This window comes from Rhinolophus ferrumequinum, chromosome 13, assembly GCF_004115265.2.
Source record: "Rhinolophus ferrumequinum isolate MPI-CBG mRhiFer1 chromosome 13, mRhiFer1_v1.p, whole genome shotgun sequence".
NCBI lineage: Eukaryota > Metazoa > Chordata > Mammalia > Chiroptera > Rhinolophidae > Rhinolophus > Rhinolophus ferrumequinum.
Genome location: NC_046296.1, coordinates 2,729,340 through 2,801,428, shown reverse-complemented (window position 1 = coordinate 2,801,428; position 72,089 = coordinate 2,729,340). Strand labels below are relative to the sequence as shown.

Here is a 72,089-nt window from a genome sequence, read left to right as displayed (position 1 = left end):
TTTACTTAATAATTCTGGCTACATTGACTCTTCAGTAACTGCTTTTTTCTCTTCTTTTCAACAACAACAACAAAAAATGTAAAGGTCAGCCAGAATTGAGCATAAATGGCCAACACTCTTCTTCTGTAAATGATATTTCTGAATTAACATTATTGCATCTCAATGCTCTCCAGTGTATTTTGGGAATTTCATTTATAAGCAAGTCTCTAAGTGCTGCTGCTAGTGATCCAGAAAGGGAACTGGAGAGAGGTCAGTTTCCTGGAGTTGAGATCACCTTGTCTAAGTCTGATTTTAAATTATCAAAAAGTATTTATTGTTTTGCACTGTGTGAGACATGGTTTTTGTCCCCCAAAACTCTTGGTTTTGCTTTCATTCCTGTTGGAAGAAATAGATGAAATCATCTTAACAGACTTTCTAATATTTGGTCCTTGTGTTTTCTTTATGACCCGGCTAACACTTTTCTAGATAAAGTTTGCATAACTATAGTTTCTCAGTTCTGCTTCTTGGTGTTCTCACGTTAATTAATAATCCCATTGCAATATGTTTGACCCAGTTTGAAAGAATCTAATAATAAATGGGGAAGGAAAAATAAAATCACTTAAAAAGGATAAGGCTTATTTACACACGAATCTTAGATATATGACAAAGTAAGGAAATAAAATATGGAAAAGTGTTTGTTTTAACATCCTAGTTTTAATTATTGGGCAGTATTATCCCATATCTACACCTTTAGTCATCAAACCACGTGTCCAATTTTGGATTGGAAGGACATCCTTACCCTACACTTGAAATAGTAGCTCCTTCCCCACTTATCTGTGGGGGAACCAAGCTCATAACACAAAGTATCTACTATGTGCCAACTACCACGATAAGCACTTTATCTGTGTTGTCACCATCCTGGCAAGGTGGGCTGTATTATCCCCATGTGATTAATGGGGGAACAGATCCTGATGAAGCACAATTGGAATGAGGCCACGGTGGCCTCTCCTGTGCTCTTTGGGGGTCCCCACGTACGAACATTTGCTGCTTAAGTTTCTTGCTGACATTACAAAATAAAGTGGTTGCATACATTACTGTTAGCTATCTCTGACTTTTCAGATCCTTAAATAGCCACCAACATTTCTGTTCCGTTACTTCTGTACTCCAAGAGCCCTTTTTGAGTCTTTCTCCTAACTCCCTTCTGTCAGGACTTCCTTGCTTATTTATTTGCTTAAGTGACTCTCACCTTGTCCCAAAGAGGACTTGGAATTGCTTGTTGCTTGTTTAAACATGTGTCCAAGTCTGTATGGCCCCTTAGGGATGTGGGTTTCTCAGAAACAGTGTTTGTGTGTGTGAAACACTGCTAGGCAAAAAATATTTACTTTGTCTGGAGCATGAATTTCAAGGGTTACCCTCATTTATTAAGATCTTGGAAAAGTGCCAAAGCTGCTGCCTCCTGGGAGTTTTCCATCAAAATCTGTCCACTGGCATGGCAAAGAATGTGTTTGTAAAGAAAAGAAAAAAAAAAGAAATATATATATATATATTTAAATTGCTCAAAATAAGCATGTGATTCTTCCAGGTGCAAAGAAACCATTTCTGAGAGGGTGATGATAAAACCCACAACTTAGTGCTAAAGTTAGGTTGGACCTTTCTTTTAATAACTCAAACACATCTAGTCAAAACGTAAGCTCCCACTGCTCTTCCAAAATATGCCTTTGTCCACGGAGTATTTTCCCTCTCAAAATGCTTTGTACTTTGAATTCTTTGTGAAATTGGGATATTTACTATGGAAACCAAATTGCACTTCCTTTGATCAGCTGAAAATTAGAAAATAAATTTTGTGCAGTCAGGAGGTTATTGTTTTCAAATTAATTGCATCAAATTAACTTCTGGGACCAAAACCTCAATGACACAATTTCAAAAGGCAGCTGTAGCAGTCACTTGAGCACCAGGTGTTGAGAATGACCTCCAGAGACTGTGTCAGCCTAGTGGGGACAAAAGCTGAAGTGTCTTCACGGAAATTACATAACAAGTGCAAACTTTTAGCTCGTGGTCACGCAAGTGGGTTTTAGTGGTAAATCATTCTCATGGTCCTTAATCCCGTCTCAGAACTCTAATGGGTCCATTGGTGACTCAGGTGGACAAAGAGTGCTATCCCGAAAAGGCTCAGTCTAAAAGCCTTCCCTTGAGGTCTCAAAGCTTTCATTCACAACCTCACTATAATTAACTTTCATGTGCTTATTTGGCTGGATCAACACACATCTCTGTCATATTTCACATGAAAATATTTCAGCATGGAGACTTTGATGTGTGTGTTGTGTGAGCATGTATATTGTGTGTGTGCGTGCGTGGGTGTTGGGTTTGTTGTGTGTATGAAGGTTGTATGAATATGTTTTTTGTGCTGTATGTATATTGTATGTTGTGTAAGTGTTGCATGTGTTGTGTGACTGTTTTGCATGTGTTTGTTTGTATATTTTGTGTGTATTGTGTTTTTTTGTGTGGGTTTTGTGCATGTTTTATGTGTTATGTGTGTTGTGTATGTGTTGTGTGAATGCCCAATGCCTGGCATATATCTGCTTGTAAATATTTGTTGAATGAAGGAAAGAACGTAATTTCTGCCTCCCGTGAGCTCATTGTACAAACTGAAAGGTTAGATTGTCAGTTCCTTGTGGGTAGGGCATGTTTTGTGTTATTTTTCTGTTCTTCAGAGGGAGGCAAGGCTGGCATAAAAAAAAGTGTTGGGGCTCAGATTGGAAATATATATTGTATAACTGAACACAATTTTGCTCTCATGCTCAGTCTTGTTGAAGGAGATATTTATTTTTCACATTCACCTTCTCATGTACTATCTGATTCCCTTCTTTATTATGTTTACAGTTTATTGTCTATAGACTGTGAGGTCTGCACGGGTAGGGATTTTGTCTGAGTTGTCCACAGATACATCCCAAGTACCCAGAACACTGCCTGTGATACAGTGTGTGCTCAATAAATATTTATTGGATGAATAAACATTCAAGAAGATTTATTCATTCAATAAATGAGTAAGAGTAAATGAGTTCCAGCATGTTTGGTCTAAATCGAGGTTTGGGGGCAAATACAGGTATTATTATCTCTGCCACAGTTTACTTTAAATCTCAGTGCTCTTGGTAAGTGGCTTTTCAGGGCTTCTCGCTTGCTCCTCTCTGGTCGTCTCCCTGAGGTTGACCTAGCATTCTGCCTCTCACGATTACCTCTATTGCTGGCATCATGAAGGGGGTCCCAGGCAAGCTGGCCCTTGGTGAGCTGTGTCATCCTGCTTGGTCAATGGTAGTGACCTGTCTTTGGTCCTTGCTGCATCCTGTCCTCTGTGTGTCTATTGTGGTGTGACGGGTTTCAGCGGAGTACGGGGTCTCCAGCCACCCAGTGCCAATAACTGTGGGCCTTGCCATTGCCACAAATAACGGTTGCAGGAACTGTTGGCAGCTTCTCCCATTGGCTGGTGGCAGCTCCTTCGGCTCTGATTCTCCTGTGTCTGGATGGAAGCCAGTTCTCACTCCGTGCCCATCTTCTCTGAGGGAATTGACCTCTCCCCAGCATTCTCCGGGGGAGGAGGCTGTCAACCCAATGACCTCAGGGTTCTACTCTGTCTTCCAGACTTATCTGTAAGAGCTAAGTTCTTGCTTCCTCCTTTTTCTCTCTCTGGGGGCTCTTCCCGCTGTCACAGGATGTCCCCCACCCCTCCCCGGCTATGTGGTAGAAGAGCTCCACTGTCCTGGTCTAGCCTTGCTTATTCTTTGGCTTAGGGGTCCAGTCTTGCTCCCTGACTCTTAAGATGTAAAGTCCAATTTAGTGAGTTCCAAATCAATCCTTTTTCTGTCTGTGCCCGGCAGTTTTCCACCACACTTTAGGACGCCTCTTGTAACAGATGATAGGACACAGTTATTGACAGCATTTATTCTTTCCTATTGTGCATATTATAATTAATGACATTTTACTTAAGGCTATTATCTGGCCATGGACTTAAACTCTTTTCTGAAGTTTAAAGACCAGCAATATCTTCTTTGTTCTTGTCTCTATCTTCTGCTCCCTGAGGTAATGGAGGCCTCTCCTTTAAAGGTATAAAGCCACTGGACACGTGGAGACAATGAAAGGGTTACTGGGAAAGAATGCGTGTTTGTTTCATGTTCAAAAACTATAATTCCCAGCACATAAGATCACCCTTTGAATCAATAGAAATGGGATAGGGCCAGCTTAATGCAATAGACTGGCTTCCACCCTGTACTCTGGAATGCAGCTGAAGAAAAAAATGTGTCCATCTCAAGGAGGGCTGGTCTGCCATGGAGCGAGATATAGACCTCCCAGACAATGGTGCTCACTCAGGCTGTGGGGAAGTCACAGCACCTGGTGCAGAGCGAGGATGGAAGCCCCCAAGACCGATGCCGTTAAACCCTGGAATCAGCCTCCTGTCCAATTCCTTGACCATTAGGGACACGTCTGATGATATCTTGGTTTCCCCGTGTGTCCTTCCTGGAGAAGAAAACACGCTGTGATTAAATAGTAATAGCTTGTCCCTTTGGCAGTTATAGGTTTCATTTTCAACTGAAAAGTCAGAATTCTATTCTGGACTTACACATCTGTCTCGTAAGAATATTATGAGTGTGAGACACTGAGAGGCTTGAATTCCAGATGAGAGCCAGGCCTTAGGGACAAGTGAGTCCACTGGCTAAGGCCATCTTGCAGAATACCTTGGGGTTAGCCAGATATTCTTTCTCGAAACAATTTGACCTCAAACAATGTCTTTCTTCTAAAACTTCTATGTTTAGATCAGAGTTTTCCGTGTCAGTTCTCTCTCTCTCTCTCTCTCTCTCACACACACACACACACACACACACACACACACACACACACACACACCAATGAATGGGTGGACATGAAATAAAGACATGCCAAATCGTGGAATAACACAAGTCTAAGAAAATGTTCTCTAATATGAATGCAGGGCACTCAGTTAGACATCAGTGACTATAAGCTATAGGAGTTGGCCATTGCCAGAACCATAGGCTCTTTCAAATGAATTAACTTTGCTCAAGCAAAAAGAGCAAAATGGTCGTCAACGTTTGGGAGTGCCTCCTGGAACTCAAGGGCAAAGATGCAACCTGGCTTCCAGAAGGGCTGGGCCCAGCCTGGGAGGTCGTATGTCAGAGTCTGAAGGAGTCTCTTTTCATGTCTTGTCTTCACTTCTCGCTTTTTTCACTTTCTCTGAAAACAGGCTTTCTTTGCTTCTCTGGTGTGTATGATGGAAAACATAGCCACCTTGCATCTCCCAAATGCAGTTCAAAGCAGAATAATACCTTCTTTGTTTTGATTCCATCCATGACACATAGAAATTAGCTCTGTGTGTTTTTAGCTTGATACAAAATTCTTGGGAGGGAGAATGTGAATGTTCTACCTTTGGTCTAGCGAATACTCTTAACCCAATCGGCCACGGCCAAGAGCGTCTTCCTAGGCCCACACCTATGGAGTCGAGGTGGGGTCAGGGAATTGGTTTGCATTCCTGAGAAATAGGAGTACGTAACACACTGAGTAGACAACAACCCAAAGGCATCTGTGCAAATGAAGAAAGACTGAACACAGCCTTGAGTCAAATATTCAAGTACTTTCAATCTATTTCCTTACGGTGACGTTGCATTCTAATCCACGGTGTGTTGATTCAAAAGATGATCTACTCTAATGCCAAAGTTTCATCAATCAAAGACATTTAACCACCGAGGTACCATTGCCATGCTTTACTTACTGCCTGTGAAGTTGTGTTTATATCTTATTGGAAGCCAACTTTGAGAAGCAAACTGAGTTTTCTGATAAATACATTTAGCTTTTTCTGGAATGAAATATTCCCAGAATTCCAGAGTTAAAACAAATTTGAGTAAATCAAAGCAAAATTTACCATTAATATTAATGGTAAATGAAGGGGCTAGGGGACATACTGCTGAATTATATCAATACTTCATGTATATACAATAATAAAATGTTATAGTTTAAAATAATGCATACTAATACAATTACGAGAAAATGTAGAAGTATGGGTGGAGTGTCTCATGGATCTTTTCTGATTGATGGAAAGCAGGGAATGAGAGTTGGAAGAGATTGCAGGAGGAGAGGAAAAGGGGGGAATGGAAAAGGAAGAAGGAGAGAAAGGGGGTTTATTGGGTGAGATTATCTAAGTAAAGCACTGAGGGGCTATCCCCACTACTGAGCTTAGACAAGGAGAGCGGGAGATGGCAGAGTGGCCGCGCTCGCAGCTCTCACAGCTGATGGCTGGGAAGATCTCCCGGAGACTGTTTCTTGCTGGCTGCCCAACTGTCTAGAACTATTGCTCATTTAGCATGTGCTGTCTTCCTTCCATAGTACAACTTGACAGGAAAACGACGGGATTTACTCCGCCACTTCCTTCATCGTCTCTTCAAAAAGAGTACTTCTTAGCTGGGATTTAGTCTGGTAGAATGTCTTCTTTATTCCTTGGTCATCCCTCTTCGTAACCTTATTATTGTTTGTTGGACCAAGGGCTCCCAAGAAGTGAAGGGAAGAGTTTCTGACATGGGTAGGGGGCAGTCACAAAGATGAGTTCAGAATTAAGTGCTATTTAACCACCAGGATACACACTGTAGCACACAGATGAAGAAGAGGAATAAGGGAGATGTTTAAAAGGTTGAAGCACAAAATGTTGAGACATTCCAGCCCCTGGTGACACTTATTGCACAGGGGTCAGCCAACATAGTTGGTTCAAGCCCTTCTCATGTTCTGAGGTGTAATAGTTCAAAGCAGAGTTCACATTAATAAAGACAAGTTTTAAAGAGAAAGCTCAAGGTGCTTCAAAAGGAAAGCTGAGCAAAGCTGAGAGGGTCTCCCAGGGGGTCTCTCCCTGAAAGAAGACTTCTTTTGTGGTGCTTGGGATGCTGCAAGACCTGGAACTTGAAATGGTTCTTCTAGACAACTGACTTGTTACAGTTGGTCAGGGACTGTGGATGAGGAATAAGATAGAGTCAAGGATGAATAAGTACAAGTCAAAGAAAATAGTATCTTTATCTCTACTGGTCTGAGGAGCAGTTGGCAGCTCTTTAAACATATGGATTCCCAGGTACCCTCTAGAGAGTCTGTTCAGGAGGTAGGGCTTTAGAAGAGTCTAAGAAACTCTGGTGCACAGGCAGGTATGGGCCCACTGATCCAACCATCCCTCTATCTGATTCATTAGGTCCCTTTCCCATAACTGGAGCCAGTGGCTGTGCAACTTGGGTTTGAAGGAGGAGGGTTTTAGTGTCAGTTCTCTTCTCAGCCCACAGCACAAAAGACAAGCCATGAATTGGAGCAGCTGGTCTAAGCTCCTATGTGAATACCTCTTCTAGGCTCTTGGGTATGGCCGCCTTGGAGACGGTTGGTTGGTGACTTGGACTTCAGCTTTGCTGCTCTGCTTCTTCCTATGTTCAGGCCCCCCACTTTGTCAAGGGTGAGAAACACGTTGTTCCAGGGCTCCATTTTTTGACATCCCATTGGCTGAGTCAGCTCCCCACCTATTTTTAGAAGAATCCAGGACAGATAAGTTGTCCTAAAACTAAAGACCTGCATATACTCGTATGCGTGGATAGGGCATGGGGAGACAAAACAAAGACAGCTGAGAGGATGACAGCTGGTTGTGGAAAAGACTGGAGGCAAAGAAGATAAAATATTATTAAATAGAAAAGGTGAAAAATACTGAAATCAATACAAGGACTTTCAATGTGCAGAATTAAGTGATTTCTCTCTCCCTCCCTCCATTCACTTAGCACATGCAGGCTTTCTTCTGGACAATGATAATACAACAGAGAGCAAAATTCATGGTGCCCACATTCTAGTACGGGCAAATAGTTAATAAACAAGATCGTAAAGTAATATAGTAAGTTAGATGAGGGCATGTGCTATGAAGCACCAGTAAGGACTTCAGATAGAGTAGGGATGTGTGCGTATGTGTGCATATGTGCGTGTGTGCATGTGACATCTAATGGCTTGGGATATCTATTTGGCAATGAGAAGGGGAATTGCTTTGGCAATGAGTGATCTGCAGTTTAGCAGTGTAGGGTGAACGGGAAAGAGGTATTGCTGTTTATCAAGACAGGAAATGATTCACAGCTGGGTAAAACTTTTTAACAATGGAAAACAAAGAGGAACAGAACCACTTTGGTATGGCAGTAATTAAATTTCTGAATTTACGTAAGGAATGTTGAGAAACTTCTGGTTGCAAGCTGACCTTTGGTTTCCTTCAAGTCCCGCATTATCTTTGAGTACCGTTTAAATTTCAGTTCCTGATAGTTCTTCACGTTATTGACTTAGGTTCACTGTCTTATCACACAGAGACCAAGTTATTTATGCATTTCACATTTGCTTATTTTAGACTTGAGTGTTTGTGCAGAAATACCTCACTTTTTAAATGTGGTTTTGAGTAGTGTTTTTGGAATGAGGAATTGATGAGCTGTGGTGACTAGTGTGTCTCTTTGCCAGAAATTCTGACCCACAATTTATCAGAAATCTCCCTATTCCAGATTGACATCACATTAGGAGTTTATGCCCAATAGAGTTTCAGTAATACTTGCTTATTTGTATAATATTATTCGGTTAAAGATACTGTCTGTTACATTGATTATCTGTAATTTTATCAATAACTCTCTGGTGTAACTGGACAGGAATATTTATACCATTTCATAGGTTCAGAAAGCTTGAGTAACTGCCCTAAACATAACTAATGTATGGCAAATAATGATCACCTCTACCACTGTGTGTCAGATGATGTTTAAATGCTTTTTATATATTAACTTATTCAGGTCTCACAACAATCCAGTAAAGTAGGGACTATTAATAGCATTAATTCATCATCAAAGAAACCAGTACACAGAGAAGTTCAGTGACTTGCTCATCACCACACAACAAGTGCAACCGGCAGCAGCTCCTGCATCTTGTAGGAGGTTTTTCACTTTACAAACAATGACACCACAATAGTGATACCTGGTGGAACAGTAAAAGGCAACATTGTGAGTGGGAAAGACCATCAGCTTTGGAGAGTGAGCTGAGTCCCAGGTTGGTTATTTAACTCACTGGATAATCTTAGGCAAGTTCCTTATGCTTTCTGGAAAGTCTTTCTTGGTCTATAAAATAAGGGGATAGTGATACTCTTCATAGTGTGGTGAGCGTTAAATGTGATGTCGTATTGAAGTATATAACTGTCTGTCAGATACATAGTAGGTGCTTGCTATTTGTACATTTCCTTCCTACACAAATGATCAATTATTAGGCACTGATCAGATGGGTAGTTATGAACGTTGTGCTGAAATAAATCGGAAATAGCACTGGCAGTTTTGTATACGTTTTGAGAAATTCAGGGTGGGACTTGTGCTACGTAAAAGAGCAGTAAAGATCTCCATGATGAACTAGAACACCGGTCGTATGGGTGAGGCTAAGAAGGGCTGCTGTTCTGGCCAACATTACTTCTAAGCCTGGGTAACCAGGTGGTGTTGGAGCTGGTTCTCCCTTCGGCCTTCTTGATCTGCCCCTTGCCCTTGCTACTGGGAAGATGTTTCCGTGGTGGTCTCCACAGGGCTGCAAAAGCTTGACGTAGAACAGAAGTTCTCAAACTTTTGATCTAAGGATTTCTTTATACTCTTAAAAATTATTGAGAACTTTAAAGAGGTTTGTTTCCACGGTCAACTGTATTCATATTAACTGTATTAGAAATGAAGTGACTTTTGTTGATCATTTAAAAATAACAACGGGTTCATTTCCTGGTAACAGAAATAACATATTTTTATAAAAATAATTATCTTTTGGAAACAAGAAAAATTAGAAATATATCACGTAGCCTCTGAAAACATAGACTTGTGAGGGATGTGTGGGAAAAAGGCACATCCCATCTTTGAATTATTATCAAAGTAGTTTTGACCTTCTGGACCCATGAAAGCGTCTCATGTAGCTTTGAGAGCCACTCATGTAGCTTTAACAGTTTTTCAACACTCTTAGAATTTCCTCTGAACTTCTCCCTCCAGGTGCCTGTTTTCAAACAATCACAATTGCTAATAATTCATTCTTCACCAGTCTTGGGTTTAGCAAACCTGGAAATAGAGGATAGGGTTCTTTGGACTTCATATGTCTCCCTTCTTCCCGCGTTCCTTTCCTTCCTTCCATCCTGCCTTCCTTCACAACTGTTCTCTCTTTTTCATGTCTGGTGGCATAACCTTTTCCCATTCAGGCTGGTGCCTCACAACTGGTCTCTGCCTCTAGGGCCAAACAATTGCCAATCTATCCTTTACCTGACACCATCACAATTTGCTTCCTCAAAACTTGTGGCTAACATTTATTCCTTTTGGGTTATGTTTGATAAATATTTCAAAAACTTTTCAAACCAAAATTAAATTTTTTTTTTGAGATGTGTAAAGAATTTTAGGCAGGCTCATGGCTGACAGTCATATTTATGAACTTTGGAAACTGTGGAACAGAATTTTGCTGCCAGCCAAGATTGAGGAATAGGGCCTGGCTTTACTTTCTCACCAGAGACAACCCAAAAAAACTATATAAACTACTTGAAACCAGGGTGTTTTAGATGTTGGACATCAGGCAATAAAGGAGAGTGATCCCTAAGAGACAAGAGCCAAACGAGGTGAGTCCTACGATTGCTCCTTCTTGCTGACTTGAGAGTTTCCTGGCCATGAAGGGTGTCCAGTCATTTCCATAGGGAAGGGGGACCCAGGCACAACTCAGAAAACTTCCTGAATTGATGAGACAGAGCTGAGAGCCCAGGGTGACCAAGGTGGCTCCAGTTCACAGGAAGCATGGTGGAGAGGACACAGCTGCAAGGAAAGAGAACTTCAGATCTACAGAGGGTCCCCCTAAAGAATCCAACAGGGTACAAATCAGCACATGTGTGTGAGGAAACTACTTGAAGCCAGAAAAAGAACTCTAAGGGATTAGATAAAATAGTAGACAGCACACAAGGCCAGGAATAATTTCTATTTTAACCAGCCGGACTAGAGAACTTCATAATTTGTGGGCATTCAGTAGAGGACTGAGAAGGATTATGCTTCAGCTGTGTGACAAAACAAGCCCCAGACTACACGCTGCTGTGACCCTGCCTAACAAGTCATAAAAGCAAGGCCCAGAGAAATCAAAGTATTTCCAAGAACTGAAATACATTGCAGAACACAAGAACATCCAGCATCCAACAAGTTAAAACCCACAGTGTTTGGCATCAGAAAATGACCATGTATGCAAAGAAGTAGGAAAATAAGAAGGAGAAAAATCAATCAAAACCAACTAAAAACTAACACAGATATTAGAATTAGCAGATGAGGACATTAGAACAATTATTATAACCGTATTCCATATGTTCAAAGAGGTACGTAGATAAATGGAAGATGTAAACAAAACAAAACACCCATCTTTACCTTTTAGAAATGAAAACTACAATGTCTGAGATAAAAAATATACTGGATGAGGTGAACAACAGATTAGACACTGCAGAAAAATAGATGAATGAATTTAAAAACACAGCAATAGAAACTATCAAAATGAAACACGGGGGGTGGGGACAATAAACAAAAAAACAAAGCATCAGTGAACTGTAGGACAATTTCAAGCCACCAAATACACATGTGATTGAAGTCCCCAAAAGGAAAGGCATGGAGTGACACAAATATTTGAAAATAATGGCCAGAATTTTCCCAAATTGGATGAAAATTGTAAACCCACAGATTCCAAAAGCTCAATGACCACCCCCAGAACCACAAAGAAAAACACACCAAGTTTCATCATAATCAAACAGCTTAAAACCAGTGATAATGAAAAACAATCTTAAAAGCAGCCAGAGAAAAAAACATACCTACAGAGGAACCAGGATGACAAAATGACAGATTTCGCACAGAAACAACATAGGCTAGAAGACTTTGGAGATTTATCTCTAAAGTACTAAAAAGAAAAAGAAAGAAAGAAAAAACTTTTAACCTAGAAATCTATACACAGAAAAATATCCTTTAAAAATAGGGCAAAATTAAACTGTTTCAAACATAAAAAACTGAATTTATTATCAGCCAACATGTACTACAAAAATATGAAATGAAATCCTTTAGGCAGAAGGAAAATGATGACAAAGATCTGAATCTATCCAAAGAATAAAGAGTGCTAAAAATGGTGATGAAATTATTACTTAAATTTCTTCAAAAGAATATTGACTTGTTAAACAGAAGTAATAATGGTGTAGTGTGAGGCTGACAACATATGTAAAAGCAAAATGAATGACAAAAATAGCACAGGGACAGGCAGAGAGAAATGGACGTATAGTATTATAAGGTACTTATATGTAGATTGAGGTGTCACTTATAGAGAAATTTTCAGCACTAAATGCCTACTTAAAAAAGCAGAAAAGTATCAAATCAGTGACTTCGGCCACCACCTTAAGTAGCTAGAAAAACAAGAATAAATTACACCAAAAGCAAACAGGGGATGAAAAACAATAAAGACCAAAGCAGAAAGCAACTAAATAGAGAACAGAAATACAATAGAGAAAATCAATGACACTAAAAGCTGATTCTTTGAGAAGATCAATAACATTGATAAATCCCTAGCAAGAATGATTAAGAATAAAACACAGAGACAGAAATATCAGTAGCAGGAATTAAGTAATATCACTGAACTGCACTACAAATATTAAAAAAGATAATAACAGAATATTAGGAATAAAATTATGCAAAAAACATTGACACTGAGGTGAAATGGGTAAATTCTTTGAAAGACACATCAATCAAGAAGAAATAGATAACTTTAATAGCCCTCTGTCCATTAAAGAAATTGAATTTGTATTGAAAAATCTTAACACAAAGAAAATTTAAGGTCCAAATAACTTCCGTGGTGAATTCTACCACTTAAGGAAGAAATAATACCAATTCTGCACAAACTCTTCCAGAAAATTGAAAAGGAGTAAATTCTTCCCAACTCATGAGTTCTTCCAAACTCTATGAGGCTAGCATTAGTTGGATATCAAAACCAAACAGGAGATTTCAAGAGGAGAAAACTACAGACCAATATTCCTCATGAGGGAATGTGTGAGCAGGTATGATTTAGCTGAGCCATGAACAACAGACGGAATGATGACATAGTTGATCAAAAGGAAAGCGGAAGGTGTGAAGAGGATTTTTGCTAAGGTGTAAATTTAAAATGAGCAGATTGTTTATTTTGGATAGGAACTAGCTGGCCAGAGAATGACTCCTGTTTCAGAGGCCCTGAATTGTCTAGATTTAAGAGCAACATCGTCCAACAGAACCGTTCTCAGTGGTAGAGACGTTCTGTGCTGTTTAGTATGGGGTTCAGTAGTGATGTGTGGCTAGTGCAACTCAGGAACTGGATTTTGAATTCTATTTAATTTTCAATGATTTAAATAGCTTCGTGTTTCTAGAAGCTACATGTATGGGATAGCACAGATCTATGGGAATACAAGAGGGAATCCTTGGAGCTACCTTCTGAGAGCTCTGTGTTCCTGCCCAAAGTGTTCCAGTCTGGATCCTGAATCTTTTATGCCATTATTAGGTCATTGAGATCATAGGCTTCTCCTGTTGCCACTCAAGGCCCAGTGGCGTCGGCCTCTTCTGAGGACACTACCAGCTGTGTTCTAGGTTGTAAGCTGAGGTCATCAGCAGGTCTAATTATCTCAGAGTAGGAACAGGTCTGCACCCACCATTCAGGCTCTTAATTCAGTGATTTCTTATAAGGATGTGAGAGGCAAAAAAGAATCAGTGGTACTATGGCCTCTTCTTCCAACCCTTGAACCCAAGGCAGCGAGCTTTCCCAGCTCCCATCCTCCCTCAGAGCAGTCATGGACGGCAGTTACCTGCTGCTGAATTGTTGCCAAACTGTTTTTCTGAGGAAAGATGAGAGAAAGGAATAGTTACATGTTAATATAATCTTTGGACATTAGGTAAATAATTCAACCAATAGGGCATTTTTGAGTCTTCACAGATATTCCTTCTGCTTCTGTGGTCAGAAGGAGTGACCTACTCTTTACTCTTCCAGTACTTTTGCTAGTGGACACTATTTCTTGGAAAATAATCAAATAACAATACTGGAAACTAAAATCATTCTTGCAGTTAGCATTTGCTGAAAAGGACAAGGTTATAGCTACTTCTTTTATTCTAAAAATGTTTATGTCTAAAAACTCTAAGTGTGTTTAAAGCATATGGACCGTCTCCTAACTCTCATTTTTCCTTTGTTTGCTGGTGAGACAGTCATAATAATAATTTTAAGGAAGTCCTCTGTAACTGGGCCATGCCCAGAGATGATGCTGGAGAAGGGAGGATGTCATTTTAATTCTGAGAGACTTGGCGTGCGAGGATGATTCTATGTGGTACAGGATGGGCCATGAACGATCACGACACATTCCTGAGCACCGTCATCGCTTTGCTTATCTATGATTGTTCTACAAACTCAGTGGCTTAAAACAACAATGTATCATTATCTCTCATGTTTCTGTGGGTTGATGGGACTCAGCTGGGTTGTTCTCCTCTGGGGACTCTTCCGTGGATGTAGTCGGAAATTGGCTGATTAGGGTTAATATCCAAGGCTTAATGTCAAAGATGGTAAGCTCCCATGGCTGGCGTTGGTTCTACCTGTCAGGGCTGTGGACTGGAGTGCCTCCATGTGGCTTGGGATTTCTAATTGCATAGCAGTCTCAGATAGTAATACTTCTTACTTGGCAACTTTGGACACCAACAGTGAGTGTTCCAAGAAGCCAGGAAGAAGCTGGAAGGTTTTTAATGTTCTGGCCTCAAATGTTTCAGAAGGTCAATTCCACCTCATTCTATTGATTTAAATTGATTGAGTAAATCACTGAGATTAGCCCAGTTTCAAGGAGCAGGAAATTAGACTTCACCTGTTAATTGGAGGAGGTGAAGAAACTTGCGGCCATTTTTAGTCTACTACCATGATCATATTAAAAAGAAAACCACTTAGAGAAAAGAAATTGGCAGTTATATTCAGAAGGGATCAGAGAGCTGGAAGGCTGCAACAGGCAAGTCTGTATTTTGAAAGGTGGTTGTGGAAAAGGGAAAATGAAAAAACTTAGAGACGAATTATAGAAACTTGAAGAAAACCAAAGAGGGTGAAACCGCAGAATTTCAGGGGAAAGAATATTAGATTTAAAAATGAATGTAAGGAAGCCGGTACTCTTATGTGTTTCACATATGACTAAACACAAAGGTTGTAATAGGCCTTTCTTGGATGCCTTTCGGATGGTGATGGATAGTTTGGTTATTGGTGCTTTAAGTTCCATGTGTCGAAATAGTCATCACATCAAAGACAGCTGGCATTAAAAGAGAGAGGCCACCAGTCTGATTCTGTTAGGTGCAGTGGTTCTTGGAAGTTACTAATTCAATCGCCTCTGGAACTTTCTGCGTTGTTTCTGTGTTAGCATGGGAAAAATGAGGTGCAAGAAGCCCCTCTCAGTCATTTGCCTCATCGAGCATGATTAAAACTGCAGTTAGAACAAACTGTTGGCAGGGCTGCCTGCCATGCCCACCTTTTCTTTCTCCTCTCCCAAAGGAGGTTAAGAAATCGTTCATTGCCCATGGCAGTCTTGTCATATTTTACACTTTCTCATCAGTTCTCATGTCCAGTTCACATGTGGCTTTCTGATTTGTCCAGGTCTTGAACAGAAAGGTCTGAATAGAAAGATGATCATAGAAGCCCACATACAACTGTTTAGACAGAGGGAGAGTGTTGAGCTGATTAAAACTGAGAAGTTGCAGTGATGGGAAATAATAAGAGATATAAATTTGAAAAGTGGTTATTTGGAGGCCAATAGATGGAAAATGTGTGAAGGAGCAGAAAACTAGGCTGTAGCAGGAAGTCCATCTAGGACAGTGGTTTTTAAATCTGTCAACACACTGTGGTGCTATGAGCAGTTCCTGGCAGTTCCATAAATAACAAAAAATGACGTAGCAAGAATCACAGAGGCCCTGTGTGCAAAAACGTATTTTTCTTTATTTTCCACAATTAAAGTCAACTTAACTCATGATTCCTTATTTCCATCTAGGGCTAGAAAAAAAAAATCTTGCCAATTCAGCGTTGTTTAGTCTCTGCTGGTTCAAGACTTAGTCCCTTTGGGGTAACAGCAAAATCTATTTAGAATTCTTCCCTCTCCAAACCCCTTTATGTCTCTGTGGGGTAAAGGGAGTTTTTTGGAGGCTGTGGAGGTGAAGGGCCTGGGCAGCTTCCGGGGAAGGGCTCTATCCATATGTCATTCTCTGGACTTACGGACTTTAGCTCACATCACGCTTGCCATACAGCCCTTACCTACAAGAGCTCGTCTCGGTTTTGGCTTTCTTGCCCCTTGGCAGTCAGTCCCCTTGGAGGATCTGGGGAGTCTGAACACTCTGGGATGCACTGGACTTTGTGAGGCAGCCTGTCCTCAGGCCCAGACAGTTGTGCTGTCAAGGCTGTGCCTTGGCACTGGCCAGGCCAGACATGGAGCTTTGCGATGACACCGGTGGTGTCCAGGGCTCCACTCAGGGGAGCCCAGCAATCTTCCAGGATTTCCTTCAGTCTCCTCTCTCAGGAGGAGGCCAGGGTTTCTCTTGTTTGGCATTGGTGGAGAATGGGGGCACTGTGCCACCTCTCAGAGACCTTCCAGGCTCAGTATACACCAGTCATCTCCCCTCTGCTTTTCATCCCCGCTGCTGGTTAATTCTGCTCCTTTGAGTGGAAAACCCACCCCTTTACATTACCATACGTTCTTCTGAACTCGGTGGCTTATGATATAAACTCCATGTTCCAAGTTCTCCAACACTTTGGCTTTGGGGAATTCAAGGAATCAAGCACAAAAATGCTTCTTCTTTAAAGCTTTCAAGCCAATGTTCATGTTTATAACAGACAGTCCTTCAAAATGTCCTATCATATAAGTTACAGAAAACGTTTTATTTCTCAGAGCATCATATCTTGTTGTACTGGTCAATGTGATTTTGTTTCGTGTGCATTATTAGCTATTCTTCTCAAAGAGCACCTCATGATCTGAGCATCTTGACGGGTGGGGGATAGACTGAAAACCCTCAGGATGTATGGTCTCTTAAGGAAGGTGGCAGACAGTCAAGTCTTCCAAATGAAAAGAATTTCAGAGGTGGGAGGGTAGTGAGGGAAACACACTCCAGAAGATGTCCTGAGGCTATCGATGTTATTTCTGTTTCCCGTAAGTTTTTGTCAAACACATCCATCATCATATTCATGAAGGGCTGTGTCTTACACTAAAGCACACACTTGCATTCAGAGCATTTGGGCTCTGCTGAGACCAGAACAGAGAGACGTAAGGGTGTGACAGTCTTACCCCTCACGAAGCCTCCAACCCAGGGGGCGGAGCAAGGCAGGTGGACACCTGAGTTACCTAGGAAAGGAAACAAGGGAGGGAAGTCAGGGAAAGTGGTCACTATGGTTGAGTGAATTCAAGGTTCCACATTGACCAGTGGTTATAGGTGAGGAGCGGTGGTCTACTAACCTCATCCCCATTTGGGGAGTGGTGTTTGAGAGTCCCACCTGGCTGTAGGAGCCCATGATTTTAGCAGGGCAGTTGGGGTAAGGATGGGTGGGAGGCGTCAGAATGTAAAGAAAAGTAAAAGGAAAGTGTGGTTTTTATTTCCACATTAGTGAACAAATCAATTTTACTCTCTACTTGTAGCTATTTAAAAACCTTCATTACATAAATGGTAAGGTGAATTTACTCACCAACATACAATTCCCAGGCTAGTTCTGCACCATTGAGCCAGACCTACCTGCTTTAGGGTTCCCTGACTACCACTCGGACACACAGGCTGAAGTAGTTTCAAGACGAGGGTTCAGAATAAGACCATCCCTGAGGGGACTGGATGATCCTTTCACAACCCGGACTGCATGATGGAATCACCTGGGAGCTTTACAAACACCGACGCTTGGGCCTCGTCCCAGAGATTCTGACGTGACTGATCTGGGCATCCGTGGAACAGGACTGCCCCGGGATCCTAACGCGTAGTGAAGGTTTTGAGAACCTGCACTCTACAATGGAACTTCTGATTCAGATTTGAACCTGTTCCATTGAGAAAGACAAACTATACAAGCTCTGGAACCAAATATAATAAAATGATTTAAAAAAAGTGCGAAATCTTCATCACGCCAGGCCACAAGGCAGTGTTGGGGCTGATGAAATATTGCTGATTGTTTCTTTAGGCTTTTCTCTAGCCCAGAATTGACTGGGGCAGTCTGGGTTGTCTCAGTTCTTGAGTTTATGGGATAGGGTCGGGGAACAAGTGCCTGCTCAGCCTGGAAGGAATACAGAAGGGATGGTGTGTTCTGTTAGGGAGGAAGCAACCATTTACTCGGTGCCTCCTCTGAAGATGGCCCAGTAAGTCTTCAAAACAAGCTGGGCTTCAGGGACTTGCTGGAGGCATGGAGTGGCAGGGCGAGAGTGGGCTTCAAGCTCCTGGCTGTTGTGCTTGGAACCCAAGCCAGCTGCTGCCAGGACCCCAGTGTCCTTCACTCCCTGTGCAGAGATCTAGGTATGACCTTGGCAATTCATTGCATTTCTGAGTATCAATGAACTCTCACTTGCAAATGAGCCAATGAGCAGGTGGGAGTAAGTGGGTTTGAAGCTAAAAAGAATGCCTGGTCTGGCTGAGAAGTCTGGTATCAAGGCTACCACTTGTAAGGTGCTTTTTCATCTGGGCTCATAGCAGTAACAATAACAGTATCAGGTGACTCTAGTATAGTGTCAACTCTGTGTCAGGCACTGGTTTACGGTAACTGTTCATTTAATTTCCCCCAACCACTCTGTGAGATGGGAGCTGTTAGGATCCATTTTTACAGAAGAGGAAAGGGAGGTACAAAGAAGTCAGTGAGTAGTCCAAGTCCAGGACGCCAGTCTGAGAGCTGGGGCCCGACTCTCATCTCTCAGGCTCCAGGCACAAAAGTGTTAGCGTTTGCCTAGGGGTCTCATACCTCATCATGCCCAGGGACCTGCTATGGGGTGGCAGCCAGGTGGTGATGTCTAGGTAAGTAGTGCCACTTTGGGTGGGACCACTGTCGCTGCCCCTTCAGGAACTGGGCCTTGATTTGGGAGTGAGCGACAGCCTCCCAGCGTCCCGGCACCCGGAGCCCGTAGGGTCCCGCAGGGATGGCCCGCCAGGGCGGCGTCCGGAAGGGGTCCGGGGGGGCGGGGTGGAGCGTCAGGCCAGCTCACTCCCTCCCGCGGTCTGTCCTGGAGGAGCTGTCTCCGCCCGCTGCCCGCCCCCGCGCCGCCAGGGCTGGAGCTGGAGCTGGAGCTGGAGCCGCGCCCCGCAGTCCTCACGCTCGGGGCAGGCGCTGCTTGTGCCCGCCGCCCGGAGCCCGCTCGGAGCACGCTGCGGCAGCCCGACGAGCGAGCACGGCCCGGCCGGCGCCCCCAGGAGCGGCGGGAATGTGACCCCCGTGCGCCGTGCCCGGAGCCCCCTCGCTCGGCTCCCAGGGCGCCCGGCAGGGTGGGGTGCGACCCTGCACGTCCCCACCGGGCTCATCGAGGTAGGAGAACGCTGCAGGGGCGGGGCTCGGTCGCTGGTGGGGGACTGACTGTGGCTTGGACACCTTTCTTTTTTAAGTTACCCTTGGTCGTCAGTTTGTTGTGTAAGAAGGTAATGGCGGTATAATCTGTGGGGTTGTTTTTTGTTTCTATTCCTGTTTGGAGCAGGATAAAAGTTGTTCAGATCCCGTTTGGGGAACCTTGCCGATGGTTCTGGAGGGTTGTTCTCTCTCTCTCTCTCTCTCTCTCTCTCTCTCTCTCTCTCTCTCTCTCTCCCCCTCCCTCCCTCCCTCCCTCCCTCCCTCCCTCCCTCCCTCCCTCCCTCTCTCTCTCTCTCTCTCTCTCTCTCTCTCTCTCTCTTCCAGGCGTTGTAATCCAGCCATGTTTAGCCGGTTTAGGAGTGTCTGTCCCTCCTAGGGGTTCAGGAGTGTCCTTAAAGGTTTAGGCTCAGAAGGGCCAGTCTCTTTGACAAGAATCAGTCTCCTTAACAAGCTAGAGACCAATGCCGTTGAACACGGTATGGGGGAGGCGTACTTATGGCCCCTCTGGTTAAGGATGGTGCTGGGTGGTGTGGCTACAGACAGCCGGAAGACACTCATTGACAACAGGTGTGTCTAGCCCTTTACAGTTTATAAGACCCTTCGCACTTGCAGCTCTTTTATCCTTCCAACAGAGACATGCTGTTATCACCCTCCTTTCACATCAAAGGAAGCAGAAGCTTAGTAGGGTGACTAACTTGTTGCAGGACTGGCACCCAGAAGGAGAGTGAGACCTCTGGACTCCAAACCCCGTGCCGTCTACTTTAAGGCACGGTGGTTCCCAGAGGTCCCTGCCTACCAAGGCTTTCTTCTCTGCCAGCTGGGAAGGATGAAGCCTGCTCAGCGGGTGTGTGGATTCCTGCCAGGGGCAGCTGTCCACGGTGTTTCCTGGCAGCAGGGGATGCTTGCCAGATGGGCATGTTGCAGTGGTTTTAGCTCCAGAGCCTAGAAACCGAGGAAAGGATGTCTCTGGGCCGCTGATGTCATGAAGAAAAGGTGAGCCGAGACCCATCCATCATGGAATGTGATGCCTGGGTCACCCTGGCTTAGTGGCAAGCTGCTGTCTGGAAGGTAAATGTAAAAGTGGAATTCCTCTCTGTGCTTATTGAGGAATTGAGGAGAGCCAGGAGTGGTGCTGGGGAAGTTAACTACCCCTTTTCCCCCAATTCACTGTGCAACCATGGGTTTTTTTCTTTCTTGGCGCCTTAAATTAATTTATTTAATATCCTGTTTAATACTTCATTTAATATTCTGTATTCATATCCTGTATTATGTTGTGTGCTAGACAGACTGGGATTCGATGGGAGAAGGGGCGTGGGACCCCTGATTTATTTCTAGTCTTACTTGCCTGGGTCCCATTCTGCTGTGCGTGGAGCGTCGCCGGCACCCATCCACTCTTGGGTGGCCTCCATGTAGTTTCAGAAAGGATATTTGACCTGAATCCTCACGTGACCAAAGCCTCCATTTCTAATAGGCCGTACTGAGTCAGGTGTGGTAGAATGTGGCAACAAGGCTTTCTTAAGACTTTGAAACACATAGTATCTTTTGAGCAAATCCTTTACTGTTGGTGAAACACTACTTAATATTAGTTTCACTTCTTTATTTGACACATGCTTATTAAGTATCTACTATGTGCCAGGCACTGTTCTAAGTACTGAAGATGGAGCAGTGACTGAGATAGCTTCAAATCCATGCCCTGTAATGGATGTGAGTCATCTGGGTGAAGTCACAAGGCATATGCAGTCCCTCTGCCCACAGACAGCTTTCTTAGAAATTTGATCCTTGAACAGAGTATGGGCACCCTGGCTGCCCACAGACAGGATACCACTCAGCATCTCCAGTGGAAAGGACAACAAGATGGTGGACAAGAACGCAGCTCTTTGGTCCCTAAAGAATAGCAGAGTGCTGGGGTAATCTCTGGGCTTAGCTGTGTACCGGGACCAGGGCAGATGGAAAACCTGTGGCTGAGATGCGTCAGTGGGAGGTGGGTGTCCACCTGGAAGCAGGTAGTGATGTTGTGGAGAGAGTGGTGGCAAAGCTGGATGATGGCAGTGAAACTACCACAGCCCAGGCTAAGTAGGTAGGTACAGAGATTATGGTTATGATGTTACATGACAGACCCACTGTGACTTGTCACTTTCAAGGACAGAAATCATGAGGCACTGAAACTCACTGCCCATGGCGGCCCAGCCCCACATTCCCCATCTGCTGCTGTCAGCAGGCACACCGTTTGTGTTTTCCTCTCTTTGAGCTTGTTAGGTGGGTTGACAGGATCTGCACCATCAGCAGCTTTGTTCCTCCCTGCTGGCTGTGCGCCATGGCCCCAAGCAATGTTTCTGCAGCCTTGTGGCCGTGCCCAGCATATGGGAGCGTGCGGTGGGGTTGGGGGGGGCTGACACCACAGTGATCCCTGGGGCTGAGGTTCCTCAAGGCCCCTGGTCATACCTGTGGATTCTGCACTGTCTTCTCTTTTCATGCACGTGTCAGAGTAATGGAGATAAATGTTTCATTCCTACATGTTCAGGAGAGGATTTATAAGACGCCATAGTTAAAAATAGGATGCAACAAACAAGAGGGAGGACAAAGTGGAGTTGAAATGAGCTTTACTTTCTCTTATCTGCAGGTGTACTTTCAATGGTTTCAGTTACCCACAATCAACCACAATCTGAAAATATTAAATGGAAAATTCCAGAAATAAACAATTCATAAGTTTTAAATCACATGCCGCTCTGAGTAGTGTGATGAAATCTTGCACTATCCTGCTCCTGCCCGGGATGTCAATCATCCCTTTATCCAATATCTCCATGCTGTATGTACTCCCCGATACTCGACACTTAGTCACTTTTCAGACTGACTGTCCCAGGATCACAGTGCTTGCTTTCAGGTCACTCTTCTTTTACTTAATGGCCCTAAAGTGCAAGAGCAGTGATGCTGGCAATTCAGATATGCCCAAGAGAAGCCCTAAAGTGCTTCCTTGAAGTGAAAAGGGATGTATGTATGGGAAAAAACATAGTGTAAAAACAGGGTTGGTACAATCCTCGGTTTCAGGCATCTAAGGGGGTCTTGGACGTATCCCCCCGGGGATATCTGTGTGTGTGTGTGTGGGGGGGGGTGAAAATAAAATGCAAATCTCTCTGAACTATATACTTGTAAGTTGCCAAGTGGGGCTGCAAATGTGGAGGTAAGCTTGGTGCCGCAGCCCTGCCTGTACCTTGGCACACTGAGAAGTGCCAGGACTGGACCACAGAGCAAACAGACTAGCATCTCCAGGGCTGTGCCGAGGCAGTGGTATTTTTGAAGCCCTCCGTGTGGTTCTAACACGTCGCCAGGGTTGACAACAGCCAACACCAATACGTGTTCTTGCACGCTGTGGGAGAGAGCAAACCTGGTGGGGCACAGTTGGCCATATTCTCAAAATGAAGCAAAAGTGCCAAGGAGAGGTAAAAGCATTCCTGATGCAGAGAGAAGCGGGAACTTTCTCCTGAAGCTCCCCATTTAAGAGGTGCAAAGAGCAAGTTTGAGGCACTCTCTCGAAATACCCACGTTGAAAATGCAGTTTGATAACCGCATTTCCGCTGGACTCTAGGTGCTAATAGGAGGGGAGTGGGTGGGTTGAGGCATCCTGGGCTCTGCACAGCTGCCTTCCCAAACTGGCGAACTCTTGGACCTCTGAAAACACAGCCAGTCACTCCTGACCAAGAGTTAAATGAAAGAGTTCCATGTTGTCACTTTAGATTGGAGCTTCGCACTTAATTCAAAACCCAACAGCCCCTTTTCATGCAAATACCAGGGGTACCAAAAAATGTATGTACATGACTTGTATTCATGTTTTGTTATCAGTATATATTGAATATTACAATTTTAATACAGTGTTTTTTCTTAAAATGTGTGTACACTTTTTGGGCACCCTCTGTATTTTTACGCACCCTTTTGAAAATTCTGAAGTAACATAATAAAACTTACCTACAACACAATTTCCAAATAACCAACATAATAACTAGATATAAAGAGTAACGAAAAGTCATTTATATTAAAATGATATATTTTTCGTGTGTGGATGCTTGGGCAGAGCCAAACTAGAACGCAATGAGGTCACCAAATGCTTTCTGTAGACTGGACTCTAGGACAGCCTGGGAGAGCTACAAGTACAGCCTGGAACAGAGGAGTCCTGGTGGTGGTGCAGACACCACTGAATGACGAGTGACTCTTGGTCAGGGCTACATGGTGAAGCCTACTCTTTTTGCCTGACTGGAAAGCAGTGGTGGGGGACACTCTCTCTCTCACACACAGTGAACTTTTTGGCAAGCCTTACGTGGTAGGACCCCGTGTCATAGCTGTGCTGTGCTGGAGGGATGAAGGAAGCTGGAAAGGGACAGGAGACCAGAAGCAGTCCCATCTCTGGGTCTGGTTCCTGTTGTCCAGGAGGACTAGGACATTTGTAGGGGCAACATGGAGGCCTCGTTAAAGTCCAGCCTGGGGGTCAAGAGGCTTCGATCTGGCCCACTGCTGTGTGTAGCCTTCCTGTGACAGTAATCACATCCTCTGTGCCTCATCTTCCCCTTTGACCTGAAAACTCACCAGTCTGGTGGCTTTGTACCTTGTGATAGCTGAGTACCTGAAATTTCACAGCACCACCTACGACCTCTGTGGTTATCTTTACTTTATCTTCATATCCTGTGCATGAGATTCTTTGATGATTAAGAATATCTCTTGCCTCATTTGTACAGGTAAATAAGCCACAGAAATCTACCGTGAGCTAGGCTTTTGGATCCGTCCACTGATAGGAAGATTGCCAAACTATCAGTGTTTCTTGGACTTTCTGAGATGTTAAGTGTTTTCCGTTGCCTCTTCCATTGTGGAGTGTTGTTGGCTCGTATGTGGTTGTGTACAGCTTTTCCTTGGGGAGACATCCCTGGGAGGTATGCTGTATGTACAGTTTTTGGATGTTTGTGTGTCGCTTATCTCTAGGACGGAAATAGCCACGCCACATTCAGAGACCCCTCTGGGTCACTTCCATGTTTTCTTTCCCTGTCTCAAGTGGGGAACCATCCTGGGGGTGTCCTCAGTAGTTAGGGTTAGGTGGTCCTCTGGGTGTGAGTTTGTGGAGCCCTGATGCTTCCATTTTGCACGATTGGGACTAAGTAGAGATGACCATAGGTGTTGATGGAGGGTAGTGCCTCTCAGATTTTCCCACCAAAGGACTCCTCTGGTGAAATGAAAAGCAGATGTTCAATTCAGCACTCCAAAGTGACTTACCTTAAGGGCGACTTCTTTGACACCTCATGTTTAATCTCTTGAAAATGTTTCTTTCCACTTTATAACAGAACTGTATTTTCTCTAATATGAAAAGAGTAACTTCCCCCAGAAAATCCGTGGGTAAAGTCAGTACCCCAGAAGATAGACTCTGAGTTTGCCAGCTGTCTACCCCTTCTCGGGGCTTTGTGGATTCTAGTTTAAGAAACAAGAACTTGTACAAGTGCAGAATTCTCAAGGATTTTCTACCACTGTGCGGTTCTATGGCTTTCGTCTTTAAAACTGGTATTTTTGGTCTTAACAATATAGGAGCTTGTTTAATAGCTGTTTGAATCCTTGTAACAGGTGAAAGATCACAATTACGGGTTTTGTTTTAATACCATAACCCATTCCCCAGACATGTTTCCACTGGTTCTCAATAGAACTGGAAGTTGTGATATTTCGTGCTCTAAAGAACCTGCTGTAATCCTTGCTTTTCCCCAGAACTCATCCACAGTCATATCTCAATTCTAGTCCAGAGCCTAATTACAGTTGGAGCCTAGTTCTCTGAATATTTCTCTGTCATGTCAGATATGCAGAGGGTACCAAAAAAATGTATACACATTTTAAGACAGGAAAACTGTATTAAAATTGTAATACTCAATATATACCGATAACAAAAGGTGAATACAAGTCACATTTGACTTCTGCCATGACAAGAGGTGCTCAGAGTGGTTACCATCAGTGTCCAGACACTTCTGATTATGGCGAACGACTACTGCTTGAGCAGTGTTGACCAAAGTATCCACTTGTATACATGTTTTTGGCACCCCCTATACATACATACACATGTTGATTAATGTTTGGGATGAGAAGCTGTATTAAATGATGATGTGTATGTATTTATGAGGCATTCATAAATGGTGTAAAGAGTGACTTGGTATGAGTGGAACGTGGGAAGTACAATTAGTATTTCTTTTTCAATTGCAGAAGTGGGCCTCTGTTAGTTCTAGTCCCTGGAAAATGAAGGATGCAACAACTGCCGTCTCTTCCCTTGTCTTGGGTTTCTCTGGAAAGTCCCCATTTAAGAGCACGTTTGAGGCTGTGTCTTGAAATAACTCCCATTGAAAGTACAGTTTGATAATCGCATGTCAGCTGGACTTGAGGTTTGTCTTCCTCAGAACTTCCCTTAGACCCAGGCCCTGGAGAGTTCTGGACTGCATCTTAGCGAGTCACATGCCTCGGCATGGCCAGCAGTTGGAGGGCCAAGAGGACGTGCCCACTTGGAACTTGTGCACACCAGTACCTCACCCTTGACCATGGTCCTGGTACCCAGAGGGACAGCTGGAATTCCCTGCCCAAGCCGCCTGGACCATGGTGCCAGGGCCTGTGCGGGCCTCTTTCCTGGGTCGTCCCCCACGGACTCCACCGTTTGTGTGCCTCCCTGGTGTGAAGAGTGGCTAGGGCTGTATGGGGGAGATGGACGTGGACGTGTGCATGCTCAGGGGTCCTCACAATATGGGTTGGAGCTGGGGGCAGGCAGGGAAGTCAGGCTTGGACTAATGTAGCTAGAATGTAGCTAGAAACAGCACAAGACACACGGACTGCTTGCTGTGTGCTGACGCTGGATGGGGCAGTGCGGCCTGTGCTCGGACTCTGCCCCCAGCGCTAGTACCTTTGCTGCTACTCTCTCATCCTACTGCTCGTGATGTCTGGGGTGTGTCTGATGAGTGCCACCTCGGCCACAGGCCTGGCTTCTGTCCGGGAAGGCAAGATTCACAATGTGGGGGAATTCCTCAAGAATAAGGAGGAAATTCCTCAAGAATAAGAAGGCCTTAATAGACACCATATGGCTACAAGTAGGAACAAATGCTCCTCCCCCTGCACAGGGGTGCTGGGTCTTGAGGAAACCACCTAGGTTCTTGTGACAATCCCTCAGTCTCTCAGCTGTCACTTTCCTGTGTCTGCTCTGGGCATGGAATTTCTTGCAGAGTGACAGGATGGCACTAAGAGGAAGTCAGTCCTTCCTGGAAGTGGGGATCCTATTAGGGGCCAATATGTTCTTTGTAAATTCTTATTCTTAATCTGCTTTTGGAATTTAGTTCAAGTTGAAATTTTCTCATTCTGTGTCTAATCGGACCTTGCTTCATGCCTCAAACGTGCATTTTCTTATCTTCAATAGACAAGTAGCTTTGTAAGTTCCATGGACCACATAGTCATGTTGTTGTGCGCTGATGTTTCTAAGTATGTCGTAATCACCAAAAAGCAATGGGAGCTACCCTTGGGAAGTCCACAATGGCCAGCTTTTTCATGTGATTGTCACAGCAAGCGGTGCTTCCTGTTTTCACACTTGGTCCCTGCTGATTGCCCCGTGCTGGGCGTGAGTGCCCCAGTGCTTCACGCCTGCACAGCAGCTGGAAGCTGCTCTACAGGGTGTTAGCGAGTCTGGAAATTCCTTAGGTAACGTAGGCAGTAGGCATCGCTGCAGCTCAGGTAGGAGGGGGAGTGGTAGGCTGGTTAATTTATTGGGGGCATTTAATCCTTTCCCCTTCCTTAATCCTTTTAGTTTATGTGGAAAATTCATCTGAAAAACCGCATGGTGGAGTAAATCTGTGACTTTTTATTACTGCTGATACTTTCTAAAAGTATATTTTGAATTTTATTATAAACCAATTTCAAAAATTACAACCGGCTTGGCTAAGTTGTTACTGAAGACGGGAGGTTTTACTTGCCCGGTACTTCTGGTGTTAATAGCTTCTGACTCTAGTCCTGTCCCCACTGCTGTCTCCCACAGAATCTTCCCCAGCCTCTGGCTATGAGCCCTTTGTCTAACTTCTTAGTTTTCCACCTTCTCCAGTATGATTCCCAGGCATCTCCAGACCCCAGTAGTAGTTCCCCTCGCATTTCAGTTCTCTGACTTACACTTAGTACCCATATTTCATCCTTGCCCCTCTTCGTACTAAGCCAGGTTTTCATTCGTATGTGGTCTAATGCAAAGATGGTGGGTGGATGTCTTTCTCCCTCCCTCCCTCTCTCCCTCTTTCTCCCTCTTTTCCTTCCTTTTCTTCTTCTCTTCCCTCTCAACTATGAGGTGTGATCAAACAATACGGTGAATGCTGCTGCTGCCATCCAACGGAAAGGCAGGGATCTTCAATATAGGAAGCGGTGCGCTGAACCTTAGTAACAGTGTGTGACAAGTTTCAGCTTGTTCAATGCAGTCCGTCAGGTGTGAGCTACGGTTGAGAGAAGGTGTGTTTTAAAGTGTGCCCTAAATCATCCTCCATCATGACAATGTTCCGTGCCACACATGGCTTCTGGTATAAGGCAATTTCTGTCAAACAAAAACATTACGGTGTGTCTTCATCCACCGGATCTGGCACCATCCAACTTACAGCTCTTCCCCAAAGTCAAAATGATTCAGGATATCAAAGCAGCCACGAGAGCGCAACTAAAGACACTCACGAAAGAGGATTTCCAGACCTGCTTCAGAAAGTGGCAAGAACGATGGGATCAGTGTGTTCGAAGCAAGGGGAGGTATTTTGAGGGGGATTAATGGCAATGTGTCTTGTACTGTAGTAAAAAAATTTTTAATCTAAACATTCACTGTATATTTTGATCACAGCTCATATTTATTATGCTCCTAACACAAGATGTGTAGGATGGGGCCCCCCTCACAGGATTATGGGAGAGGAGATGGGCTACTCTGTACCTTTGTCCCCTGGCCCAAGTGGGGAAGGCCAGCAACGAGGGAAGTTCTCCAATCAATGTTGCCAGAGGGAGAACGTTTGTGACTCGGTGTTCCTGGCTGTGGAGGAAGGGAGTGTCCGCAGGGGCCCCTGGGGGAGGCTTCTGATCAGAATGCTCTCAGAGCTGGTCAGAGTCACAAAAGCAGCTGGTGGACTAGGGTGAGTACAGTTTGTATAAATGGGCAAGGAGAAGAGCCTGAAAGGCAATGGGGAGCTGGAAGGTGAAGGCAGGACAGTGGCGTGGGGGTGGCCTCAGCCCAGGGGCCAAAGAGGTGGGGGGTGGGTAGGGCCAGGTGCTGCAAGCTGTCCCGTAAGATGGCGACAGAGGGCCCTTTGCTTAGGCTGTATGCTTCAGGGGAGCAGTGAGCCTAGGAGGCAGCTGGTCGTGCCGTTCCGCACTGGGTGGGAAGCAGAGGAAGTGAAGACAAAATTTCTTTTAAGAAGTTCCTGGGGCAAAGAGGAAGAGGGAAAGTAGAGTGGTTAGGGCGACGTGGGATGTCAGTGCCTCTGCAAACAAGTTCATTCCTGTGCCCATCCTTCTCCCCCGCCCAATATATTAATTTCTCTCGCATTCCCCATGTAATTCCCATCAGCCACAGTGATTTCTGGGACGCACTCCGGGCGGCTGGGGGGGACGGGGTGGGGGGATGGGCCAGGGGATCATATAGTCTTCTCTTTGATTCCACGGTGTATTATGATTCATGCTGATGAGCCAGTCTGCCTCTGGCATCTTAATGTGATGCTGTGTCCTGTCTCATACGTCTTAAGTGAATAATAAGGTGGTATTTAGTCCATCTCATCTAAACAAAATGTTTGGTGTTGAGTTAGTCAGGCTGTTTTATGACGACATTAAAAGGCCGATGCTCAGACCTTCCACGCTTTTCAAAAGCCTAAGGAAATGATTCAAACTTCAAAAAAAAAAAGAGAGAGAGAGAGAGAGAAATATTCCAAAATACTGAAAGTAAACTGCAAAGCAGAGAAGGAATGGTGAGATGTCACCAGGACATAACAGGAGGGCAGTCGCAGTTTGGGCTTTCTGAAGTTATTTCAAATAATGTAATTTGCAAAGCAGGAATAGTCATACGCTTGGTATAAGGAAGAGCGAGCACCGAGAAGGTGTACCTGTTTTAGAAAAGGGCCTTTTCATTTTGTTCTGGCATCTGGTGCACCTCTCTGAGCTTTACTCTCCATGTGTGTTAGGCTGTGAATTTCTTAGAGGTGGTTTGAATCATTTTTGCATCTCTGTGTCTAGTAAAGTGCCAGGTATGTGCGTTTAGTCAAAACTTGGTGGTGGTGTCAAGCTCTTTTTATTCCTCACCCCGTGATACTTGATTTTTGAAACTCTGGAAGACACACTCCCTAAACATACGACTCATTTCCATAAGCTTCATTGTTGGGTTTTTTTTTGACCCCTCTTGAGATCTGTGTGGCAGTGGGTGACTTGTAACTTACACTCATATGTGCTCTTCCTTCCCCAGGTAGACACGTCCCTTAAAGATGGTGACTCTCTCCTGAGCTGCTGGACCACTTCCTACGAGAAAACACCTTCTCCGAGGTAACAGGGCTGGGTCTCGCTTGGGGCCCCCCGACCTTTTCTCATACACAGCTGAAAGCCTGCACGCTCAGTTTCAGGTGGTCCTGGAATACCTTCCATTGTATACAGAACGTTTTATTTTTTTCAGTACATTTTTCTCTGGGACAGCTCCATGGTTTTATCAGGTTTCTGAAGGGGTCCGCGAGTCCATCTAGAGCCGCTGCTCAGCCACTTTCCCAGGGTCACCTTCCCTAGAGTGACAGCTACGAGCTGTGTGATGATGGCTCCCAGTTCAGTGTCTTCAGGGCTTTCTCCAGTTCCAGGCCCTGCTGTCTGTTTGACTTAGCGTTTGCTTTGTGCTCAGATTCTCCATTTCAGTTGGAGACTGCACTGCTCACCTAGTCCCAGGAGACGCAGGCTCTCGGCATCTCCTCAGGCTGTCTGTGGTTGCCAGAACCTGCCCTCCTCACCTGGATCTGTCCCCCGCTGTCCCCCCCGCCCCGAGGGAAACAGGACTGATGCATCCCAGACCCACTCAGTCACCTCTTCTTTTGCTTGCCTTTGCGGTGATCTCAGATACGCCCCCTTTCTCTCTATCACTGCTGGCTGGCTCACACCCACACCTTCTCTCATCTGGACACCCCTCCCCGCCTGGCAGCCTGCTCTCTCCGCCTCCCCTCTTGTCTCCAGTTTATATTCCACACAAGTGCCAGAATTTCTTTAAAAAAGTGAAAATCTGATCGTGCCCCACCCCTTGGCTTAAAACCTTTAAGTGATTTTTTTTGCCACCTACTAAGTGCCGTCCCAGCGTCTCAACAAGACTCCTCCTGTCTGGGGCACTTTCAGCCTCTCCTGCCTTGCCTCGTGTGACCCCACCTTTGCTTTATGCCCCAAGCACGACAGTGCCGATCTCCTCCACGCTCTCCCCACCGCCCCCACGCCTCTCCAGGAGTCCCCCTCCAGGCTGAGTTAAGGTGCTGCCTCCCTCATACCTTGACATTTTTTCCCTGTCATGGACACTTTCGCATCATGGTATAACTCTCTAATGGATTTGCTCTCTTTCCCTGCCATTTGATGAGCTCCTTGAGCCAGGCCCTGGATCATTATTTCTATTTTTGTTCCCAGGGCCAAGTGTAGATGCAGGCATGTAGTAGACATTTAATATACAGTGGTTGAGTTTGGCAGTGAATAGATAAAGAAATGAATGGGTACCCGAAAACATTTTTCTACAACTTCTATTTGTCATCATAGTGTGGGGTGACTTACAATGGCTGACATTTGAGGGTGACCATTTGCCAGACAGTGGCTCAGCCCTTCACTTGTGACAACTCCTTTAATCCTCACACTCGTCAGTGAATACTGTTATTATTATCCCCATTTTGTCAAATGGCAGAACTCAAGCACAGAGGCTGAGTGCTGTTGATTGGGTGTGGTGGAAGATACCTTGTAGTCACACGTGGCCAAATGCCTGAATTGTGACCGGCTGGAGGAGCAGGCTCTCCTTTAATATTTTATTTTGTTCATTTAAGCATTTTTTACTGTTTTTGTCTCTGGCACTAACACTCTGCCTGGCATACAGTAGAACAGAAATGTTTCCCTTTTTTCCTTTCCATTGTCCTCACTCTCTTAGGTCATGGGACCCCCTCTCACATCCCATTGCCTGGAGCTGATGTCTGGCCCGAGGTCCTGGGCCTGATAGGGAGTCAGAAAAATCCCCTGCTGGAGAAAAATCCCCTGCCACTCCCACTCCCTTGCTTTTTTTTCCAGAACAGTTTTAGGGCAGGCAAAGTAAAATCTGGACCCATGGGGCTTGGCTCCCGGGTTGTATTTATTATTAGAGCAGGAAGGGGTCTGAGATCATCCAACTCATTGCCCACCCGTACAGATGAGGAAACTGAGGCCCAAGGAGGAGTCACTTCCAAGATCACCCTGCCCGGTGGCAGCAGGCCCCTGGCTTTGGACTTGAAATTATTAAATATTCTTTGCTCACCATTAATTGGAATTTTATCTCGAGATACGCTCTGTATAAATTCAGTCTGGCATCTTCCTTTTCTTCTCCCCTGCCTAGTAATCAAACAAGCCAGATCTTGTAACTAAATGAACAGCTGACAGGGTTCAGTTGGTTTTATAATGCCTTTGTTTGTTTATTTATTTATCTATAAACTAATGGGTGAATAATTGATTAGCCTGGAACTGCGAATTGGGCAACATTTTAACCCTTTGTTTTCTTCCTCTCCAGCAGAGAGGCTTAAAATATTTCCTCTAAGTTACAGGAAGAGCAAATAAGCCAGGGTGTAAGACAGCAAAGCCTTTTGCCTTATTTTAATAATCTGAACATAGTTTAAAGGTAAATATGATAACGATACTATAAATCTAAACTAATTTGGGAGAAGGCCAATTTATGTGACTAAAATCTCAGAATTACAGGACACTTAAGGAATGCAGTCTTACTGCTCTGAGGTAGGATTGAAGGCCTGAGCCAGGCATACAGATCACTGTCCTCACGCTGGGGGTAAACTGAGGAGAATATGAGCAGGGGTGTCTCTTGTGCTTGGAGTCTTTTTACCTGCAGTTAGACACCTGCAGGAGTCTAACTACCTGCAGTTATTTAAAAAGCACATTATAACATTTTTTTATACCTTTTAATGCCACTTCTTAAATAAAACATTTTCCAGCTACTATTGCAAAGATTGCATGCCATTAGAATCTGAATCAGTGATGTCTTGCCTAAATGTTTTGTGTTTGCAATTAATTTATGGCTACAAATAAGAATAGAGACAATTTAATCTCCTGTAAAAAAATCAAAAAGCAGATTTTTTTCAAAGCGTGAAACTATCAAAGTATGGTCTGCTCTGGACATTGCCGCTGAGATGGGGTAGAGGATTTTGCATTCATTCCATGAGATCTTCTTCAGGCTTCTGAGTTCCAAGCTCTGTGCTGGCTGCTGTGGGTGTCGTGGTTCCTGCTTTGGTAACAGCAGTAAATGTGCCGAAGGCTCTGACCGGCAGGAACACAGGTTGCTGTGGGAGCCCAGAGGAGAAAGACCTAGCTAGGCAAGGGATCTGGGGCTCCCCGGGCAGGGTGCGCAGAGAGTGACTCAGGCTGGGCTGAGACCTGAGGGATATGGGAGGTGGCCAGGTGAAGGGTGGAGGGAATCATGAAGGCAAAGGCTGTGAGCTGGAGAGCAGGGCAAGGTGAGGGCTGACTTAGGGACTGGGGTGGGGGAGGGCATGGGTTCAGTCTGGAGACATAGTCGGAGCCTCAGCGCAAAGAACCTGTACGCTTTGCTGAAGAGTTTGGACTTTTTCAGGTGGACTGGGGAGCCGGTGAAGGTGTTTTGAAGAGATCATTTGGTAACTGAGAGTCTGTAGGCTCTCTGGCTTGAATGGAAGCCTTGAATCCGCAGGCAGAGAGCGGTAAGGAGTCTGTTGACATAATTAATCCAGGCCGAGCTGGTGACTGCTTGAGCATCAGCAGTGGCTGTGAGTGAAGCGGCAGACTGGCCAGGGCCAGCTGAGAGCGTGGCTCTGGAGTGGGGGCCTGCAGACAGGGTCATTGAGCTCAGAGCTCTTGTTGGGTGGGCGCATGGTCGATGTGGGGCTGTGCTGTGCCCCCACAGCACTGGGGAACAAGTTTGGTGGGAAGAGAATGAGTTTGGTTTGGGGCCTAATGAGTTTGAGGTACTCGTGAGCCTCGAATAGATTTGTGCAGAAGTTCCCTGGAGGTTCCAGACTGGAACTTACTGTACGTAATTGTAAGAACCCCATTCAGGAGCATGTAACAGGAACACTCAGAGAGGAAAAGAGGCGATACTGACATTAAGTTCGTTTGGGTTTGAGAAGTTTAGAAGGTAGGCCAAACCGAGTTTTTCTTTTTACATTCAATGGCTATTATTTTAGTGACATTGTTTTTGCAGATAAGGCGATGGTATGGTCTCCTTCAGCACGAATCAAGTGCCTATTCTGATTAAACCTCCTGCCTGTGTCTGTGGACAAAGCATTCTGTAACTAAAATAATAAAATACCAGGACCTCAGTTTCATATGTAGTCCTACGGCTGACCGATACCTGTTGTAGCTGATGCTATGTTGGTTGGGGCTTGCTAATCCCTTGGGGGGTACTATGGAGGTTTATTTTCTTTGGGATAACGATTAATGCAGGCTCGTTGTAGAATTTTAGACAGAAAGCCTCACAGAATGGGAAAACCTCCAACCACAAGAACCACCCACCCATTTTTAATATATTGTTCCTATTTCGTTTAGGCTTTTAGGGTGTATTTCCATGCAGTGATATCATTTTAGACTAACGGTTTAGTTCGTACCTTAGAAGATGAAAGTGGGATCTTTGAACTGGACCTGAAAGAGTGTGGGAGACGTTTGCAAGTGGGTCCTGTTAGTGGGGTGCCTTCCAGGTAGGGAACAAATCCACCTAAGTAGAGGCAAGCAGGTTTAAGGTCTAGTAGATAGTCTATTTGGGATGTAGCATAGGTAAGATTTTGGGGAATTTAAATGATATTCAAGACTGGAAATGAATATTGGGACAGATGATGACGTTTTACTAATCTTAAGTTGTTTGAGTTTGTCCCCAGTTCTGTTAAAAATCTTCATTCCCTTTCCCCCCCCATTTTCTATCCAGAAGCAGGATCACATTAATGACGTAGGGAGATGAACCCATCAGTATGATTTGGGGGGTGGGCGGGGTAGGGGAATAGGTGGAGAGTCAATGTAGGTAGTTTTAGAGATTTTCTGGAATAGTAACATTTTTATTTTTGTTTTTCTTCCATTCCTCTCTTTCTTCAGGAGAATATGAAGTGTTACTCAGGCTTGGTTTTTTCATAACTCTACTGATTTCTCCTATGGAGGCTGGTAAGTTAAGCATGTCCTTGTGTTTCCTGTCTACTAAGAAAATCTGTTATTTACAATACATGAAGTACCTTACCTAACAGAGTCATTTTTCTTACCCGTTTCTGTTGAATGCCAGGATACAGAGCCTTCTGGTCATAGAACAATACTGCCAGAGGTTCCTTTCAGCATCCTCAACTTCTCATTCTCTTGTTTACAAATTGGGAAACTGAGGCCTAGTGAGGTTAGGAGCCCAAGGTCATTTGTCTAGTTTCAGAGCGAGGGCTCAGAGCTAGGTGTCCGGTGTCTGTCCAGGCCTCTTCCCACTGTGTTGCTGATTGAAGAGTATGAGATGGAGAATCCTGGCTTTCACTCAAAAGAGGTGTTAAATGTCTGTATGAACCCACAGATGGAAACCATCCAGAGACAGTTTTCTCTCTTTATTCCTTTTCTCTCTGTCCCTCTTCCTCCATTACGACAAATGCATTTTAGCCAGTACCTTATGCCAGGCACTAGGTGCTACGGATACAGAAGGGAACCATCCAGACAGGGAACCATCCAGGCAAATGTCTGCCTGCAGGCGGTTTACCTTCCAGAGGGAAGAGAGACCATAGATTAGATAAATAAATACTTATTATGTCATATGGTGATAAGTGTAGAAGAGAAAAACAGCAGGAAAGGAAGATATAAAGTTTTGGGATTAGGATGACAGAAAATTAAATTTTTTGATAGTGTGACCAGAAAGGTCTCACTGAGAAGTTGACTTTTGAGTCAAATCTGAAGGAGGAAGCTATACAAATATCAGGCTGGGGTGGGAAACATTCCAGGAAGCATGTTCCAAAGCCTTGAGGCCAAGCATATTACTGGCATGTTCCAGGAACTGAAATACTAGTGGGGTTGGAGCAGAGTGAAAAGTGAGGGAGGTGATAAGGGATGAGGTCATTTGGGTAATAATACCTGTCAAATGCAGATATGTTAAGTAAGATGATGTCTGAGAGATGTTTATTTGATTTAGCAACTTAAAAGTCATAGGTGACATAGGTCAGAACAGTTTTGGTGGAGAGGCGAGGCAAACCCCAGGTCTCTAGCTGAGACCTCACTAAGGTTTACTTTTTTTATCACTACTATTCTTATTGTTATTGCTACTCCTAGTAGCTAAATACTAGGAGTCTTCACTCTGTTCAGGTACCATGCTAAGTGCTTAGTCAATTTATTTTGGTTCTGTTTTTCAACAACTTTATTGAGGTTATAACTGACATACAATACACCACACATGTTTAAAGTATACAATTTGATGTGTTAACATACATATCCAGCCTGAAATCGTCATCACAATCAAAGATAATGAATATATATCTATTGTTCTCCGAAGTTTCCTTTTGACCTATGTTTTCTGTAGTGTATGGCTACTGACATCTCTACTTGGTCACCTAATGATTGGTCAACAGTTTCCTCAGATTATTGACCCAATAAATCCTCTATCTTTGGTTGGGGGCTCTGTGTTTGTGGGGGTGTGTCTTCAACACTTAGGTTGTTCACAGCTCTGCCTTAGCCTTCACTTTCTGCTTGTGCATGACCTGGTCTTTCCTGGGCGTGCACACAGCCCTGCATACATGTGCAGTAGATTATCCAGTAACTTTTCAAATCCCCATGTGGACATTTAGTTCCCCAGATTTTCCTTTTATTTGGCAAGTTGATATCACAGCTTCGGGCGGCTGCAGTGTTGAACAGTTGCCACTGATTGCTTTTTTTGAACAAACATTCTGGGAAGAGGGCTTTTTCCTATGGAGCTCTGAGTCAGGACAATAACAACACCCTCTGTGAGCGTAACTTTCCCAGGGAGCGCCAGTCAGGTGAAATCATGGCACGGCTTGCTAATGTGATTTTTTTGAGGAGCTCCAAACCACGGCTTGCTCTTGCAGCTTGCTAGTTTTAATAGCTACTGTGTTTATAAAGCTGCTGGTTTTCACGGTTATAGTGGCTCTGGGAAGAGTGGGGAATGAGAGTGGTTTAAGTTACAAATCCTGCTGCACTACTGAGACTTAGCTGGTGGTGTGGTATTTTTAGTAAATGTTCTGATTGTTGCAAGCCTTTGATTTTGAAAAAATTTTCCAGTCTTTTTGTTACTTTTATGGAGGAGTAAATTTATGGAGACCCTCACTCTGCCGTTCTGGAAATCCTGCCTCAGAAGTTTTTGTTTTGTTTTTTGCATAAGGATATCCAGTTTGCTGAAAAGACTATCTTTTCTCCACTGAATTTCCTTTATACCTTTGTAAAAAATTAGTTGAATGTGTTTGCGTAATTTATTTCTTGGACCTTTATTTTGTTTCAGTGAGCTGTTCATCTTTATGCCAATACTAAACTGTCTTAATATCTCTGGCTTTATAATAAATCTTGAAATATGGCAAACGTTACACTTTCAAGTTTGTTCTTTTTAAAATCAAAGTTGTTTTTGACTAATTTTATATGAATTTTAGAATCAACCTTAATTTGTACAAAAAGTCCTGCTCAGATTTTGATTGGGATTGAATTGAATATAATCAATTGGGGAGAACTGACACCTTTACAATATCAAGTTCTCTGATCCATGTACAGAGTATGTATTTTTTCATTTATTTAGATCTCATTTAATTTATTTAAGCAACATTTTATAATTTTCATTGGATAGGTCTGATGCATCTTTTGTTGATTTATCCTTAATTATTCATATCTTTTGATGTTATTATAAATGGCATTTAAGAAAAATAGGTGTTTAATTATTCTTAGCTAGTATATGCAAACACATTCAATTTTGCATGTTCATATTGTAACTTACGACCTACTAATCCTTCTAGTTCTTTTGTAGATTTTGTAGCGTATTCTACATATATGATCATGTTGTTTGCAAATAAAGGACATTTTGCTTTCCCTTTCAATCTGGATGCCATTTTTCTTGCTTAATGTACTAATTAGATCTTCCAGTACAATGTCGAATAGAATGAGTAGAGTGAACATCCTTATCTTGCATCTAATCTTACTATATAAGAGAGCTGTCAGTTGTGATTTTCATAGCTGTTTCTTTAGTAGATTCAGGAAGTTCCGCTCTATTCTTGCTGAGAATTTTTATTAGGATTTGTCAAATGCTTTTTTCTGCATCTACTGAGATCCTTTTATATAGTTTTTTAAAAATCTTTTAATATATGGAATTTCATTGATTAATTTTTTAAATGTGAATTCAACTTTGCATTTCTAGGATGTTATGTATATCATAATGCATCATCCTTTTTGATTCATTGAAGGATTCATTTGCTAAACTATTTTAAAGAAGTTGTACGTCTTTGTTTATGATGAAGATTGGTTTGTGGTTTTCTTTCTTGTTAAAGTCTTTGGTCTTTGTATTGAAGTAATGCTGAACCTCATAGAGTGAATTGAGAAGTCTTAGTGAATCTTCAACTTTCTGGAAGAGTTTGTGTAAAATTCATGTTGTTTCTTCCATGGAATATACCAGTGAAGCCATCTAGGCCTGAAATTTTTTGTTGAAGGTTTTTAGTTGCCACATTCAATTTCTTTAATATCTGTCAGGCTATTTGGGTTATCTGTTTCTCCTTGAGGGAGATTTTATAGTCTGTGCCTTCAAGGGATTTTGCCTGTTTCACATAAAATTGTTGAATTTATTGGAATAAAGTTGTTCTTAATATTCCCTTATTACTCTTGTAAAAGTGTTTTCATGAGAGGTGTCACCTTTCTTTTTTTTTCCTGATCAGTCTGGCTAGAGAGTTGATCAATGTGTAGATTTTCTGAGAACTAGCTGTTAGTAGCTTTGATTTTCTTTATTTTCTGTTTTCCATTTCATTGCTTTTCTCTTGGAGCTATATAATTTACTGCCGTCTGCTTACTTTGGGTGTATTTATTCCCTGATTTCTTAAGTGGGAACTGAAGTTATCATTTTTAGACCTTTGCTTTGTAGATAAGATTTAGTGTTGTCAATTTCCTCTAGGCATTTCCTTCCACTGCACTCCACAAGTTTTGACATGTATTTTCCTTATTCAGGTCAAAATACACTCTAATCTCCTTTTCATTTCTTCTTGACTCGCGGGTTATTTAGAAGTGTGTTTTTTATTTTTCAAATTATATTGGGAATTCTTAGATATCTTTCTGTTATTGTTTTTTAATTTGATTGCATTGTCATCAGAGAAAATGCTTTGTCTGATTTGCATTCTTTTAAACGTATCAGTTATGGGGTTATGAGCAAAAGTGTGGCATATCTTGGTAAGTTTGTTGTTGGTTGGTATGTTCTTCAGATCCTCTATATCATTACTGATTATCTGTCTAATTGTTCTACTTGTTCTATCAATTATTGTGAGTAGGGTATTAGAATCTTTGACTATAATTGTGGGTTTATCTATTTCTTCTTGCGGTTCTATCAGTTTTCTTCATACATTTTGAAGCACTGTTAGTGAGAGAGTAAACATTTAGGATTGCTATGTACCTCTTGATGAATGACTCCTTTATCATAGTGAAATGGCCTTTTTTATTCCTGATTATATTCTTTCTTGTAAAATCAACTTTGGTTGGTAACAATAACCACTTAAACTTTCTTTTGGTTTGTGTTAACATGGTATGTTCCCCCAAACACTTTTTTAAACTTTTAACATATTTGTGTCGTATTTAAAGTGTGTAGTGTGTGTGTGTGTGTGTGTGTGTATGAGAGTGTGTGTGTGTTAGGTAGCATGCAGTTGGAGCCTTCTTTATCTAATTTGACCATCTCTGCCTTTTAATTGGGGTGATTAGACCATTAATTTTTTGTATGATATTATTATGTTGGAATTAATTTTAGGATCGTGCTATTTTATTTTCTGTTTGTTCCATCAATTCTTTGTTATTTTTTTCTCTTTTTTTGCTGCCTGTTGGGTTAATTGAGGATATTCATGATTCATGTTGGCTTATACTAGTAACCATTTTTGTTTTTTAAATAACTGCCATAGGACTTCTAGTACACATTTTTAACTTATTGCTGTTTATCTTTAACTGATACTATACCATTTCACATATAGTATAAAAAAATTATACCAGTATACATCCACTTCTCCTTTCTTGAACTTTTGTTCCCATACATTTTACTTCTTTGTATATTATAAATCTCATAATACGTTATTATTTTTGCTTTGAACATTCTGTTTTTTTAAGAGATTAAAATAATAAGAAAAAATATTTTATAATTACCCATGTAGTAAACATTTCTGGAGTTATTTATTCCTTTGTGTAGATTCATTTTTTATCTGATATTGTTTTGAAGGACTTCTTTATATTTTCTGGTAGTGCAGGTCTACCAGTGATGAATTTTTACAGCTTTTATAAATATGAAAAACCTATTTATTTTGCTTTTATTTTTGAAAGATACTTTTACTGAATATAGAATTCTAGGTTTATATTTTTTCTTTCAGTACTTATCTGTATTCCATTCTCTTCTGGTTTATATTGTTTCTGTCAAGAATGCTACATCATTTTCATCTTTTTTTGGTGTAGTTTTCTTCATGCTTCTTTTGCTTGGGGTTCATTGTGACTTGAGGGTCTGTGAGTTCATTAAATTCAGAAAATCTTGAAAAATTTCAAATACTTTTCTGTTTTACCCATCTCTCCTCTTCTTCAGGGATTCACATTACATATGTTGAAGTTGTCCTTCAGCTAACTAATACCCTATTTATTTTGTTCTGTTATTTTTCTCTCTGTATTTGATTTTGAGTAGTTTCTAATGCTATGTCTGGAAGTGCATGATCAGTCTTTCTCCTGCATTGTCAAATCTGCCATTAGTCACACCCAGTGTTATATTTTTAAGTCAACATTGTCATTTTCATCTCTAGAAGTTTGATTTAGGTTTTAAAAACCCAAACTCTTTCATGTTTGGGTTTCATCTTCCCAACATGTTTGATCTAGCGTCTTGAAGAAATGGAACACAATATTAGTAACATTTAATTTTTCCATTTATTAATTCTATCATCTCTGTCTTTCTGGGTCAGTTTTGATTATTTTCTCCTCATTATTATTTATATTATCTTGTTTCTTTGCATGCCTAATAATTTTTTATTAGATGCTAGACATTGTAGATTTTGCCATGTTGGGTGCTGGATATTTTTGTATTACTGAAAATGTTCTTGAGCTTTGTTCTGTCACAAAGATCAGAGACAGTTGATCCTTTTAGGTATTGCTTTTTAAAGCTTTATTAATCATGATCAGAAGAAAGTTTTTCTAGGGCTAATTTACCCCCATCTACTGAGTTAAACCCTTCTGGGTATTCTACCAGGTGCCTCGTGATTAATGAGGTTTTCCATTCCAGGTTTTGATAATAGCAACTATTTCTAGAATTGTATGTACTCCAGGTATTATTCAATCTAAACTTTTTGTCAATTCCACTCTGGCCTTGGGTAGTTTTCTTACATACTTACACGGATGAATACTCAGCTAAAACACTTGAAGGAGATTCTCTGTAGATCTCAAAAGCGCATTTTCTCTCTTTCTGTCACTCTCTCTCTCCAACTCTGATCTCTTTGTACTCTGCCATGCAGACTCTTGGTTTACCTGGATTTCCGGCTCCATCTCCTCAACTCAGAGAAAACACTGGGCTTTGCCTAGATTTCTTCCTTGCAATGTCATGGCCTAGAGTCTCTCTCTAGGCAGTAATTTGGAAAAATTATAGGGCTCACCTCCTTTGTTTCCCATCTTTCTGGTATTTCTGTCCTTGTTCTTTGTTGTTCAGTATAATAAATATGGTTATTTAATATACTGATAGTTGTTTCAGGTAGGAGAATAAATCCAGTCTCTGATACCCTATCTTATACTGAAACAGATACCTTTCCTGCTACATTATCACCAATTTTTAGATGAATTAAGAGGTGATGAGAGGTTAAATAACTTCCTTAAGGGCACACAGCTGGATTTGAATATAAATCTCTCAGAATTCCAAGATAATGCTCTTAATCATCAGGCTGTTAAAATCTCTCATATTGATATGAATTAATATGTTTAATAATTGATGTGTTTGTATGTAGGTATTACATTAAGAACATTGACATATTTCTTATAGAAATTGCTTTCTTCCTCTCTCCCTTTTAAAGATAAATGTGAGAAACGTGCAGAACAAATAATTTCAGTTTCTTCTTCTGCATATGAAATTGATGTTCGTTCGTGTCCTCTTAACACAAATGAAAACAGTGGGCACTATAAGTTGGTACAAAAATGACAGCAAGACACCTATATCTACAGAAAGAGACTCTAGGATTCATCAGCATGAACAGAAGCTTTGGTTTGTTCCTGCTAAGGTAGAAGATTCGGGACATTACTATTGTGCAGTAAGGTAAGAAAGGAAGAAGTGTGTTACAAGCCTATGTTCTATGTACTGCAATAGTTAAAGGCAGAAGAAACATCTTCTAATAGTGCTTAATTCACCTATTTTGATTTATTTTAGAAATTCACTTACTCTGCCTCAAGATTAAAATCACTACAAAGTTTGTACAGCATGAGCCTGACTTGTGTTACAACTCACAAGCTATATTTCCACAGAGACTACCCATTGGAGGAGATGGACAACTTGTGTGTCCTTATTTGAGTTATTTTAAAGATGAGCACAATGAGATACCCAAAATACAGTGGTATAAGGTAATATTATGTTAAATATGGTATTTTACTTTTCCAGCCAATAAAATAGCTTTCTGTCATAGACAATAAAGTGTGAATCTGCAAAGTATTTGGTATATTGCTTGCTTTTGAGTAGTGAAACTTAATAGGAACTTTTTAAAAGTTGTAAGACTGCATACATTTAATTTGCAGCTTGACTAAATCTTACTTTCTGTTATTTGTATTTAATTTAATAAGACAGAGTTGAGAAGAGTGTAGTAGGATAAAAGATGTTTAGAAATAAGACTGATTATAAATTCAGGGTTTTTAAGAGTAAATATTTATTACAAAATATATTGTTTTGTGTTTTATTAAAAATGTTAAGTGGTCCTGAAATAACTTAGTGGTTTCTGTAACTATCTTAAAAGTGGATTGGCTAGCACTCCATGGGACACATCATGTTTGGACCTTTGATCCACCTAGCTTGTTGGAGCTTACATAAGGAGTCATCCTGTAGAGGTTAAGAAGTACAAAATAAATAATAGGATAGGTATTAGCATTCTTTCCTCAAATTTTTTTTTCTTTTTTGCCAAATAAAATGATCTTCACTTGTCCTCAAGTACAAGGCTTGTAGGTCTAAAGATTTAATAACCTAGGAGTATAATTAAGACTATTGCAGTAAAAGTTACAATATTAAAACTTGTTTGCAAGGAACCTTTCTTTTCATATGTATGTATGTATATACAGAGAGTGCCAAAAAATGTATACACATTTAAGAAAGGAAAAAACTGTATTAAAATTGTAATACTCAATATATACCGATAACAAAAATGAATACAAGTCAGGTGTACACATTTTTTTGGCACCCCCGGTATGTCTGTATTGTGTATATAACATGTATAATACATAAAATATAATATATATTACATATATATACACACACACACATATGTATACATCATACATATATACGTATGTGTATATATGTATATATATATGGCATTTGCTGATGTGAAAAAAAAAAGGAATTCTTTGGCTAGCAGACTGGGGGAAGGTATTAATTGGTTTCAATACTTCCTTCTTGTCGCTCCATCTAGGATTGCAAACCTCTCCTTGACAGTAAAAACTTTATTGGAAATACAAATAAACTCATGATAAGGAATGTGACTGAAGCACATAAAGGGAAATATACTTGTGGTGCATCCTACGCATACTTGGGAAAGCAATATCGTATCAACCGGGTTATAGAACTTATTACTCTAGGTGAGTTACAGCTCCAACCCTAGGTGTTTCAATCTGGCAAGGCCCAGAGACCGTGATTCTACATTTACCTTCGTTGTTCCTGGAGGAACTAAAGCTAAGGGAAGCTTGGTGACTTGCCAAAGGTCACACATGGCTTTAGTTAGTTTTTGTTGCTAAATGCTGTGGAAATGGCTTTCATGCCTGCTTAGATGCAATTCTAATTAAACAGACAGTCTGAGCTAGTGTATGTTTTCCAGCTGAACTGGGAGGCTTGTTCTTTGGAATGGCTAAGATGGTTCTTCCAGAGAGCTCTGGGGCGGTCTCTGGCTGGTGTGTGAGGACAGTTCCCGTTCTCTTGGGGAATCTGAATGTCTAGTAATGTGGATCATTTGCATGATACAGTGGATGCTAATGGACTTTGGAATAAATTACCCTCCCCGAATCTACCCCCTGTTAGCTCCCAGTTACCCCAGTTACTTTACCTCTCTAAGCCTATAGGAGGACCTCTGTAGGAAAGATGAGACAGCTTTCCAGGTCATTGGGAAGATTAAAGATCAAATATATGGTCATGGGTCTGGTGCAGAATGGTGCTTGGTACAAAATAGATGAGCAGTAAATACATGTACAATGATTATTCTTGTTAGTTTTCCTGAGGCTTTCAATTCTCTGTTAACCATGTTTCATATTAAAAGCTAGTTTACAACAAAATGCACGCTTAAAATTACCTAAGGAAGGGAAGAATTCTCAACCTTTCTGTAAATAATCAGTTTTTGTAAGCTTTTAGTAATATGCAAAGAATGACTCTAACCAGGACTTTGAAAGTTAAGGGGTCTCTTATTAATAATTATGCTGGGACAACAAGTGTAAAATGGGAATGTCCCAGGTCACCCAGAATATGATCACCCTACATATAGCTGAGTTTTCTCAATTCTATGATAATATATGGTTTCATTGTTAATTTTATTGATCAACCTTAGTTCCTTGCCTAGGTCCCATAAGCATCAGTGAATTGTAATTTTCATTAGCAACGGTCTCTGTATCACAACTATCTTGAGTTTTTAGCAGCCTCTTTCTGGTCATTGTGTGGCTTTGGTTTGTTTTTCTTGAGATACAGCAACCAGATCAGCAGACAGAATTTTAGGGAAAACTGTGCACTAGGGAAGTTTCAGATAGGTCAAATATGTTTGAAATATTCTCCATCTCCTTTTCTGATCCCTATGGAGAAACAGTATACTTAATCAGGGGTGAGTTCATTTTTTGTTTCTCCTAAATGCAGGTTCAAAGCTATTTACTGAGCATCTACTATGTGCCAGGCACTGTTACGGGTGTAATATTAGTGAACAAAACAGACGATATTCTGTCTTGATGGAGTTTACTTCTTTCATTTTTTTTTTTGAATACTGATATTTATATTCATAGTTTCTCAGGCTCGGCCACAGATTAACCCTTGAAGCCAATCTTCTTGTAAATAAATTCAGATTAATTTCTGGAGCTCCTTAATATTTTTTCTGCCTATTTTTAATTAATTATGCCAAATTATTCAACATTCCACTCTTGAGTTGTTATCAAAGGTACTGAATACAAGCAGGTTTAGCATGAGATGGCCTGTCTGGGGAATAATGTTCCCTCCAGGAAAGTACCCTTCCCTGACTGCCCCTTTTTCCTAATATGCTTTAAGAGAGCCACTTGTGTGGACACCCAGGTCCTCGTATTGTGTGTGTGTTTTGTAGGAGCAAACTGCATGTTCAGAAGGGCCTGCGCTTTGTAACAGGTATTGACGGTTTTGCTGAAGCCTTTGTGTCGGTCTCCTTCCTTTCCCTTCCGCCTTCTGTCTCCTGCCATAAATGCTTCAGGCAACAAAGGAATGTTTGGCTAGATGCCATATAGTATGTTTTAGTATATTTGGCTAAGTGTTGTCATCACTTGAGATTCTGACCTATATGAGACTGAGAAGCCCTGTGGATATTTTTCTTCCAGAGGAAAACAGGCCCATGAGGCCTGTGATTGAGAGTCCAGTTAATGAGACGATGGAAGTTGTCTTGGGTAAGTGGCCTCCATTTAGGATACACTGAAATCACTTTTTCTGATCTCAGTTAAGGTAATCTATACTTTTACTACACATAACCTAAGCAGTTTACTGGATATATCTGTAGTTTACAGCGACAGGGGCAAAGACTGTTTCTTAAATCTTTCTTTGGGTTTCTTGCCTCTTATGGCAGAAATCTAACCATGTCTGATTTGCCCATCCACGCTTTTCTATGTACACTTTATTACCCATGAAAACACCAGCCAAAGGCCAACAGTCCTAGGAATGACAAGTGTAATTTACTTGGCACAGGATGAATTTCTTATGACCAGAGCTAATCTTTTAGGTGGAGGAATAAGACCATAGACCAAAAAGATAGTCATTCTAGAAAGGTACTTTTCCAAGTTAGTAAACATTTTTTATTTCAAGAATAAAGCAATCTTATAAGCGTTTATACGTATGCTGTACCATACATAGCCACTAATCACATAAGATTTCTTTATTCGTATATATGTGTGTGTGTGTGTGTGTGCGTGTGTGTACACACACACACACATATAATAATTTAGTTCAACTAAAAGTTAGTTTCCTCAGCAAGGGCTTAATAGCCAGACATGACCAGTGTTTACCCGTATTATAATATGGGACATTTTCACCATCACTGAAAGTTCTCTTGGAAACCACTGGTCTAAACATAAAAACAGATTTCTGTATCAGAGGATCAAAAATTAGGCTGGCATACAGCATTCTTTTTGTAATAGTAGCTACGTGAAAACAATGAACTGTAGGAAGGTAAAAGTCTATGACCTATGAATTCTGTACTTGGCCAATTTGTTATCCATGGTGGAAGGTTATATAAAATCATTGTTAGATATACACTAACAAAGATGTGAAAGCTCAAAATTAAATATAGGCCAAGAATCTAGAGCAGTGTTTCTCAGTGTTGTTTTTGTTTGTGTGTGTTGTTTTCCATTATTGCTTCTGTTTAGAGCCAAAAAAGGTATTTACTTCCTAATCCTCTTTCTTAGAACTTTAATACCACAGAGATATTGTCTATCTGTCGATGTACTATGACTTTTTGGGGGGCCACAAACCATTGCAATAGCTAAAACTTTTTTACCCCTCTCGCCAAGAGCCACGTTTTTCCCCATTGGCCATGAGATACCATACTCTAGAGGATTATACTTTAAAGAAACTCTAAAGCCTAGTTTGCATTGATCTCTAAACCTAAATATAGCTTCCCATTAGGAAACACATATTTTAATATATCACATTGGTGAGATACACACATCACCCTGTCATATTATCCCAAAGCGTGTCAAACAGATATTTGGTAAGATTAAATATAAATTACCAATAAAATGATTTAGGAATATAGACATTGAGGGAAACTTTCTTAACTTAATACATAACATCAATTCAAACCAATAGTCACCAACATTCTTAATGGTGAAACACTATAGTATAGTGTTAGGCCATCCGCAGGCATGGACCTTCTCATTGAAGTCAAGAGCAAGACAAAGGTGCCCACATAACCAGTGTTACTTAACATGTTCTACAAGTGTCCACCAATGCAAACAAAGACAAAAGAAAAGAACCAACGCATGCTTAGAACTTTATTATTATTTTTAGATCATAAAATATGTACCTACAAATCTCAAGAGAATTACTGAGAAAAATTAGAATTAGTATTTTATTAATTGGTGAGATATAAAATTAATATTATAAAAATATTAGAGTTGTTGAGCAATAACCAGCTAGAAAACAATGGAAAAAGAGATCCTATTGCAGCCGTAAATGTCATAGCTATAAAATATCTTAGCAAAATTAAAAAAAAGGGGGGGATTTATAAGGGAGAAAAAAAGTAAACCTTGACATGGAAATCTCAGAAAAATTGAGAGATTTAAAGCATACATTCTCAAAGGAGGGAATGGGGTGATGTGTTTAATGGAGAGAAAAAACCTGAATCAACAGATGTACTATATATCTGTGATATTAGCTCATGGGGAGGTTGGCCATTAGGGTAAACACACCAAAAAGGCTCCAAAGGGAACAATAATGAAAGGAATCTTGAGAAACCCCCAGTAAAAATGGAAAGCTGTAATAGTAGTGTGTATATTTTTTCTATGTGAAAAGCTGGAAATTATAGAAATATTGACTCAAAATTATGTTATCATTTTAATGCAATTTCAATACAAATATGAAATGGGCCTAAAAATTGGCAAGTTTTCTATCCCACATATGAATGAAATCATATGGTTCTTGACTTTTTCCATCTGTCTGACTTATTTCGCTTAGCAAGATATAAAACTGAAAGCAACAAACAAAAACTCAGACACAGACAACAGCATAGTGGTTACCAGAGGATAAGGGACGGGGGCTGGTAGAAGAAGGTAAAAGAGGTCAAATATATAGTGATGGAAAGAGATTTGACTCTGGGTGGTGAACACACAATGTCATATACAGATGATGTATTACAGAATTTTACACTTTAAAACTATATCATTTTATTAACCAATGTCACCCCAATATATTTAATAAGTAAATAAATAAATAAATAAAAATTTAAAAAATGGTGACTGATTCTAAAATTTACCTGGCAGTATATTAGAATAAAATGAGGCGATTATTAAGATAACATTGTGACAAAGAGCTCTAAATGATATTAATATTTGCCTTACCCTAAAAACTACAGTAATTAAGAATGTGTTACCCTTGGCATCCGTATTCACATTCAGATCAACAGAGAGCGTCCCAAATAAATAGAATTCATTTTATGATAAAGGTGGCATTACAATTAGTGAGGAAAAGATTTATTATTTAATACTGTGTTTCCCTGAAAATAAGACCTAGTCGGACAATCAGTCCTAATGCGTCTTTTGGAGCAAAAATTAATATAAAACCATGTCTTATTTTACTATAATATAACCCAGTCTTTAATATAATATAATATAATATAAAATATAATACCGGGTCTAATGTAATATAATGTAATATAATATAAAACCGGGTCTTGTATAAGACTGAGTCTTATATTAATTTTTGCTCCAAAAGACGCATTAGAGCTGTTTGTCCGGCTAGGTCTTATTTTCGGGGAAACACGCTAAGTGGTTCTGGGATGATCAATCAGCTATTTGGCTAAAAACATTAAGTTGAAGCTCTTGCTCATACCGTACCCAATTATATTCTAGATAGATTGAAGAACTAAAACAATTAAAGCAATAAAACAATGAAAGTGTTATATGCCTGGAAGAAAAGGTACATGTATATTTTCCGGATTTGGTGGTAGAGAGGGCTTTTAGAAAAAAAATTGTGAAAACAGATAAAATAAACAGTTACAAATTTGACCAAATAAAAAATAAAAACTACACCAAAGAATTTTCATAAGCAAAAATGAAATGAAAGCAGCAAACTCTCAAAGATATTTGGAATAGCTTTCATGTATGATAAAGAATTGATATCTTGGTGAATAAGAGTATACATCAGTAGTAAGTTTATTACAGGAATGCAATTAAATAATGGACAGTAGGCATAATGAGCAACTCTTAACAAATGAACACTAAGCTTATGAAAACCATATTAATTCACCATGAATTCAAGAAATGCAGATGAAAATTTAAATGGAATTATTTTCTGTTTTAAATTGGCAATAACTAACCAAAAATGGTGGGTATTGGGGGTTTAGTAGATAAATGTCACTTGTACACACTGCCAGGTACAAGTGAGACTGTACCAGAGACTGTACCAGAGAGGGGGTTAGCTTTTAAAATATGTACCTCTTATAACTCAATTCGACTTTCATATTTTTATTCAAAGTAATACTGTACAATATTGATGTACAAGAACGTTCATTGAAACAGTAATCATGATAATGAAAAATTAGAAGCAAATTGTGTTTAGCAATAGGAAAATAATGAATCATAGGATATCTGTATGATGGAATACTAAGCAGCCATGAGAGAGCCTATATTTAGAAGGCTAATTGTGTGAGCCCGAATTTCCATTGCAACAATAATTACAAATAGTAGAGAATAACACCCCATTCAAAAAACTGCTTATGTGCACAGAGAAGATAAGGACTAAGATACAGAAAGTTACCAGCAGTGGTCATCTCTGGGTGGTGGGTTTAAGGGCAATTTTTCTTTTTCTTTGTGTTTTCCTATAATTTAAAATTTGTATTCAATAGCCGTTTGTTAATGTAGATAGATCGATAAAACTCAATAAATGTTATGGCGGCTTTGCAGGATCCCAGCTCCAATTGATATGCAATGTCTCTAGCCGGCACATTACCTCTGTCTCCTGGAAGTGGAATGGGTCAGAAATTGATGAAAAGGACCCAGTGCTGACAGAACACTATCCACGGTAAGTATGCCAAGCGCCAACCGTGCCATAGAGAAGTTTTGGTGTTAAATTGCATGCCTTACTTTATATTATCTTAATGGTTTAATCTAATAGCAAGGGTTAGTGGGTAGTTGATTGGTCCTTAACCCTTTGCTGCCCATATTGAGTTTTGCTAAGGTAAATAGGATTTATGAGATCGCGTACATTTAAGGTAAATGTGGTGACTGTGGTGCAAATTCAGGACTACTTGGAAGGCTTTCTCTTAAATTCACTTACATGTGTTGCAACATTCCAATGGAGCAATTCTCCTGAATTACTCTTCTTGTTGTTCCATTTTTCAAGTAGTCTAAAAAAGACTCATGAAGTGGGGCCAAGACTCATACACTCTACTGCTCAAGTCTCTGATGGCTCCCTTTTACCTACCTGGCTAGGGACATACTCCTGAGCCCTTACCATCACCTTCAACCCCTTTATCATTTGTCCAGTCTACTCTGTGTCATATATTCTTCTCTGTGCCCCATGGAGACCAGAATGCGTAGTCCACATTTTTCCTCTTGGAAGCTGGTAATTTTAATTTGATTTCTCTGCTGCTGAGTCTTTTCCTGACATTTAGGGTGGATTTAGGGCTGTAACATCTTAGATTATTGTTGCTAACAGCCTAATTGTTACACCTGTGCTTAGGGCTGGTGATTATTTCTGCTGCAGTTTATGCAACGAATAAAGAGATAAACCATGCATCTATGTCTTATTTGTAGTAATGCAATTTACTTAAATAATTTTGTTTATTCTTTATTCTCTTTCTTTTAAACAGAGTAGAAAATCAGATGAACACAGTCATCGCAGCACTTAACATTTCAGAAGTGAAAAGTATATTTTATCTGTATCCATTTACCTGTATAGCCAAGAATGCATATGGTATAAATGCAGCATATATTCAATTAATACATCCAGGTAAACAACAAAACTGTTTATTGGAAATGTAATTTTGTTTTACCGTGGTAAGATTCCATGACTTTGAGGTTTACAATGTTATTTTTCCTCTGCCCAGAATGCTCTTGGATTTCTCTTAACCTGGGTAACTTCTATTCCTCATTCACTTCTCGGCTGAACTATTCCTCCTTCTACGAAGCTTTTCTGCCCTGTTGCCTGCCCTTAACCCAGCTCTTTGCCAAAACAGATGAGGTTAGGGCCATTGTTACGTACTTCCATGGCACATTGTTTATCATACTTTGTTTTCTTTACTTGACTGTAAATTCTCTGATGGTACACACCCCTGATCTTACTAATTATTCCATTTCCAGAGCTAGTAGCTACTTAAGTCTGGTCATCGTAGGTATTTAATGAATATTTTCATGAGTTGTATAATCATATACAGTATTGAAAGTATTGGGGACATATTTTAAGATAATTTGTAGTTGAATTAAAATAGAGTATTTATGAATGTGTACATAGAAGAAATTCTAAAAGAACCTACAGATAAACGGTTAGAATTAGTCAATGAATTTAGCAAGATCACTTGTCTATATATGTGTGTGTGTGTGTGTAGTATTTTTATGTATATAAATACCAATAAAATACAAATTAAATATTGAAAGATAATACTTACAATAGCATCAGAAATTATCAAAGACACATGAATAAACCTAGCAAGAGCTATTCCAGGACCTCAGTAATACAAACTAAAAAAATAAATTATTGAGATAAATTGGAGAAGACCTAAATTGATGGAGGGATATACAATGTTCATAGATTGAAAGACTCGGTAGTATAAAGATGTCAGTTCTTTCCAAGTGAATCTATAGATTCAAAACAATTACAATCAAAATCTCAGGGCTCGCTGTTGTTGCAAGTGTGAGTGTGTTGTTGTAGGCAAGTTTATTCTAAAAGTCATGTGGGAATGTAAAGGGCCAAGAGTAGCGAAGATGGTCTTGAATAAATCTGGAAGATTGATACTACAGATATCATGATCTTGTATGAAGCACCAGTAATGAAGACTGTCAATGTCAACTATCAATTGGGCCAATTGGATATTGGTTTGGAAAAGGGTCTGTTTGATTTCTACTTCATACCTGTATCAGTTGCAGATGGATCAAAGGCCTAAATTGAAAGAGGAAAATAAGAGAGCTTTTCAGGTTCCCTTTTTTGGATGTCTACGTGGCCCCTGACATTTAGAAGTCACTTTCTTCTTCATTCTTTTTTTTTCTTCTCCTTATCCACCCCCCCCCCGCGTAACCTCCCCTTTACTCTTCTGCCCCTGCTGCTCTGTAATCATTGGATCAATAATTCGCGAGTGAAGCCAGGAGAACTGTGGAAATGTGAAACATTCTGTGTAGCATCCCTGACCCTTTTCCTTTCCATGTCTTCACCTTTCCCCACTTGATGTTTCTGCCTTCAGGAACCTTTGTAGGCTTTTGATTGACTTTGACTCCTTTTACTATGGAGTGCTCGATACTATAGTCTTTGGTATTTTTCTATGTGAATGTATACTATACTACTGAGGGGGAAATGTAATACAATGCATCTTAGTTTTCCATGGTATCCATTCTAGAAGGCTTTGCATGAGTATCCATTATTAAGTGGTAATGAATGGGCTAATAATACTGTCTGGGATTTGGGACTGCAGGCCAAAAGCAAATATGGTTTCTCTGGGATGATAATGTTTAATTTGCTATGTAAAAATTTTTAATTATTTGTTTCTAATAATTTTTCCCTCTTTTCTAGTCCCCAATTTCCAGAAGCACGTGATTGGTATATTTGTCATGTTAACAGTAGTAATTACGAGCTCCGTTTTCATCTATAAGATCTTCAAGGTTGACATAGTACTTTGGTACAGGGATTCTTGCTATGATTTTCTCCCCAAAAAAGGTACAATCTTGTATTCTATGCACTGTTCTCTTGTTGGAGAGGGGATAGTTAAGAGATGTAGAAGATAACAAAGAGAGTTTTTAAATTGTAATATGAAATGTGACATATACAATAATCATAGTTATTCTTATATATCCTTATAGTTTCATAACCAAATAGATAGAAAAGGATTGTTTTTCAACCTCCTGCTTTAGTGTTCACAATGGTGGGATAAACAAGCATTTAGAGCATGTGTTTTATACAATCAGTTATTCAGAAGCCATTGCTGAGGACCTACTCTGTGCTGGGTAGGACACAGATCACTCAAGATTTTCCTTCAGGTGAAAGAAGAGACTCGATTTTAATGCATCAGGGAGCACCCTCTCTTTTATTTCAACCTTGCAAAAACCCTTAATATTAAAAACAATACATAAAAGGGAGAATGGTAGGATTCAGGGCTGGGACATCTGGGAAGAAGCTAAGAACAAGGAGATGGTTCCATACAGAGAGGTACAGAACTCTGCAAGTGACGTGGCCAAATAATAGAGCAACTTTGTAGCAAAACACAATACACAGAAACTTGTAAGAGTTGAACTCTTTAAAAAGGTATTATACGTTTGATATTGCTGGTTCATTCATACCATCATACAAACAAATTAATAATTCATTCTGAAATGCATGTTTGAGATATTATCTTTACCAAATCTATTTTTCCTTTGGTTCTAAATACATTTTTCCCTTTAGCTTCAGATGGAAAGACCTATGATGCATACATACTATATCCAAAGACCCTTGGGGAAGGGTCCACCTCTAAGTCAGATATTTTTGTGTTTAAAGTCTTACCTGAAGTCTTAGAAAAACAGTGTGGCTATAAGCTCTTCATTTATGGAAGGGATGACTACGTCGGGGAAGGTATGAACATAATGGAAGAAGTAAAAAGCTTGTTTTAAAATGAATTTAATGACTAAACTAATTGGGTTAATTAAGTTGGTTTTCATCTTTCTAGAAGACTGTGGCGTAGGTACATGTATTTGACAATTTCAAGAAACTCTTCAGTGGTGTATCATGATTATTTTCACCTTATTTAGTGCAGAGTATTTACTTTTCTCATATTTTGTTGAAGCCACAATTAACTAAGTTTTCTTTTGTTGTGGAAAATTTAACAACTAGTTAGATCCAAAAATTGGTTTACAACCGATACAATAAAAAAGGAGTGGTATAGATCATATGATTTAGCAAGAAGGTTTTTAAATTTCTACTGAAAGTGTTCTGAGTCCTAAATGAAATTTTGAGCTTTTATGAGTCAATTATTTTTGGCTGGTCTATAAATGGGAAAGTCTTAAATAAAGCAAGGGGGAGAAAAAGCATTTGGAGCCATGGGGTGGGAGGAACCTTGTGGGGTTTTGGTTCTGGAGACAATGATTGCAACTGGGATTGTATTACAATACCATGCTTTGTGTTTTTCAGACTTTGTGAAGGTCACTAATGAGAATATAAAGAAAAGCAGAAGGCTGATTGTCATTTTGGTCCAAGAAACATCGGGGTTCAGCTGGCTGGGGAGTTCTTCTGAAGAGCAAATAGTGATGTACAATGCTCTCATTCAGGATGGAATTAAAGTTGTCCTGCTGGAACTGGACAAAATCCAAGACTATGAGAAAATGCCAGAATCCATTAAGTTCATTAAGCAGAAACATGGGGCCATACACTGGTCAGGGGACTTTACAGAGGAGAGATTGCATTCTGCAAAGACAAGGTTCTGGAAGAATGTCAGGTACCACATGCCAGTTCAGCAGCAGCCACGTTCATCCAAGCACCAGCTGCTGTTGCCGGCCACTAGGCCTGACTCGAAGGAGAAGCTGCAGAGGGAGGTACACGTGTCTGTCGGGTAACAAGGAGAAGCTTGGCCAAGAGTTCCCTGAGTGACTTACGACATTGCAGGTTGGGCTGTGCCTCCACTGACTTGTACAGTCACAAAATGCTCCTGTATAAACCCTGATCCCCCAGATCACCTGGAATTGGATTGTTAAGGGAGCAGGACGTGGCGACAGTAGCAGGCCAGGGCAATTCAGAGTGGAGGGCTTGGGAAGGCGTTTAAAAAGGCAGCACATGCCCTCTGTGAATATTGGAACTGCTGAGAAAAGGCACAAGGAGAGCAAATGAGAGGAAAGAACGTGCTGGAAGTGGTCATCTAGAGACGGTTTTATGAAGTCATTCACAGCCCAAGAGTGAGGCGATGGCCCAGTCTGGGGATGGTAGAATCACGGGTACTTGGGTGGCCAGGGAAGCCTCGAGACTACTGATACTTCTCAGAGGAAGAAGTATTTTTGGAGAACTTTCTACTCGCCTTGCATTTTCCATACGCATCGACGGCCAGCAGTCAGTTTCCTAAAACTGAATTTCATTTTAGAGGCCTTTCAAACTATCATTTCAATGAACAAAGGGATTCTCCAGGATTCTAAGCTTTTGAAATAACCTAAGCTTTCTGCTGGAGAAAGAGAATTTGAAGAGGAAGAGTAGCAGAAAATTGATCCCCTCCTAATGCGTTCTCCCCTGGAATGACCATTCTGGCCTACCTTACTCTTCTGTGTTTCATGTGACTCACTTCTCTGGAAGGACAACGTCCAGGTCACCTCCTCCCTCCTCTCGCTCCGTCATGCACACGGCTCACAGATTAACCATCCTTCATGAAACGCTGCTCTCTTCTCATCCTGCTCTTGCTAAAACGCCTACACGGGGTCTCCCTGTTCAGGAGCTGAAGCCAAATTCTCCCACTCGCGTTTCACTGCCATTCCCAACCCCCAATCTGTCCACACAGCGTCCTCTCTCTGTTCTGCTGTGTGAATTCCCACATCGGCCTTCTGTGCCTTCTGACTTGCCCCCAGGGTTCCTCCATCTCTATCTCTCCGTCCTGTCTTTGACCACAATGCCTTCTCGAATTTTCCCCAGCTGACCAGAATTTTACTGAAATTCAAAATGTATTCCAACTCCATTTCCCCAAAAGACATTGCTCCAGGAGACGCTGACTCTCTCCTCTCAGTCCCATAGTACTGACTGTTGGCTGTCACGGTTTGAGAAGTTCGTTCTGTCTCCAGCTAGAAGCCCTGCCCTCTGCAGGAGAGGCTGTGCGTGTGTCTCTCTTGTCCCCAGTGCTTTCACAGGTAATTTGCACATAGGACATAGATTTGTGTAGTCCTTCATTATTTGCAAATGTCCATAGATTATCTTATTTAATTTTTGCTCTGATTTTATAGAGAGTAAGTGACCGGTTGTGAAACAATTACACTCTCAGTACTTACTGGACCCTGTGCCTTGCACATCCCCTGCTTGCTTCTAGGACAGTGTTTTCTGAAGATTTCATCTCCAGTCCCTACATGTCCCTTTTACCCCTACCCTGGCACTTTTGTGAGAAGAGATGAGAGTTTTCTAGGATGGTGGCTGAGTCTAGTAATGCTTGTATTTCACAGACCAAATTCCAATCTTTTGACGGTTGGAATTTACAAAAATTATGTTTAGATTTTATGAAAAAACTTACCTGCTTTCATATATTCTTTCCCTGAAGGTAAATGTTTCTTAGTTAATTAAACATGAAAGCAAATTGGGTTTTTTGGTATTGAAAAATGTTTTGAAAAACTTGATAGAAGTCCCCAGGATAATTAGAGGAAAACCCCAGAAAACCACAAAGTCATGTTTCTGTGCCATTTACTGAAGGGCATGTGCACAGTTTGAAAAGTCCTAGGAACTTGGGCAGGCCTTCTGGTTTTATTGTGTGTGTGTGTGTTTTTTTTTTTGTATTTTAATATTTAATAAACTTTTGTTTTTTTGTTTTGCCCGAAAGTAGTCCAGAGCTTGACAGGGTTTCTACCTGTTTTCTCTTGGATTCGATCTGACAACGTTGAGTAATAGGGCTGTTTTGGAGCAGCCCTTTTTAAAAAGTGTCTTATTTTCATCTGGCAGCGCGTACAGACTTCAGCCAGAAGTCTCAGGGGTCGGGTGCCGTTAGGTTCCCAAAAGGTCGTTCACATGCTTTAACTGTTGCTGAGTGTTTTTAGGCTGTCATTTGTGAAATATATTTGCACACGTAGTGCCAAGAAAGCCTGTTTTGAAACTGAGAATTAGCAGCAAAATTGGCCAGAAAATAAGGAGAGGGGAAAACAACCAGCAATGGCCAGTTGCATTGCATCTGGAGTTCAGGGAGGGACAAGAATCCAGGGATATGCAAGGGCAGAGGGGGGGCCCCTAAGTAGGGAAGTGAAAGGTCAGTGTCACTCCCATTCCCACAGGAGGGTTCCAGAGGAAGGAGCTACATTCCTAGTCTCCAGGGAACTTCCTTTGTTTTGTTCTTTCGGTTCCCGCCCCCCCTTACCCCCTCCCCCCCACCCCCAAACCTCTTTAAGCTCTTCCTTTCACGACTTACTCATTAATTAGATCTTACTGATTTTCTGGTGGTATTTTTTTTTTTTTGTCAGCCTGTGTGTTTAAGAAAAGTTTGCACATGCACGGAAGTGTTTTGTTTCCAGTTGTTAAAACTGGCTTAGCAGAACTCATGTTTCCATTCTCCTGACTCTTTATTTTATTTGCAATAAAAGAGAAAGTATTGAGCCAATTTTTTAATGACATTTTTGATAAATTATATTTGTACTGGTTAATGATGAAGGCCTTTTTACAAACTCGTTTGTATAAATCTGCAGCAGATACCAAATATTTTTGTATAGTAAAATACCAAGTCATGTACAGCACGTATCATGGAAAAGGACTGTACTTGTTTTTCAATAAAATTGTCAAAACCTCATATTGAGTATTCTCATGGAAATCTGTTTCTTTGCCTGCCCTGTCCAGGCTTACCTGCACACGGCCAGGTCTGATGTGGGGAGAGAACACCTTCTGCCTGGGGAAGTCAGGGGTCATGAGCTAAACGCTAAACAGTGAGCCCTAACTCCCATTTGTAGCCTCAGTTGTACTCCATCTGTTTACTTCTAAATGTCTTATTAACCTTTTCCCTGCCCAGCAAATAAGGACAGCATTTATACCGGGGGTGCCAACAAAATGTATATACATGTTAAGAGATGTTATCTATGCTCAAGCAGTAGTTCGCTGTAATCAGGTGTCTGGATGCTGATGGTAACAACTTTGAGCATCTCTTGTAATTGCGGAAGTCAAACGGACTTCTTTCATCTTTTGTTATCAGTATATATATTGAGGGTTTTAATACAGTTTTCTCCCTTCTTAAGATGTGCGTACATTTTTTTGGCACCCTTTGTATAGGTGCTTATATTTTACAAGAGATTCCCTTTTATTTTCTCGTTTGACCCAACACAACTGGCAAACTTGGTGACAAAAATACAAGCTCTTAATGCACACAAATTCTAGTGCTCAGGGAGCCCTCTATACCCACTAGGTCAGTGCCTCTTTAATCTGCCTCATACAATTCTAACAAGCAGGCAGCTGCTATCAGCGTCTATGGAGAAGGACAGAGGTGACAGGTCACCTTAGAGTCCACTATAAATCCTGCCTCCACCATCTACTTGGTGTGAAAACTTGGACAAACTCTTTGGGCCCCAGTTTCCTCACCTGTAAAATGGGTATAATACCTAATTCATAGAGTTGTGTAAGGATTAAAAAGGTGAAACAGACGACGGTGAACACGGTGAACACAGTGCCTAGTATACAGCAGGACGTCAGAAAATGGTAGCTTTGTCGGTAGCAATTCTAGGAATAAACAGTTATTGCAAGTCAAATCTGCAAATAGAATGGTAGAGAGGAGATATAAACTAGAAGTGATGATTGATATCAAGGGAGGGAGCAAAGCCATCCTAAAAATAAAAAAGTACAAGAGAGCCAGATGGCGTCCTGGGGTGTGGAGTGGGGGTACAGGAGCTCTGCTGTCCCCTCAACCCCAGGTGTTTCGGTGTCACTGACAGCCAACAACTCATCCAGCCCCAAACGATAAAGGGTGTTTAATGGTCTAAATAAAGAAAGGGGTGTGTTCAACACATTCCCAAGGGATTTTTCAATAAAAATTAGAAATGTAAGAACTTACAAAAATTTAAGAATCAGCCCATCAGAAAACTTGCCTACACAGAATTTCTTGTTAGAAGAATTCAGAGAGATTTTTTGTTTGTTTTACCATATTTTGGTTATTTTACCAGTTAATGTATTTTTTAGGAAACAGAAAAATCAATACTAACAACTATTTAAAAGTCTTTTTTTTTTTTGGTCATGAGGATTTTTATACCTCATTTTACCAGGTAATTTTTCCTCAAAATAGCTTTTATTATTATTATTATTATTATTATTATCATTATCATTATCATTATCATCATCCTTGAAATTATTTTTCCAAATGGTACCAACTGGTGGGAAGAGACCTGAGTATAAATTCCTGCATTGTCATAGTTTTGAAACAACAGCAAAGCACCTGGTTATTTTGAACCTCAGTTTTTCCATCTGTCAAATAGGACTTTCTATGTATCAAGGCTTTTATATGTGGAAAGCCTCTGACCGGTACTGAAGATAGAATCTCAAAATATATTTTCTTAATTTTACCTCTTGATTAGTACAAATAAAATAAATTGTTTATACAAAATGTATCTTTTTCAAATTCTGGTGTTTTTGGTGTGGAGGAGGAAGAGGGCATATAATCGTGGTGTTAATTTTTAAAACTGATAGTAGTTTTTACTTAATACAGTTTTAGGGAGTTAAATCTGGCTTGATATTTTTGATACAGTAGGTTTCCCAAATATTAATTGAAGGACTCTAAGTATCACGCAATTATATAATCAGAGATTTCCTCAAGTTGATTTGTCAGAAGAAAATCTTTTCACCTTTGAGGCTAGAATCTGTTAGTGTAGTGAGCTCTGCTTATGTGGAGGCCACAGAGACGGTGGCAGGAGGGGAAAACAGTGACCTGAGGTTGGAAGGGGGAAAATTTTCTTTGTTTTGTTTTGTTTTTACTAAAAATGCACAAATGAATCATGACAGCAGCAAGAATTCATAATATAGGAAAAATAGATTACACCTGAAAAAAATGGGAGACAAGTGAGAGGGACCTTTTTTGGTGTAGTAACATTTATTTTACAACCAAATTATGAAGACTGTGTGTGTGTGTGTGTGTGTGTGTGTGTGTGTGTGTGTGTGTAGGGAGAGGAAGAGTTAGAGGAAATAGATGACACTATTTAAAGTGAGTATTAACCTTTCAAAACAACACGCTCATTTTTTTTTCATGCTTTATTCTTTTAAAATTTTATTCAATTTATTGAGATAACATTAGTTAATAAGATTATATAGATTTCAAGGGTACAACTCTATACTACATCATCTGTGTATTGTACTGTGTACTCACTATCCACGTTTAGTCTCTCTCCATCCCCTTTACCTTCTTCATCCTCCCCCCACACCCTTTCCCTCTGGTAACCACCCTACTGTTGTCTGTGTCTATGAGTTTTTGCTTGTTTGTTTGTCTTGTTTGTTTGTTGCTTTTTGTTTCATATCCCGCATATGAATGAATTCATATGGTTCTCCTCTTTTCTGTCTGACTAACTTCGCTTAGTAAAAAGCCTGCTCATCTTAATATTTGTTGCTCAGGTTTCTTCTAAGGAAGGCTTGGCTGATTAGAACACATAAATCCTGTATGTTCACCTTAACTCTGCAGCCCAAACGCTGATGCAGCAGTCACTAAAACTTGTACCAGTTAGACCAGTTGAACCTGTACCACTTGAATCTAGACTCACAGGATCCTGCTGACTTCTCCAGCATTGCGTTCAACCAGTGGGAGATTAATTTATTCAGAGGGAAAGTCTATGAATCTTGTTTTTCTTAGAACCTTTGACCTGGAAGTGATCTTAAGTGTCGCTTAGTTCATGCTTCTAGGTATGAAACAGGCTGTGTTGATACCATCCCACAGTGTCTGTTGGTTTTCCTTTCATTAAACATATCCTGAGAATGAGATTTCTCAGACTTCTTTGATGAGTGGGTACTGCATGTTTAACAGCCCTGTGGGACCCCACTTCTGCTTTTGCCTGTGTGATAATCCAGCCTGGCTACCTCTCTTTTTTCTCTCCTCAGTCATTTTACATTGCTTATCCTGCTTATCCTGAGACACAATCCAGCTTCTCATTTGCCTTCACGACTGTGGACAGTGGCCGTCTGTTTGACACTTGATTGTTTGGTGATATTCCATAATCTCGCCTTCTACATTATACTTGATTGCTTCTGAATTCTTCCTGGATGCCATGTACTCCTTCAGATTCCCTCCCTCAGTAGGGGAAATACTTTTGCTCTCAAATTTACTTTTGGATTGTTCAAAAAGTGCTAACCAGGTGCCTAATGTTATACTAGCTACTGAGAAAATGACAAAGTAAGAAAAAACTTAAATCTAGCTATAGAGAGTAGTGTGAAGAGAAGGTTGTTCCGGAAACAAACTCATCTGGTAGAGTATATGAAAATCCCTGACTGGATACCTTGACTTGACAGTTTGGAGCTGGTATGTGGGAGCTACTGCGGATTCTTGGATGGGAGAACATTAGGCATAAAGGAAGAGTTGACTGAAGGAAGCTATGATTATGCAGGTGAATTATGAGGAAGTCAAAGGTGAGAGAGAGAGGATGTTAGGAACATCCTTAGAGGTATAGTAGCCCCTGTGAGTTGATTGTATTAGAAGTATTTTTCTTACATAAATTAATACTTGTATTATTTGTATTGGTTGAAGAGAATACAGAAATTTCTGAAAAATAGAAGGAAGCAAAAGTCACTCAGCCTCACAACCTAAAGATAATTATTAACATTTTATTGTCTTTCTATGGATATAACTGAGATCATGTAACATTTGAAGTTTAGTACTACTCTAACATTTTTTAACTTAGTAAAAATTTTTGCCCACATTACTGTTATTTGAAATATGATCTGTGAGTGGTCACTCAGTGAATCAAAATGGATGGTCCATAATTTAGCTTTTAGGCTTTGTTTTCCTGCTTTGATTGAACGTATTTCCAGTTTTCAGAGATCAGTGTTCAAAATGAAATAGTCATCCTTGCCCTAATATCTTTGTCCACTTTCCTGATTATTTGTTTAGCACAGATTCCTAGAATCAGAGGGCAGGAGGACAGTGGATCTTTTTGGGTTCTTGACTAATTATGTTCTGTAAAGACCTTTGCTCTACTCTCCCTCAGGAAGTATGGGGCACTGAAAATACTCTTTTTTAAATCGTTGCCAATTTAATCGGGGGCAAAAAAAGGTATCCTTTGTGATACTTTTTTTTCGCAAGTTAAATAATGTGGTTGAAAATTTCACTTAACATGAGGAGTTTCTGGGGTCACCTCTTGTCCCCAAATTTATTACAACCCTCAGCTAGTTAGCAAGCGGACTGAGAATACAGCCAGATGTTTGGACTCCCAAGTAAATGATCTTTTTAACTAACCACTGTTACCAGATGACATGGACTAGGGATAAATATAAGACTTGCAATAAGGAAAGTATAAGCACAGGTAGAGAAAATAAGGCTTAGCAGCAACAAAAATGAAAAATAAAATATTTAGGATCTTAATGTACAGTAATTCTAGAATGGGTGAATGAGAACAAACCAGAAGAAGCACTTACAAATCCAGCCAGACAATGGGTTATATTAACACAAATCTAACCTTCAGAATTGCGAGGTGAAGGGCTCATGTCCTCCATTTTTAAGAGACCAGAGACAAGCCAGCCGCTGAATGGTTTTGAGGCTTTTGGAGTCTCTGATTCCAGGTACTTGCTCTAGAGAGAAGGATCACTGAAGCAACTTCAGCAGCATTAGACGCGCACAGCAATGTGGAAAACCAGATTCTTCTTCTATGGGCCCTAAAGTATGCAAGTATCCCTAACTGGGTGAGAGTTCCTCGTCCCATAAGGAAGGACTGATTTACTTGTAGGCCTACAATTTGGAGTGTGCTGCCTCGGAGAGCATAAGTTTCACGCCTTAGCTGAATAAAGTCTTGTTAGGGACATGAAGAGATTCAAACACTGGATGTGTGATTAAACTGGGTGACTTGTAGCAGGACTGTCTCTAGAGGTGTGTTGTGTTTGAACCAAATCTACCATTGCTGGGGTGGGTGTGGGGTGCTGTGACATACTGTGTGTGTGTGTGTGTGTGTGTGTAACATAAAAGCCATTAAACTGTGAGGGTTTGAAAGTTGATTATTGCACCATGTAGGACCCAATCTATAGGAGGGCATTTAGTATTCCACCCAAGTGGTAGTCCGACGTTAGGTTCTGTTCCAGCCATGTAATTTTGTGATTCTCTGTATTTGATTTAAGATAGATTGAAATTGAAAAAGAGCAGAGAGGCATTCAGATGATCCCAAATGAGTCCCTACATGTTCGTCTCCACTGCCGTTGGCCTAGACCTACCCACATGCCCTCTTCTTTGGTCTCCTATAATAGCCTCCTAAGTGGGCCATGTTTGTCCTCTTGCCACCCGACCCCATAACCAATTCTTCACACAGCATCCAGAGTGAATTCCCTCTGACTTTTTATTGAAGTATAACCTATGTTTAGAAAAGAGCACATACGTTAATAGCTCCATGAGGTTTCACAGACAGAACACACTTGTGCCGCCAGCACCCAGATCATAAAAGAAGGATGACCAGCATTGGAGCATCCCTGTCATGTCCCCCTCCTGTCACTCATTGCCCCTGCCCCAAGGGAAACCACCATCTCGATTATCAATAGAATAGATTCATTTGCCTGTATTTGAATTTCATGTAAATGGAATCATTATAGTATAATCTTTTTCAAAATTTATTTTCTTTTGCTCAACACTGTATCTGTGAGATTTATCCGTACTGTTGCCTGTATCTATTGGTACATAGTAGGCTCTATAATATTCCATTTTTGTGAATCTACCACCACTGTTTTATCTATTCCTTTGGGTGTTTTTATTTATTTACTTATTTATTTATTTATTTATTTACTTATTCACTTATTTTTATTGCAGTGACATTGGTTAATAATATATAAGTTTCAGGTTGTACATTATCATTCAATATCTGTATACATTATAGCACAATCACCACCAAAAGTCTAGTTTCCATTCATCGCAATATATTTGACTCCCTTTACCCATTTCTACTTTCCTCCACTCCCCTTTCCCTCTGGTGACCACCAATATGTTGTCTGTATCTGCGAGTTTGTTTTAGTTTTGTTTGTCTCTTTTTTGTTTCATATGTCACATATGAGTGAAATCATTTGGTTTTTGTCTTTTTCCATCTGACTGATTTCACTTAGCATAATACCCTTCAAATCCATCCATGTTGTTGCAAATAGCAAAATTTCATCTTTTTTTTTTTATGGCTGAGTACTATTGCATTGTATGTATACCACATCTTTATCCATTCATCCATCAACAGACACTTATGTTGTTTCCATATCTTGGCTATTGTAAATAGTGCTGCAGTGATCAGAGGAATATATACCAGTTCTAACAATTAAATTTGCAAACTTGTTGCACCGGTATTGCTGACCTTTTTTTGCTAACAGAGGGATTATTCATTATGAATTTGTATCAACTGGACAAACAGTTAACCAAGTTTACTATTTGGAAGTGATGAAAGGGCTGCATGAAAAAGTTAGACGACCTGAACTTTTCACTAACAATTCATGGCTCTTGCATCACGACAATGCACTAGCTCACATGGTGTTGTCTGTGAGGGAGTTTTTAGCCAGTAAACAAATAACTGGATTGGAACACCCTCCCTGCTCTCCTGATCTGGCCCCCAATGACATCTTTTTTTACCCGAAGATAAAGGAAATATTAAAATGAAGACATTTTGATGACATTCAGGACATCAAGGGTAATATGATGACAGATCTGAGGGCCATTCCAGAAAAAGAGTTCCAAAATTGCTTTGAAGGGTGGACTAGGCACTGGCATCGGTGCACAGCTTCCCAAGGGGAGTACTTCGAAGGTGACCGTAGTGATATTCAGCAATGAGGTGTGTAGTATATTTTCTAGGATTAGTTCGCGAACTTAGTTGTCATACCTTGTACATCTTTTCAAATGACTGTTTTCATATTCTTTGGAAGAGGAATTTCTGGATTATATGGTAGTTCTAGTCTTAATTTTTTGAATAACCTACATACTGTTTTCCATAATGGCTTCACCAATTTACATTCCCTCCAACAGTGTACAAGTGTTCCCTTTTCTCCACATCCTCTCCAACACTCGTTATTTGTGTTTTTTGATAATAGCCATTCTAAAGGGTGTGAAGTGGTATCTCATTTTGGTTTTGATTTGCATTTCCCTAATAAGTGATGTTAAACATAATTTTATGTACCTATTGGCCATCTGTACATCTTCCTTGGGAAAAAAATGAGGATTTATTCATTTCCTCTGCCCATATTTTAATCTGGATTGTTTGTTTCTGTTGTTGTAGAGTTGTATGAATTCTTTATATATTTTGAACATTAACCCCTTGTCAGAAATAACATTTGAAAATAACTCCTACCATTTAGTTGGTAGCCTTTTCTGTTTGATGGTTTACTTTCCTGTGCAGAAGTTTGATATAGTCCCATGTGTTTGTTTTCATTTTTAGTTCTCTTGCCTTTAGAGTCAATTCACAAAAACACCAATAAGACTGATGTCCGGCAGCTAAGTGCCTATGTTTTCTTCTATGTATTTTATTGTTTTAGGTTCTATACTCAAGTATTTAATCCATTTTGAGTTAATTTTTATGTATGGTGTAAGACGGTGGTCTAGTTTCATTCTTTTGTATGTGGCTGTCCAGTGTTCCCAAGACCATTTATTGAAGAGACTGAAGCTCTTTAACTGTCCTTCGATTTTAAATGATAGCCTTGTTGGGTAGTGTAGTCTTGGTTGTAGGTCCTAGCTTTTTGTCACATTGAATATTTTGTATCAATCCCTTCTGGTCTGCTAAGTTTCTGTTGAGAAATCAGCTGACAATCTTAAGAGGGCTCCCTTATAACTTACTAGCTGCCCTTTCCTTTCTGCTTTTAGGATACTCTCTTTGTCTTTAACCTTTGGCATTTTAATTATAATGTGTCTTGTTGTGGGCCTCAGTTTGGGATTGTCTTATTTTGAAACTCTCTGAACTTCCTGGACTTGTATGTCTATTTCCATCACCAGGTTAGGAGAGTTTTCAGTCATTATTTCTTCAAATATGTTCTCAATCTCTAGCTTTCTGTCTTCTCCTTTAGGTATCCCTTTGATGCAAATGTTGTTAATACTTGATGTTGTCCCAGAGGTCTCTTAGCTATCTTAATTTTTTATATTCTTTTTTCTATTTGCTATTCCAATTGCATGTTTTCTGCTACCTTATCTTTCAAATCACTGATTTGATCCTCTGTTTCATCTAATCAGCTGGTAATTCCTGCCAGTGCATTCTTCATTTCAATTATTGTATTCTTCATTTCCAACTGGTTCTTTTTTATGGTTTCTGTGTCCTTTTTTTACGCTTGCTATCTCTGTATTGAAGTTTTCACTAAGTTCCTTAAGCATCCTTATAAACATTCTTTTGAACTCTATATCTCGTAGGCTGCTCGTCTCCATTTTAAACGTCTTAGTCCTTTTTTCCTGGAGTTTTCTACTGTTCTTTCATTTAGGATGTATTTCTTTGTTTCCTCATTTTGGTTGGCTTTTTGTTTTTGTTTCTATGCATGAGGTAGATCATCTATGTCTCCCAGTCTTGGCCAGATAGCCTTATGTAGTAAGTGCCCTGTGGGGTCCTGGCAAAGTCTGCCTGGTCACCTGCTCTGGATGCTCCAAGAGTCACTCTTGTGTGTGTTATGTGTACCCTCCTGTTATAGTTGAGCCTTGATTGCTATTGGCATGTCAGTGGGTGGCATTTGGCCTTCAGACTGATTGGCTTTTCCACATCCACAGCTTATAAGCTGCTGTGTATGGGGCTTATCCCATTGAGTGGGATTTTCTCCAGAGGGCTCTGGTGCATGTTGAGACCATGCTTTGTGTGTGCTGCTTGTGGGGCTAATTGGGTGCTGCTCTGGTGTGGTCTGAAGCCAACCTTCAAGTGTGTTTGTTCTGGGGCCTCTTGGGAGAGGCTCCAGTGTAGGTCCTGGCCAGCCACTGCCTGTGACTAGTCAGGGACTAACTGGTAAGAGCTACAAAGTGATTCACTGCCTGTTCTCTCCCTGTGCTAAAGTTAGAGGCATATGGGAGAGGCCACACTGTGAAACGAGGATGCGTGCCACCAGTATGAGGCGTGGGGTAGCTCCATAAAAAGCCAGGACACCTCGAGGCCTGCTGCCACCTGCCAGCTCCCTTCAGCCATTGATAAAGCCTCCTGCGATGTACCAGTTGGGTGAGGCAGGGGCTCAAGGAGTCCCTACAGTGGGAAGAGTTGTGGTTCGTTACCAAGTTACTGTAGACTCTGATTTGGTGCCAGTGCTGAGCCTGGAGCTATCCAGCAAAAGTCTCAGCACACTGAGTCCAATCACCACCTGCCTGGGGCCTGCAGACTCTGATAGTCTTCCAGAAAGAGTGCCATGTGGGTGGGGCTGGCTGCTCAAGAGACAGTGCCTCTGGTATTGGAGGAGTTGGGAGGGGCAGGGTCCTAAAGGAACTCACCAGGCCAATTAGATTCAAATTTGGCCTGTAGAGGCAGGCTCAACATAGGAAAGATGGCGCCTGCCTGCTGGCTGCGTAGGAGAATGATCCCTCACTGGGAAATGCCGACTGCCTTCCAGTTCTCTGCCTGCAGCCCCCTGTTTGTCTCCAAGACCCCCTGAGTCACTGTCTCTGGAGTCACTGGAGCCCCAGGTGAGTGCCTGCGAGTGAGTGAGTCTGTGCGTGGGCCATTTAAGAGGATGTCTGGGTTTCCCACAGCCTTCCATTCCACCTGAACCGTCAGAATCCCCAATTTGATAACCAGATGTTGTGGAGTCTCCACTTCCTGGCATCACTATTCTGGGTTGGGGAGCCTGGTGTGGGGGGCTTGGGACACTCATTTCTCTGCGGGGAACCTCCTCAACCGAGATACCCCTCCTGATTCTCAACCACCACACAGAGGTTTGGGGCCAGCCTGGTTTGCGTCTCCTCCCCTCCTACCAATCTCTGTGTGGCTTCGTCTTTATATCCTTAGTTGTAAAACTTCTGTTCAGCTAGACTTCAGATGGTTCTCCAGGTTGATTGTTCTATAATTTAGCTGTAATTTTAATGTGTTCACAGAAGGAAGCACACACAGTGTTTATCTACTCCACCATCTTGGATCTCTAATAGCCATAGTATTCTTTTATTATCCTTTGTATATTTGTGATATCCATTGTAACTTCTCCTCTTTCATTCTGATTTTATTTATTTGAGTTTTCTCTTTTTTCCTTAGCAAGTCTAACTAAAGATTTGCCAATCTCTTTTTTTTTTTTTCGGTCTTTTCAAAGAGCCAGCTTTAAGTTTCATTAATCTTTTTCTTTGGCTTTTTAGTGTTTATTTTATTTATTTCTGCCCTGATTGTTATAATTTCCTTCCTTTTACTGACTTTGGGTTTTGTTTGTTCCTTTTCTAGTTCCTTAAGGTGTAAAGTTAAATTGTTTATTTGAGATTTTTCTTGTTTCTTGAAGCAGGACTGTAATGCTATAATCTTTCTTCTTAGTACTGCTTTTGCTGTAGTCCAAAGATTTTGGTATGTTATATTTTCACTTTTATTTATCTGTATGTGTTTTTTTTTTTTAATTTCTTCTCTTATTTCTCCACTGACCCAATAGTTGTTCAGTAGCATGTTGTTCAATCTACACACATTTGTGATTCTTCCAGCTTTTTCTTATAGTTCATTTCTAATTTCATCCTTTTGTGGTCAGAAAAGGTGCTTGATTGGATTTCAGTCTTAAATTTATTGAAACTTGTGTTATGTCCCAACATACAGCCTATCCTTGACAGTAGTCTATGTGCACTTGAGAAGAAGGTGTATTCTGTTTCTTTTGGATGGAAAGTTCTAAAAATATCTATTAAGTCTGTCTGGTGTAGTGTGTTATCAAAAGCTGATGTTTTCGTCTTGACTTTCAGTCTGGATGATGTATCCATTGGTATAAGTGGGGTATTAAAATCTCCTACTATTATTGTGTTTCTGTCTATTTCTTGCTTTAGGAATGTTAATAATTGCTTTATATATTTTTGTACTCCTAAGATGGGTGCATGTATATTAATAAATGTTATGTCTTCTTGATGGATTGTCCCCTTTATCATTATAAAATGTTTATATTTGTCTCTAGTTACCCTTTTTGGTTTGTTTGGAATTCTGTTTTGTCTGCTATAAGTATGGCGGCACCCACTTTTTTCTGGATACCATTTGATTGGATTGTCATCTTCCACTCCTTCATTTTGAGCCTATGTTAGTCTTTGTAGCTGAGATGGGTCTCCTGAAGGCAGTATATATTTGGATCTTGATTTTTAATTCATCCAGTTATTCTGTGTCTTTTGATTCGTGAGTTCAACCCATTTACATTTAGGGTGATTATTGCCATATGGGGACTTACTAATGCCATTTTATCTTTTATTTTCTGATTGCTGTATATCGCCAATGTTTCTTTTCCCTTGTGTTTCTGTCCGCTATTTTAGTCTGGTGGTTTTCTATAATGTTTTGTTCTATTTTCCCTTTTTATGTTTTGTATTTCACCTCTAGATTTTTGTTTTGTGGTTATCACAAGGTTTGTAGAAAATGTCTCATAGATTGAATAGTCCTTTTTCTTCTGATAACATCTTATCTTCATTCACCTATACAGGTTCTGTTCTTGTCCTTTCCTTTTTATGTTTTTGTTGTCACATATCATCCTTTTTTATGTTGTGTTCATCACCAAATTGAAAAAGCTATTGGTATTTTTAATACTTTCCCCCCCTTTAACCTTTATATTATAATTAATTGTTTAACACCCTATCTTGAAATAGAATTGCTATTTTCTGCTTCTGTCTATCTGTTTGTCACCTTACTCATAGGTTTGTGTATATTTGGTTTTGCTTGTTTGTTTGTTGCAGGTAGAACATTTTCAACATTTTTTAATGCAGCTCTTTGTAAGCAAATTCACTCAGATTTTGTTTGTCTGGGAAAACATTCATTTCTCTTTCACATCTAAAGGATAATTTTGCTAGCTAGAGTATTCTAGTCTGATGATTTGTATCTCAGTATTTTCAATATATCATGTACTCTCTTTCCTGACCTGTAAAGTTTCTGCTCAGAGATCTGATAAAAGTCTGATAGGGTTTCCTTTGTAGTTGTGGTCTCTTTCCCCCTCTGGCTTCCTTAAGACTTTTTTCTTTATCATTGCATTTTGACAGTTTTAATGTATATAATGTATCTTGAGGGTCTTTTTGCATTGAGATAATTAGGTGTTCTGTTTGCTTCTTATACTTGTATGTCCACTTCCTTTTCCAGGTTTGGGATTTTCTCATCTATTATTTCTTTGAACAGGCTCTTTATTCCCTTCTTTCCCATGTCTCCTTCTGGGATACCCATTCTCCTTATGTTGCTCTTTCTAGTGGAGTCAGTTCTCATAGTGTTCTTTCCATTTTTAAAAAATCTTAGTTCTCTCTCTTCTTTCACCTGAATCAGTTCTAAATTTCTATCTTCATGCTCACTAATTCTCTCTTTCATATGGTCTGCTTCATCTCAGCTATAGAGTTCTTCAGCTTCAAAATTTCAGTTTTTTGTTTGTTTGTTTGTTTTGTTGTGTGTGTGTGGGGTTTTCTTTTGTTTGTTTCAATCTCTTTAGTAAAGTGCTCCTGTTCATTAATTTTACACCTGAGCTCATTGAACTGCCTTGTGAATTTTCTTGTATCCTGTTGAGTTTCTTCATTGCTGATATTTGGATTCTCTATCATGTATATCACAATGTTACATGACTTTGAGTTTGGTTTCTGGAGAATTGTCTTTTTTTTTTTTTCTTGTGATACCAGGCTACCTTGTTTTTTTGTGGAGTGTGATGTGTTTTTCTTGTGCCAGTGCATTTGTAGTAATGAATACCTTTCTTATTTAGGTACTGTTTTGTTTTCAACAATTCCACAGGTTGATAATTAGAGGTCTTTAGTTTGTTTGTTTGTTTTCCAGTAGGTGGTGCTATAGTGCAAGGTTTGTTTTTTTTCTTACCTGTGCTAGATGTGTCTCTGAGATCACTGGTGCCTCTTGATCATCTGAGTTATTGCCTGGGTCATCAGTGTGGTGGGTGCCTCAGCTGTGTCTGGGCCACCTGGGTCTCAGGCCACCACCACCATGGTGAAGGGATGTAGCTGGTGGGGGGAGCCGGGTTTGCAAATCGGCCATGCTGCTATCTGGTTCACTATGGCTGCTGGTGCCACTGCACTGTGGTCAGGAGGCTGGAAACATGTCTCTATTGCTGCTACCAGGCTCTTTGGTGGTGTGAGGACCACCGCAATGGGGAGGGAGCCAGATTCTCCAGATGGTGACACTATTCTGCCTTCTTTACTGTCTGCTGGCCTGTAGTGTTGGGGCCACACCCCAACGCCTTCACTACCACATTCGCTGGGGCTGCAGCTGAGCCCAGGGAATTGGGGATATGGGTTTTGTCCCTGTCCTTTCCCCCTTTTCTACCCCCACTATGTATGCCAATACATCCCCCATCAGAAGGACTGATGTGTGGTTCTTTCTGGTGACTTAGTGCACTGAGAAAAGGAAACTTTGTTGGGTTATAACGTCCTACTAGTTGTAAATTGTAGGGGAGATGCCAAAGTCTCATCTCACTTCACCGTGATGGTTATATCATTCTATTCTATTATTGATAGGAACTTGGGTAATTTCTAGTTTTTTACTATTATAGTAATACTGCTATGAACATTCTGGAAAATGTCTCCTTCAGTGAACATATGTATGCATTTCTATTTGGTGTGTTCATGAAAGTGGATTTGCTAAGTAAGCTGTAATAAATACTACCAAATAATTTTCCTAAGTGGACATATATGACCGCTTGTTGTTCTACTACCTGACCGCCACTTGGTATTGTTAGTCTTTGTAATTTTAGTGATTTTAATGAGATTTTAATGGTTAGCATGAAATTTAAAAAATGTAAATAAGATTATATCTCTTTTCTGCTTTAAATTGTGTAATAGTTTTGAATTTTTCCTGGAAGAAAATCCAATCTTATTTTTACTGCCCACAGGACCCTGGGTTTCCCCCTGCCT

The 72,089-nt window shown here is 40.7% G+C and overlaps 1 protein-coding gene and 1 pseudogene across 1 annotated transcript; both read left to right on the top strand.

Annotated features, from left to right (window-relative positions):
* The first annotated feature begins 28,728 nt into the window (after positions 1–28,728).
* Positions 28,729–42,443, top strand: LOC117033298 (interleukin-1 receptor type 1-like; annotated as a pseudogene).
* IL1R1 (interleukin 1 receptor type 1) lies at positions 42,358–57,755 on the top strand (the record flags this gene model as incomplete). The annotated part of the gene is made up of 8 exons (XM_033125373.1): positions 42,358–42,555; positions 43,611–43,776; positions 45,733–45,798; positions 50,026–50,143; positions 50,934–51,073; positions 52,844–52,987; positions 53,711–53,878; positions 54,434–57,755. Coding segments are annotated over 8 exons (1,422 nt in total), but the record flags the coding sequence as incomplete, so codon positions are not given.
* Positions 57,756–72,089: the final 14,334 nt, after the last annotated feature.